The sequence below is a fragment of the Carya illinoinensis genome, chromosome 9, assembly GCF_018687715.1.
Source record: "Carya illinoinensis cultivar Pawnee chromosome 9, C.illinoinensisPawnee_v1, whole genome shotgun sequence".
NCBI classification, from domain to species: domain Eukaryota; kingdom Viridiplantae; phylum Streptophyta; class Magnoliopsida; order Fagales; family Juglandaceae; genus Carya; species Carya illinoinensis.
The window spans coordinates 11,882,966-11,955,054 of NC_056760.1; the positions used below are offsets into that span (position 1 = coordinate 11,882,966).

Genomic DNA, 72,089 nt, shown 5'->3' on the forward strand with positions numbered 1-72,089 from the left:
AGGGTGTCAATACATATGATGTGGCCGCTTCGCGTGAATTCAAAATGCATGCTGCAATACTTTGGACAATTAATGATTTTCCGGCATACGGGAACTTGTCTGGGTGGAGCACAAAGGGAAAAATGGCTTGTCCTGTTTGTAACAAAGATACACAGTCTCAGTGGTTAGCGAATGGCCGGAAATTATGTTTCATGGGACACCGTCGATATCTACCTCATGATCATAGATGGCGAAACAATAGGGTAATGTTTGATGGAACGGTTGATCGTAGGTCATCACCACCAGAGTATTCTGGCAGTGATATTCTCACTCAATTGGCAGATGTCCCAGACAACAGATTTGGAAAGAATGCAAGATGCCGAAAGAGGAAAAGACAAGCAGTGGAATTGAATTGGACCAAAAAAAGTATTTTTTTTGAGTTGCCATACTGGTCTACCTTAACACTGCGTCACAATCTAGACGTAATGCACATTGAAAAAAATATATGTGAGAATATTTTGGGTACCCTGATGTCAATACAAGGAAAAACAAAAGATACAGTCAACTCTCGTAAAGATTTGAAAGAGTTGGGAATCAGATCAGAGTTGCATTTGCAAGATACTGGGTCATCAGCTTATATGCCCATTGGATGGTATACACTTTCAAGTGATGAGAGAAAGAAATTCTGTGATTGGTTTATGACAATCAAATTACCCGATGGTTATGCTTCGAACATGTCAAGATGTGTCCGACCTTATGATTGGAAGATAACTGGTCTAAAAAGTCACGACTGCCATATATTTTTACAGCGATTGTTGCCAGTTGGTGTGCGGGGAAAGCTTACTCCAGATGTTCGTACAGCTATCACAGAATTAGGGCGATTTTTCAGAAATATTTGCAGTAGAACGTTGAAAGTTGATGCCTTATTAAAAATGGAAGCTGACATTGCATTGATATTGTGTAAATTGGAGAGTTTGTACCCGCCTTCATTCTTTGATGTAATGGTTCATTTGGCTGTGCATCTCCCTCGTGAGGCTTTAGTTGCTGGCCCCGTTCAGTATAGATGGATGTATCCTATTGAACGGTTTTTGGGAAAACTTAAGCGATCTGTGGGGAATAAGGCTCGTCCGGAAGGATCGATCGCAGAGTCATATATTCATAATGAGTGGCATACATTTTGTTCAATGTATTTTCGTGGGGTTGATACTAGATTTACGAGACCGGATCGAAATTATGAAGGTGGACAAATGGGAGTTTCGTCAGCATTTACCGTGTTTTCCCAGAAAGTACGTCCTATAGGTGCACAAGGGGGCTATGACCTATGTGGGCGAGAGTTTGAAAGAGCTCGATGGTATGTCTTAAATAATTGTGAAGAGATTGAACAGTATTTGAGGTTCGTGATGATCATCTAATTTGGTAGTAGTATTAAGTGCATTTCTAATAATATAGTATATATTGATACAAATTAATAATTCACATTAACATATGCAGCGAACATATACAACTACTTCGCACGAATGGTGTGACTGACGTAGAAAAGACGCATGAAGAAGAATTTGCCTCATGGTTTGAACATACGGTATTGATAGTATAAAAAATTATGCTTGAAAGTATTTTAAACTTTATTTAATTTGTAGGTGTCATCATATTTATATATGATATTGATATAAGTAGAATAAAATTTATTTATGTAGGTTGCATCGAAATATAATGAACATTCAGGTGAAATCTCACCAGAAGTATATGCTTTGGCATGTGGTCCGTCTAAGCGGGCTATCCAATATTCAGGATGTTTGGTGCGTGGATATAGATTTCACACAGCAGACAGAGAACGATATAGGAAAACTCAAAATTGTGGGGTTGTTGTCGAAGGAAGCCATGGGGATGAAAATATTGATTTTTACGGAATTGTGGAGAATATCATAGCATTAAAGTATGTGGGGGGATATATGGTCTGGTTATTTAAATGTAACTGGTGGGATGTCTCGAATCCTAGATTGGGAGTGCGTAAGGATGAATATTTTGTAAGTGTCAATACATCTCGCAAATGGTATGAGGACGACCCATTTGTTCTCGCATGCCAAGCAAATCAAGTTTTTTATTTAGATGATCCGGAGTTCGGAAATCCATGGAGAATAGTCGAGAAATTTGCGCCGAGAAATGTGTATGATTATATTCCAGAGGTAGACAAACCACATGAAGAAGTTGATAGTCCAGACCATGAAGAAGCATATCAAGAAAATGAATCAGGCATCAATCTATTTGTTGATCTCAGCCATTATGACATGGTCCCATTGCGCAGAGAAGATGTTCAACCCGAAGTAATTGAAGGTGACATGTCGGAAGAACATGAATCAACTGAAATGTCTACTGAGGATGAGAGCGATTGGTCCAGCAATACTGATACCGAATGATTTTCAAACAGATATTTGTGTAGGTAAAATTCTTATAAAAATATTTCATGTATTTTGTTCGAATAATAATATATTGTGTAATTTCAAACAGATATGCCTCCTAAACGCAAAAGAACACGTGAGCCATCCCCACCACTTAGCGAATCCCCCTGTGCTTCACCTGCCAACAATAGTGGGCCACCGTCAACAGAACCAGAACAAGGTATTTTTTCAATGTATATCTTTCAAATAAGATTAATTTAATTAAAATATATTCTAAGCCATTTGTATATATAGCTGTTGTAAACCAGCGCCGAGTTAGAGGCATTACGAGGGGTGTCTGCATAGAAAAAGTAAGGAAAGTGGGTAAAATTAAAGTTGATATATCTGATGATCACACCGGTGGCTCTGGGGATTCGGCAGCTTGGCTTGCTTCTTATGTTGGTACACTTACTCGCACGTATGCACCGATGGCTACATCATCCTGGGCTAAAGTTCCCCAAGATGTGAAAGACCACATCAAAAATCGTTGTCTGGTAATAAGTTACTTTGTATAACATTTTTACTTAAATGCGAATGTTTGAAATTATACTAATTGTTTATAATTCTTTGAAGGACGAGTTTGAACTAAATTTTGGTCGGCGGGAGGATCGACTAACGATTGAAGAACTCATGTCGAATGCATTTCGGAGGTACAAAGGTCGATGCCATGCACACTACCAGAAGTTCAGTACTACGATAGAGGCGCGTCAAAATCCATTCCAAGCAATGCCACCAAACGAATGGGAGAAAGTTTGTGATCTGTTTGAAGATCCTGCTTATCAGGTAATTTCGCTACCATCTTTTTTTTAATAATATATAATAGATGTATTAAATAAAAATTATAATTCTTTTTTTTAGAAACGGAGTACAGTGAACAAAACAAATAGATCAAATTTAACGATACACCATCACGCGGGTTCTCGATCTTTTCATCGCTTGGCAAAAAAAATGGTTAGTTCTTATTGTCTCCAATAAATCTTAATATATACACTTTTTTCGTATAAATTATGATATTAATTTTCATTTTGCAGCAAGAAGAAAATCCTACTGATTATGATCTGACCCAATTGTATGCTAAAGCACATAAAAATCGTGATGGTGTTTGGAGCAATCCTGAAGCAGAGACAAATTATGTAAGTTTAAGTTTATTTAATTTCATTGTCTAAATATATTTTTGTTACATATACTAATTTTAATGTTTTTCTTTTTCCAGGACAAGATGATATCTCTTAAAGACACTGTTGCGGATCCATCTGATGAATCATCTGTCAACGATGCTCAAATCTTTTCTCAAGTTCTTGGATCACGTTCTGGATATTTGAGGGGCTTAGGACGTTGCGTGAAGCCATCCTCAACATCTTCATCATCTTCTAAAGCCAGATCGAATGACGACAACACTAAAAAATTAGAGGAAGCTGCACTTGAGATAGAACGATTGAGATCGAAGGAAAAAGAGTTGTTGACCCGATTAGATCAAGCAGCAGATTTAGAAGCAAGATTAGAAGAGAGGCTACAATTAAATAACCAAAAAATGTTTGAACAATTTCAATTAATGATGTCCCAAAACCCTATACCACCACCACCACCACAATCATAATTCATTTGTTTTTTTTTTAATAGCCTTTTATATTTACGATGTTTGTAAACATTTGAACAATTGATGTATATAGATTACAATTTGTATTAGTATCAATTTCATTTTGTTTGATCAATGCCGTTTGAATGGTAAATTACCATTTATGCATACATTCGAACAAAAACATATCCATTCGAACCAATAAATTCCCATTCGAACAAAAATATACCCATTCGAACTTACCGGGAAATACAATCCATGCGTTCGTTCGAACAACTAAATACTCGTTCGAATAAATTCATTTCTAAAAGTCCGTTCGAACAGAAGATTTCTGTAAATAGATTATTTGTTCGAACAGTTAATATTTTTCTTCGAACAAACTTGGTCAGATATGGTTATTGGTTCGAATTAACATTTCATGTTGTTCGAACAAAAATATTTCCGTTCGAACTAGATTCTGAGACGACATTCTTTTGTCTCAGAAAAAATTTCCCGTTCGAACGGTTTCGACCGGTTCCGCCCAATTTCGTCCCTAAAAATACTTTTCGGAGACGAAAATCAATTTTCGTCTCCGAAAACTTTCTGAGACAGCCTTTTTGAGACAAAATAGAGACGAAATTTTTTCGTCTCCCAAAACTTTTAGGGACGAAATTTCCATTTTTTGAGACAAAATTTTTTGTCTCAAAAAATCATATCTCTTGTAGTGACGTCCTCGCCTCAAGTTACCCCTTGAGAATTCCCAAATTTACTATTCAACCTCCTTCAGGTGGAGATAGAAACCTATTACACCTTTGAACAACACTGCTACAAATGATCCGTGTAGAACACCCTCTACACTTGCAATCACCTTACACGTGGTGATTCAACTATTCCCCGTGTAGAATACTTTCTACACGCACAAGGGTTATACACACCCTTTTTCTGATACAAAAGCTGATAGTGGGTAGGTTATCAGAAAATACTCCTCAATGAGTGAAATAAGAACAATACAGCGCAAATTATATCTCTCAAAATGAACAAGGATTAAGACTCAATGCTTAGAGAAGAGAAAATGAAAGTTTTGAATGAATGTTGTATGCTCTTGGTGTTGTAAATGTGAAGCTCTCAAATGATCTATTTATAGACATATGAGACTTCATATTCAAATTTAAAAAGATTCACATGTCAAAGACAACATCATTCACTTTTTCAAAAAATTCAAATAAAAGGTTCTTCTTTTTCAATTGTCAAAGACAACATCATTCACTTTTTAAAAAAATCAAACATAATCTTTTACTTTTGGCATATGACAAAATGAGCACACTTTCCTTTTCAAAAAATTCAAACCTAATCTTTTACTTTTTGCATATGACAAAATGAGCACACTTTACTTTTCAAAATTTTCAAACAAAATCATCTACCTTTTGTATAAGTCCAAAAAAGTATCAATCACTTTTGAAAATATTCAAATAAAACATGCACACGTGAAAGATGACAATCAATCATCTTTAATATTTTCAAAGTTCAACCCTTTAATCAAGGCATGCACATGTAAAAGATGACAATCAATCATCTTTCAAAATTTTCAAATTTAATTTTTAAAAATATTCATGCACATGTGAAAAATGTATTTTAATGCTTTATGATAAAATATTAATTTTGAGCATTAATCCTAATTTCAGATTTTGAAGAGATTTACAACATTACTCTATAATTTTAATGTGAACTTGTTCCCTTCTTGCTCGTGCTTGTTTCCTTGATGTACTTGACTCCATTGTGTAGACAACTTGAGTTTGAAACTTCTTTATTCTTTGAATTCATTTGTTATCATCAAAATTCATGTGTAAATATATAATTACACAAAACTTGAAATCTTGGGTTCAACACAAATAACATGCAAATCACAATAATGCTAAATAAGAGCATTCCTATTCGGTGCCCTATATCGAATGTACAAATAAATAGGGCTCATAATGGTTTGTCTATTGACAACATGCGTAAGCGATGAGCCCAACATCGAATGGTTACAAAACCTCACCCAAACCTAAATTGCCTTTTGTGGAAAGTACCAAAACTACAATATGGTCATCCGAGTGAGGATTATCCCGCCATATCGATGGAGCTCCATTAACATTTGTGAATTAACCCCTACTATAATACCACTATCACAGCCTAACAGTAGACATGCAATATCCCCCCTCCCCCGAGAGATACCAAACATTGTAAAGGACCCAACAACACATAACAAATGAGAATGGAAAAAGCAATGAAAGTGTATATGGCAATCAAATTGCATGCACATAAGCAATGACACAACACATAACATTGAAACATATAGGTTAGTGAAACTGCACATTGCAATAGGTTTGCACAGACCAACCCAAGGCATTGAAACATATCAAAGTATCACAACACATAACACTAAAACAACACATAAGCAATGACACAGCACATAGTATTGAAACTAAACATAGCACTAAAACGGCCCATAGCAATGGGTCTGTATAGAGCAACCCAAAGCATTGACACACGAAGCATGCAAATCTTGGATAACAGCAAAAAGCACAAGTCAAAAATTTGTCATCAGAACAGGGTGTAATCCTCTAAAAAAAACACAAGTTGCAAGCCTCATCATTTCCATACTTTGCCATTTCAATGCAAAAACAGATCTAAAAAACAGAGGGAAATGGTAATGAATATATGTTTGGATGTCATTTCCATACTTTCCCACTATTTTTTAAGCTCGAGGTTAAAGATGCATTTACCAGTTGAGCAAACCAACAGATCTAATTTCTCTCATTAGTGCACAATTTTAGAAATAATGTAGAAATTGAATAGTGCAACCCAAACAAATGCCACAAATAACTCTGGTCTAAACCACAAATTACAAAGATCTCAGTGCAAATAACAAAGAAACCCACAAATATCAAAGTTAATTCACAAATGGGAGATCCAAAAAAAAGCTAGGGTTTTGAGTTAGCAAGAATAGATCAGTGTAATGCATTATATAAAAAATCCAAATACATACAACTAGCTATAGCAATCTTGAAATACAAGCTTGTATAAAAATAAAATAAAAATAAAAATCTAAAAACAGCACAGCCAAGAACAAATCTCAGATGAAAGCATACGATTGGGTTTGAGTCTGTGTTGGATTTGTGCAAAAGAGAAGGACGAAGTCTAGCCATGGAAGATCCCAAGAATAAAATGCGATAGAGAAGCTCAATGGCCAGCCATAGAGGATCTCGATTCTCACAAAGTCCAACGATGGACGAAGCCGAAATATAATGGAATGTGTGAGAGAGAAGGGGGGAATCCTGCCGTGGAGGAAATTGAGAGTGGGGAAAATGAGGACTTACAAAAATTGCTGATAGAGAGGTTGCAGTCGATGGTGGCTGCATTGTGAGGGAGGGGCATTTCGCAAAGAGCACCCAACCATCGAGAGAGAAGAAGACACAGGACCAACGATGGACAGGAACCAAAATAGATTTGGGGAACCACTCATGTAGCATCCAAAAACTTCATCCGGTTTTGATTGAAAACTTTATAATTTTTTCCAAAATATAGAGATAAAGAAGATATGCATCACCGAATGTGAATGCTCTAATTAGGTTAGAGTACTATGTGTCGAGTAAATTTAGATCTCGTTTGGTTATACAGATTAGATGAGATAAGAAATCTATAAATAGTAATGAAATAATTTGTGTTAAGATTTTTTATGGGATTTTAGGAAATGATACGAAAAAAAAAAATGAATAAAAATATTATAAAATTAAAAGAATATTAGAATATAATTTTTTAATATTATTTTGTTTTGATATTTGAAAATTTTGAATTGTTTTTTATGTTTTATTTGGAAGTTTGAGAAAGTTCTAATAATTAGACAATGATTGGATGAAAAAGTTATAAATTTAAAAATTTTAAATTAAAAAATATTTATGTTTAAATATTGAGATGGGATGGTTTAAAATATTTATAAAACCAAACCAGACCTTAATAAATGGAAGAGCAAAGGAAAGATCGGCCATTCTTACTTCATAACTTGGGCTATTTATATTTTATAGCCAGGTAAGCACTTTTTTTTTTCTTCAACAAACAAATATTTCATAAATAAACTAAGAGATTACAATGATATAAGATTTTGTAGAGTTTGAGTATCTAACAATCTTTCCAAAACAAACAAAAGCAGCACTAAAATGAAAATAAAAACGGATTATCTCGCCAAAAGATTGACTTCAACCCAATCTCACACGGAGATGCCGCTTTAAAACGATTTTAACATAGTCTGATAAACAGACTATAAACCTATAACTAAAAGCCAAGCAAGCACTTGAGCCATCGTTCGGTGGACATTCTCTAGGGGCGCCTTTACCTTGATAGCTACATTATTTTAATGAAACTTAAGTCGTACTCGTCACATCTCTTTGGTCGAGTATCTTTCTAGTTCGATCTTGTTACATTATACGAATTTGTGTCCCCTTCCCTTTTAGTTCAATTTAATGTGTTTGTCCGCCATTTTTTCTTACCATAAATGTCTTGGATTCGTAAGAAAGGACATAGCAGTTTGCTGTGTCCAATCACGCTTGCCAAGATGATGCCTTTGAGAAAGAGGGCTGGGCCAGGCATTGAGTCTTGCTAGGCCCATTTGGTCATACATACCGACCCTGCAATATGCTCTAGTCACTAGTCATGTTAGAGACAACAATTACAATCGTAGTCCCCTGCTTTTTGCCCTTTTGAGTTTCCTTAGCAAATGGGTCATCAGGCCGCCCGGATGCCTTTTGAAAATAATAGATTTGTGTAGCAAGCATCTTATGAACTTTCTGTACGAAAGTCCAAATCAACTGCAAGATCAAGACTCAGTACTACTGAGAAAGTTATAAACAGTGATAAATTAAATGCCACAGGAACACCGAACATGCCAGTACATATGTTTCAGTCATTATAGTTTCCATGTGAGGTAAGCACGAGCTGAAGAGATTCTGTGATCAGTTGATGATAAACCATTTCTTTTTGTCTGTTCACAATCTAGAGACAAAAATATATGAGGGTAAGTGGGGACGTTTCAAAGCAAGAAAAGTCCAAAATGTTTTACGTAAAACCGAAGGAACGCACATAGAATGGCATCTCTACTTTTTTAAAAGCTGAGAACCTCTCACATAATGTTGAAGTGAGCTCGATCGTATAATATAGGACTAACTCATGTTGGTTGTAATATTTTTATGTGTAGCGATCTTCAGGGTATTGATTGAATTAAGCTCCTGCATCAACTTCTAAATCAAGATCATCAATGTCATCCGCTTTGCAGAAAAGTCTTCTTGCTCTTCTCCTTTTGATCCTTGCTCTTCAAACATCTGGTAAATTAATCATCCTTGCCTTTCCCCCATTAATTGATACATATGCAATATTTGGTGCATGCTGGCCTGCTTTGGTACTATGGATAGACACTTTCGATTGATCTATGCCATGAAATATGAATACAATGAATTACCACATTGGAAGGGTCATTGTTTTGTGGCGCTGAGCTTTTAATCGCAGATCATTAGTTTGTCTTAAAGCTCACATAGATAACATGATAAAATTGCAAATCATCATGATCTAACGATGTGTTTAATCCTGAACTTTTGTTTTTTGATCCCCCTAAAACTGTTAGATGGGCAATTTGTGGAATGGTGCATTGCTGACGAGCAGACCCCAGATGACGAGCTGCAGACGGCTCTGGACTGGGCTTGTGGAAAAGGAGGTGCAGACTGCAGCAAAATACAAGCAGCACACCAGCCTTGTTTCTTACCAAATACAATAAGGGACCATGCCTCTTTTGCGTTCAACAACTATTACCAGAAGTTCAAGCACAAAGGAGCTACTTGCTATTTCAACGCTGCTGCAATGATCACGGATCTTGACCCAAGTAAGTAAGATGTCTACTAAATATACATCGATCTGATCATCAACAGTTTTTCCTGATCTGAATGTCTAAAAGTTTCCCAAAAATTAATGAAATCTTGCATGCTTTTAGTTCAATCCAGTTAACATTGATCATGAATAGTATAGATCAACAGAAGTTGAGAATACATACATAAATACATACACGAGTGGGAAAGTTAATCATGTGACTAAAGGTGCGTAAACCACGTGAAACTTTTGAACATATGGCCCATACGTAATCTATATCTTAGAACTGATTTTGAAGAAGAAGCTTGAGCTACAATATTTTTCTTTTCTTGAGCAAAAGGGCTATAGGTGATCGTGAGAAAGAATATATAATAATTAAAGAGGTACATGAATTCTATATATATATCATGTCTCCTTTTGGTGCATGGATCCTATTCCTATATATGCATATATATATCTGCCTGCAGATCGAAGTTAATTTGATCTCATGCGTATGGACATTATAATATATGTTATAATTAATTGGTCAAATGGAAAATCATGTAATGATGATATTTTCCTTATCTTTGGTGACAGGTCATAATTCGTGCAAGTTTGAGTATCTTCCATGAATGATCATGATTAAATTAAAGCATCGGAAATTCGCGGTGATTCATAATATATAATTATTAATTTAGGTTGCTTTGATGCTGTGATATATTGATAATTATAACGATTAATTATATGTTGCAAAATGTTATTCCCGAATTAATTAATTAAGTAATTAATAGCATTTGTTTCGTTTGTGCTAATTGTGATCCTATATTTATATATTTTTATAATTTCACGTTTCTTATACAATATGTGTTGATATGATATTTATAAATAATAAAAGAAGCTAGGAAGACGTACGTACTACGTATATATCATTCATTCCCCATTTAGAAACAGCTTGGTACACATGTTAATAAAAATATAAGATTAAGGGCTTTTTTGGATATTGAGATTATAAGATATAATAGTTTTAGATGAAAATTAAAAATTGAATAAAATATTATTTTTTAATATTATTATTATTTTAAAATTTATAAAAATTTAATTATTTATTATATTTTTTATAAAAATTTAAAAAATTTATAATGATAAGATGAGATAATTTTTAAATTTAAACAATCTAAATCTACGCCAAATACATGACCTACCACATCAACTTAGATAATAAATTAGCACTCTAAACATATTTTTTTAAACTTACGTAATGCTGACATACAAATTAGGATCATCCAAAAATTATGGCCAAAGTGATAGCGACGCATCCAATCCCCCAAAGGCTGGTGCAATTTTCCATTGCGGCTATCAGTCCCTTGCCATCCCTGTCAACCCAACACACGCCCCCATCTTCCGCACTCGTTGAATTCAGTGGAAAGATGGGATATATAATGCAACCAAAAAAAAAAAAAAACAGGTAAAAATATGGGAGATGAGAGGACATTTTGTTTTATTAAAAAAGGTAAATCGTATTACACAATATATTTCATAATATATGTTATAAAATAATGATATTTTTGTAAGATAATGTTATATTTGTAAGATATCTTTGTTTGGATAAGTTATGTTAGTTGTGACGCTCCGACCTCTCACGTATGAATAAGTAGAAATTGAGTTGTCAGGATTAAAAAAATAGGGTCATATCGTCACGCATCTCATAACTAAGTGTCAAGTGTATGTATATGTAATACGTGTACAACAAAATAACGCAACGGATAATAAAAGTTAGTCGATTAAATATCAGAATTTATTTAAAATACAAACTTGCCTAAACACAAGCGTATCAAAATATTATAAATTTTCAATAACATCATAAAATCAAAATACATAATTTAAAGGCAATGAAATAATTTCCAAATAATACAAGTAAAACTCCAATCAGTTATCCGGCGGAACCACCTCCTCGTCATCTGCATCAAAATTTATAGTTCAAAAGACGGTATTACAGATAAGTAATAATCCAAACAACCCATAAGATGAAAATACATTAAAGCCACAACAATATGCATGAACGTGATGTCATATGCATCAGATCCGAAAATAAACATTTTTAAAAAATAATCATTTTCCAACACATGCCAAAAATTCCATTTTTGACCCACAATATTTTCTTTAAAACATTTCATCGCCATTATCTCAAATAATAGCCCAAAAATCTAATCTCGTCATTTTCTCAAAAAATGAATCAATAACCAACTATCAGAACACTGTAGGCGGGAATTACAAACGGGAATCTACCATCGTCCCTGCTTACCACCATCCCTACAACTCCGTCTGTAGGCGGGAATCGCAGGCAGGACTCTACCACCATTCATGCTTACTACCATCCCTGCGCGTGCACTGTAAGTAGAAATCACAGGCGGGATTTTATCACCGTCTCTGCTTGCCACCATCCCTACAGTGAATCTTTATCAAACCGTTCAATCAGTTCATTTCAAACACATATAAAATCATTTCTTATATAAAAATTCAATTTCCAAATATGCATATGAACATGCATGCAATTACATGAAAACCTAGTTTTCATTTTATAAACATCAACATGTGTGTACTATGCAGTGTATGACACAAATCAATATCCAATAACCAACAAATTCTAACATCAACCCATCACACAAATATCTTCATCCTCAAATCCATTCAACCCCCGACTCCTCAGACTCAGTCCGACATAATCAAGCAATCATAGTATATTGTTAAAACAAAAATATATTTAAATCTTAAAGGAAGTTTGAAAAATACTTAGAGCGTTATAAAATATTTTCCGTATGATCACAGAGTTGCAAAAGGTGGCGAAAAGGCAACGTCACAATGCAAAATACACTGTGGCCATGGGTCACAACATACCCAAATTTCAACAGAGAAAAACGAAGAATATGGAAAGCTAGGATATGATTTAGAGATGTTGGTGAAGCTAATGGAAGTGACGGTTGGCCGTTGGTAGCTGCCCAAACGACGGTGGAAGGCCAAATCGGAGAAACGTTTGGTTGAGTTTCATCGGTGACAGATCGGACCTGGGGTTGGATAGGTTAGGTAGTTGGGCTGCCGGTGATGATGTGGTGAAGAAGTTGTGGCCAACGGTGGAGGCTCGATGGCGCGGGGAGCACAAAACTATGGCCAACGGTAGAACTCGTGATAGCTAACAACAACGTTTGGGGGGCTGAAAATGGAAGGGTGAGGTCAACCCCGGTCAAGTCTCTAGACAATAAGTCATCTGCGCCAATGGTGGTCTTGTGATGACCGGATTCTTGTTCCTCTCTTACTTGGTTTTCGAGCAATGGTGGTCAAGATGACCACTTGAGTATGGTGTGGTTAGGTGTTTGGGCAAAGATGGTTGTATGGAGTGATGGAAATGGACAAGGAATTGTGGTGAGTTCAATGGTGATGGGCGCACGGCACTAGAGTAGGCTAGGGTTGGCGCCACTTGGAAGATGGGATATAGGGTTTGAGAGATGTATGATGGACGGTTAGGATGGAGGTTTAGGGTTTTGCTTGACTTGAGGAATTTTAAGAATTGAGTGATTTTAGGGATCGGGTGGTTTGAGTGATTGAGTGATTTGAGTGGATGGAGTATAGGGTTTTGGGAGGATTCCTAAGTGATAGGAATCTTTGAAGATTTGGTGGGGCTAGTTTGGTAAGTCAAAGTGGACTTGAGAGATTTAAGGGAGGAGAGATTTAAGGAATTGAAGATGATTAGCAATTCCTTAAATCAATGGATGAGGGATTTAAGGGATTGGAGATGATTGACAATTCCTTAAATTAAAGGATGAGGTGTATGGCCGGCTATGGAAGGAGAGTTTGGTCAATTAGGATTCCTAAATTATAGGAACCTTAATTGACAAGATGAGTGGGTGGATTAGGCAATTCAAATTAGCCAAGGATTGCCAAAATTTGAATTCAATTCTCAAAAGAAGTGAATTTCGGTCAAGGCTAAAAAGATGGAGTAAACACTTTATGGAAAGTTGACAAACACAAGTGTTGAGAGATTTTATGGATTGGATGGATTGGAAGAGCAAAAAATATGAAGAACACTCAAGAACAATGAAAAACACTCAAGAACAAAAGAACAAACTTATGAACTTGAATGAACAAAAGCATAAACAATACTAATTCAATACTTGATTCACCAATTGCACAAGAATTGAATAAATCTCATATATTGAAGAACTCAACTTGGATTCACGAATTGCACTAAGTTGCAAGAACAAGATAAATGAATCACACCTATTCACGAATTGCAATGTGTGATCCTCTCTTTGGGATTCACGAATTGCACCCAAAAAGCCCAAGTGCAAGGCACCGGTTTGTGATCTCTCAAACAATAGTCTTCCCTCTAGGAATTTGCTAAAAGATTCTAAAGCAAATGAAAGATATCCTATTTATAAGCAAAAAAAATTAGAAACCCTCAATAGGTCCCTTGAAAATAAATAACTAAATAAAATTAAATAAATAAAATAAATAACATGATAGTGGTCATGGACCAAGGCTAGCCGTGGCATGCATGGCCCATGGTGGGCTAAGCGGGTGCACGGCGGTCTTTGGGTTGGTCCATGGTCAGGTGGTGCGGCATGGCTCACTGATGGTGAGCCATGGAGGTGCACGGCATGGCCTAGGTGCTGAGTCTTCAAGGTATGGGCTGGAGCCATGCACTGGGTGGCATGCCTGGTGGGCATGCCACTAACCTGCTCTGCAAAGCACGGGTTAGAGCCGTGCGCTGGATGGCATACCTGGTGGGCATGCCACTCGCCTTGCTGAAGTGTGGCTGGGTGGGCTGGAAGTGCCGCACAAGGCCTTGCTGTGCATGGGTATGCGCATGGGCCACACGGCCCACCATGGTGCGCATGGGCGTGCGGCGCCAGGCTGCGCGTGCAAGCAAGCTCTCACTAGCCACGTTAGCCCGCATGCTGGGCGCCCCGTGTGTGCCACCGCGCGGGCCAAGGCATGCATGCATGCTGGGCGCCCTGTGCGTGTTACCCCACGAGCCAAGGCATGCTTGTGGGCTAGCCAAGGTGTTGTCCTTGTCTCCTAAGGGCAGTGTCAAGGCTTGTCCCAAGGTGACTTTTGTAGGGGTTCTAACAGGGTGGTGCATAGCGGAGCTAGAAGAAAAGAAGTCCGCGACTTCTAGCCGTGGGTGACGGCTAAAGGCTGCACGGGGGTGGTCTGAAAATGGAGGGGGATGTTCACTGCCTAGAGGGAAAGAGAATGAGCCCGACAGTGAGAGCCACGGCGACGCGACGGTGGTGCTAAATGCTAACGAAGGAAATGAGTGGAGAGAGGAAGGAACAAGTCACATGCACGGGGAGAGAGAAGTACAGGAGGAAAGAAGAAAAAGAAAATGAGAAAAGAAAAAGAAGAGAAAAAAAAAAGAATGGAAATAAATGAGGTTCAATCCTCATAACTTGGATCAAGAAACTGATCCAACGAAAATTATTTTCAAAACAATAAATTAAATAAAATAATTTAAACGCATTAATTAAATAAAATAAAATAATAAAATCTCAAAAACACAATAATTTTAAAGCCCAAAAAATACTAATTTAAATTAAAAAGTAATTAAAATATAATATAAAAATAAATAGCAAGAAGGCATGTTAAAATAATTTCACAATTTAAAAATCATAAAATAATATTACAAAAATCACCTTTAATTTAAAATAAGAAAATAACTGTGACGCCCCCAAATTCCGTTTGGGATCGGACGGACATTTGAAGCGTCGCGACATGCAACACAAGGTTACCTGCCCCGTTCATGACATATAAGATGCAATATTCCTAACATGCATCTAACAATTTGCAATATTCGCAGCGGATAAATTTTTTTCTTTAGCAATACTATGCACCAAATTGAAAATATCCCAAATGCTTAAAACATACTTCATACATAAAAATCTATTGAACAACTAAGATCACAACACTAGTCCAAAATGGTTATGATCCAAAAAGTAGTAGAGATGCAACTCAATCGTACAAGTAGTAATTTACGTTAATTACCATATCAACATTTATGTCACACCGTCACTTAGTCAACTGTGTCCAGTTGATCAGCTCCTGATTCTCCTTCAGGTCCTGTAACAAGATCTACCATTCGGGGGGAATGGTAGTTGGGACTACCAAAGTGAGATTTGATTACAAATCTCAGTAAGTTAACAAAAAACTTCCACACAAGCTAATGATGCATGGATGACAGTAAAAGCATAAATGCATAATCAAATTCATAAGTAATTAAAGCATAACTTGGAGTACAACATAGCATAATTGACATAACTTAAATTGAAACATGAACTGAACTTGACTTGACATGAATTTGATCTGAAACTTGACTTAATATGAAAAATACATACTTCACAGTTGTTGTGGCCCCATGTATTCTACGTGTAAATACATACTCCACAATTGTTGTGGCCCCATGTATTCTACACAAACTTGACTTAACATGAAAACTACATACTCCACAGTTGTTGTGGCCCCATGTATTCTACGTATAAATACATACTCCACAGTTGTTGTGGCCCCATGTATTCTACATAAACTTATTCTTTAACTGCTTAAATACATACTCCACAGTTGTTGTGACCCAATGTATTCTACGTGTCACAATTGCTGTGTCTCACGTAGTGTATGCGTCACAATTGTTGTGACCCCATACATAAGTAATCAAGATGAAACGTGACTGGAATACGAAATGACTGAAGCCCTGACGTAACATAACGTGACTTGAATATAACTTGAAATATATGACCAACTTGAGATAGAAATATTTCGTAACATTGCATAACATATAATAGACAACATATTTAACATGACATACTTACAACAGTGAAAATTACATGACTTGACATACATGTAATAGATGGCATACTTAGCATGACGTACTTGTAAGGTACAGTAATACATGACAGAATATATTATATAACAGATAAAAATTGACGACAGAATAAATTCTGTATAATAGACAATTACGTGATAACTTGGCATCGCATGACATATATGATAACACACATACATACACTGTAGTTCCTTTACTTAGCACACATACATAGTAGACTGTTAGTAAGTTAAAAACTAACTTACCTCGATTTCCGCGTTTCTTATAAAACTTCAAGTGCGATCACGAGGAACTGTAATTAGTGATTCTAAAAGTTAGAACTAAATCACTAATAATTTGAAATATGGAAAATACTAACTTAAAGAGTAAAATTTTCATTTTACTCTCTACATGTGGGAAAATGACCGTTTGACCCATAACTTAAGGATTTTGCATACTAATTCCAAAAGTTTCCAAAATTTAGATTTCTCATGTAAATTTTGTCCTAAACTTAAATATCAACTCAGAAAAATTTAAAACAAAACAGAACTATGAAGAACACACTATGGCCGAAACATCCATATGTCATTTCCCTTGATTTTTGTTACAATTCCTTCAAATTTCAAAACTCATGCTTAAACCAAAATTTTGCAACAAACATCTTCCAATCCTAAGTTCAAAACCATACTTAAAACATCCATTTAGAAAAAACTAATAATTAACACCAAACTGTTTTGTAAAAAGATCCAAGCATTTGAATCACAAGTTTTAACCTTAAATCAAAACATCTCCAAGAATTTTAAAAATCAAATCTTACTTCTAACATATTCATAATATCATCCTAACATCAACCATGCTTTAAATCATCAAACTAAAGTCACCAAAATCACAAAATAACATTTGAAGTTTTTGGTTTTACACTTAGTCCAAAAACAGAAACTTTTTCCTCAACTAGTTTTGATAAATCTCTTGATCTATGACTTATAAATATATGATCTTCAAACCAAACTATCACATGGTTTAAAAAGAGGTCCTAAAACATATATAAGCTTCTAATTCAAGATCACATGGTTAGAAATTAACCAAAACATAAATTTAGCCAAGAATATCCACACTTTGGCTTATTTGAATATCTCTTTGCATAAAATTTCATATCTTTGAAACTAACATCAAATATCTTCAAAATAATAATATAACATGTATATAAGATACTTAGGATCCTCTAATAAAATTATTAAAGTCATTAGAATAGGTTTAGACCACCAAAGAGTTAAACTTTTTCAAAACAGAAACTGTTTTTCTTCTTCCAGTTTCTAAGTTTCTAAATCTAAGAAAATCTTTCATCAAAAGCTTTAATCATGCAAAAATCCTCAACCAATAGTCACATATACATGTTAACAATACTCCATAAAAATTTCGGACCAATATCTATCCATTAGCTTGGTCAAAAACTCTAAATTATAACATATTCTCGAATTTATCTCCCAGAATGACCTTTTTATAGTTTACACAATATTTGACTGACCAAATGATTTTCAAATGAGGCAAATAAGATATCCATGTAAACTAGACTCAAAAAGGAACAATTTATATGAATGAGACTTTATGATAAAACACTTAAAAAAGCTTCGAAATGGGTGTGCAAAAGACCTCATAAAAGCTGTCTGAGAGAGAGTGTTTGATATTCTTTCAATGGAAAGTGTAAATGAAGATAATTTCGTGGGGAGAGGTGGCTGGAGATACTTATAGATGAGATATGGAAGAGATGTGGCTGGAGTTGAGAGTTGAGTGTAATTTTCTCCTATCCAAAATATCTATAAAAGATTATCTCATAATATTCTATCCAATAGTATCTACAAAAAAACAAATTAAGATATTTTTATCTAATAATATCTATAAAATCAACTCAAAATATTTTTACCCAATAATATTCATGAAAATTACCTCAAGATATTTCTTTTTATCCAATAATATCTACAGTTTTGAACAGACGTTTTGTCCGAAAATATGAAAAAAAGTTATTGCGCCATAAAACTTTAAATAACCCTCCGAGTCTAATGACACAAACCATAAAATGGAGATATTACACTAGGCACCATACGCAAGTTGCAATTCCCACTCTCAATAGACTCGGTAATTTATTCATGAAAAAATCTATTCATCATCTCAATTCTTATCATCTTATCATCATTTCATGACGTGGTATTAGATGATAAGTTTACAAATAAAATATAATAAATAATCTTCAATCATCTAATACCACATCATAAGATGATGATTACTACTATAGTTTGGGTAAGCTATGCTAGGCACCATATGGTTTCTTTTTTCATACCCTTCATACCTCAAATTATGAAGGTTATTCGAGTATATTTCACTAATTAAAACTAGAGAAAAATACATTTTATACCCTCTATCTAATTATTGGAATTTTCTACTTTTCACTTAAATCTATTAAAATTGAACCATCAAAATGTGGGATAAGCGATTCGGCCGTCAAAATTATATCATGATATTGTTTTATATTTTCATTTTCCTAATAAACAAAAATGAGAGTTATCAGTTTTTAATATTTGAGAGTATAACATATCAGTTTTAAAAATCTGAAATATAGATTATAAAATTTAAACCATCAAATTAGATGAGATAGCAAGCTGCAACTGCCGTGTTGACTATAGAGAGGAAAAAAAGGAAATCAATATTTATTATGATTTGTCATTAATCACATAAAGCAAGCGTGGATTGCGCCAACATCATATTATATTTCGGCTATAAAATTTTTTTTTATATGCAAATCATTTTTACATATTTTTTATATATTTTATTAATATAATTGATTACATTATTTTTTTAATATAAAATAATTATTTTGATTAATTATATTAATAAAATATCTAAAAAATATATAAAAATAATTATATGTAATAGAACTCGTTAATACGGAATTCATAAAAAAAAATTAACTTTTTAATCGTAAATTTTATTATTTTTTAAAATAATTATATAGTATTTATATATTTCATAACTGTACGTAATATTATTTAAAAAAATATATATATAAAAAGGAAGGGCTATGCAATAATCACGTAAGCAAACAGATCACCTTTTGGATTTGAGTTGGGGGATCTCACCCAACCAGATTACTCTTCAACCCTGTTTAAGAAAGCGCATGACTTGATGAGTGACTTTAAAAAGGGTCTAATGGGGGCAATAATCGCATCTCATCATGGCAATACCTGACCCCAAATGGAACCCCACCACCAACAGCAAATCAACGCCAAAATGACCCACCTTAGTCATTCTCTGTTAATCAGCTTTGGCCTCCCATTGTTTTTGTTTCATCTTGCAAGCAACAAAACTTCTAGCATGTTTTCACACAAAGATGAGATAAACTCTCTCTATTTTTGTCCTTTCTGGTAGTGCCTTGTGCAGCGTGTAAAACAAGAGTTTTACTAAATATAAATATATTTTATATGCTAATTCACATATTGATAATTTTTTTATTTAAAAAATTTTAAAAGAAGAAGAAAATATCATATTTCATAAAAATTATTTTTATTTTTAATTTATATTATTTTATTAAATATATACTTTATATATTAAAATCGGTGTATGAATGGGTGAAACAATATACTTGCCCAGAAAATTTTTCCGCAAAAGAAATGGGGCATCATAAATTGCCCCACCTCCTTCAATCAATGAGAGCAGTAGCTTTAACCCCTCCTACCCGCTCACCTCGTCTGACTCTTTTTCTTTGGGACAAGAAACTGTTGCCTCTCCCTAGAAAAAAGAAGAAGAGCCCTCGGGCTATCGCTTTCCAAATCGACCTAGTAATCCCTAAATTTAGAGAAATAAATAAATAAAAGTTGCACAAGTGCAGAAGAATAAATGCCACTAAATTGTAGGATGAGGTGCCCGTCTATGCAGATCATGCATTTCTACGCTTTTCAACTTTGACCACTTGGCAGGCACTAAGATCCACCACCAAATATAAATTAAAGAACCCAAAAAAAATCAAGAAAAGGCAAAAGAAGTTGTGTTCGAGTAATTAAGTAGTGGAGTTTCTCTTGTGGGTGTTTGTGAACAATCTACAGAGGCTTTTCCTGTTCTCATCACTGTGAGTGAATCTTGGAAGGATGAGTTATTTGGGTGTTGGAGTTAGTCCCGGGAATGTCCCAGTGTTTCATGGCACAAAAGTGAAGCTTATTGATAAGAGGGTGCGGGTGGCAGAGTTGGTGCTGAGGTGTTTGATTTGTGGTCTGGGAGTTCTTGCTGCCGTTCTTGTGGTGACTGATTCTCAGGTCAAAGAAATCTTCTCAATTCAGAAGAAAGCTAGATTTATAGACATGAAAGCTCTTGTGTAAGATCTCTCAAATACCTCTCTCTCTCTCTCTCTCTCTGTGTTGATCTTTTAGGGTTACCATATTATAGTCCTAATCATCCCTTGATTTCCTGAGCATTTTTGCATTATGCATATGACCATGTAGGTTTTTAGTGGTAGCCAATGGTATAGCTGCTGCCTATTCGTTCGTTCAAGTGCTGAGATGTGTTGTGAGCATGGTTAGAGGCAATGTGCTGTTCAGTAAGCCCTTGGCTTGGGCCATCTTCTCTGGTGATCAGGTACATTACTTCACATTCCAGACTTCTTATGACCCTTTTACTCTTCACATGGCCATAGCATGTAAGAAAAGCTCAAGGCCACTGCCCCTGCTGTTGTTTGTACCTTAGATATGAACACAAGTATTATAAATAGGCTCTCAATGATCGGTGGACTAATCCGTCCTATTAACATGTTGATATCTCAACATGCTTGGTATTGAAAATATGCCAATGGTCTTTGGTTGGTTTGATAAGGGTATTTGAGATTAGCTATTTCCTTTTCCCCTGTTGAGAGTATGAGTAAACCCAGCTATGATCATATTGTACTTAACGATTTGCCAAATGTCATGTTCTGTTTAGTGTTGGATCTCAATAAAATGAAGACAACATTACATTTAGCGATGTTATGTTTGTCTACATTTGCTGCATGCGTGCCATTTTGCAGTAGCATAAGCATAGTTTGCATTATCTCTCAGACCGTGTCCCTGCAAGTGTCCTTTTTTTGTCAACAATACAACCGTCCATTAATTCTTAGGATCGGGGAGATGTTTCTTTTGTCGGATTTGGAATAATAAATGGAAACTTTCATGTTATTCATGACATCAATTAATTTTTTATATTAAAACCAACCTTCTCTATGTTACTAGAGAATATAATCTAAATGAATAAATCTACCCTTAGTTCAAATTCTGAAATACTCTACATCCCAATTAAAATGTCAAATTCTTTTCATAACAGGAGGATTCTTGTACTATGTAATGTGGTCTTGAATGGTGTTAGAGAATACAACCTAAACCTTAAAATTTACCCTTTCCTACTGAACGGCCTTCTCCTGAAATCGTCCAATTTTCACACAAATAATTCATTACTCTTCATGATCTAAATCAGGAATGTGATGCTATAAATGGTTGTAGAACTGTATTTTTGGTTGGGGCTCATAACTTCAAAGGTATAGATGTTGTTCAAGTGGCGTCCTGGACTCTTGGTCAAGATGTGATGGGCTTATGCATTTTTCACTACCCGACCGGTGCTACTAGGTGGGGAATGATGGTTCGCATGTTCATTAAATGATTTGCATAGCATTCCATGTGTCAAGAACATATAAGTAGAGATATGATAAATGTCTCGTTGTTTATCAAATTCAAATTGATGTGGTACGTATAGTTAAATTGTTCATTCCAGATTGGAGTGATCATTTTTGGATCCATGCCACTGGAAGAAGTGCAAAATATATGTATTCTTATTATTGCATTTCATCGGTGATTACTTGTTTGGGCAGGTGATGGCATACATGACCGTGGCTGCAGTGGCAGCTTCAGCACAATCGTCAGTGTTTGCAAAGTTGGGACAGCCAGAACTGCAGTGGATGAAGATATGCAATATGTATGGGAAGTTTTGTAACCAAGTTGGAGAAGGGGTAGCGAGTGCAGTAATAGTTAGCCTTAGCACGGTGGCCTTGTCTTGCGTCTCTGCTTTCAGTCTCTTCCGCTTGTATGGAGGTGGGAACAAGGGCAAGAGCAGCGCTAGGTGGTAGGTTTTGAAAACCCAATGATGTAAGTAAATTGACCTGCCTGTCACTCTTTTGGATCTTGTCCAATATGGTTTTGTAACTTGGAGGCCTATGGGCTCTCCTCCAATACATGCAGCAATAAGTTTAGGCTGTGGATTTCCATAAAACTTGCTTGTGTTTCGGCTCATTCAAACCCCAAATATGTAAGTGAATATATATGTGTTAGTGTACTGAATTGATCAATGGCCAATCAAAGAATAAATTCAAGTTTAGAATTTACTAGGAAATAACATTGCTGATGTGTGAACCAGCTGCAGAGAAGGAAAGCTAACTAATTTGAATTGTGGATGTGGAATTGGTCGCATATTCAACGAGCTTTACAGACATATTGAGCGTTGCCTTTTTATTATGCTGTTGCCTTTATCTTATATCTTTCAATGCGTCAATTTTGATAATTTTGAGTGTAAAATGTACAACTTCTAATGAAAAGACAGCATTAAATGCTTAATATAATATTGTCACTTGTCATATGAGCAGCATTGTACAACTAACATTTTATGTTACGTCTCTAGCCGAAGTGGACCGACCATGTAGAATAAACAAAGAATTAAAGAAGTTTGTATCCCGAATTAGAGACAATGATTCATCTTATCTTACATGCGAAACTCAATCACTAAGTATCAGAAGTTTGTAATTTTTCTGCATTCATTGGAGAGTTATTTAACCAAAATGGAGATTTAACCAAGAAGCCTTTCTACTTACCATTCATACACCGTACATCATATTTATTTACTTATTTTCAACGAAAGTAAAGGAATTCTTCTACTCATCATTTATACATCAGACATTTGGTAAGGAAAAAAAAATAAAAATATGGTATATGGTGTAGAGATAATGAATAAAATTTTTCTAATTCATGACACTCGTTTATGGGGTTGCAAAATATGCGTATTGATGCCTTAGCACCCTGTTTTGATAGGCAATTATCAGCTATCTTTATTTCTCTGTAAACAAGCTTCAATTAGATACCTACACGGCTTGACAGCTATTTGATTCAATCCCAATCTTCCCTTAGCTTGCTTCCAGTCTGCAAGGGCCTTTTACCATGTTTTTGCTTCAATCTACAAGAGTTTTTACTTCCGCCATCATGTTGATGCCTATGCCATAATACTCTGAGCAACCAGCAATCAAGCCCCATGTTGATTGCCCAGACTACAATCATGATCTTTACTCAATTTAATATATCCATCCCACTCTCAACCTCTACCATTCTAACACCAAGGTTTTTGGGGAGCTTGGTTGGAATAGGAGCTCCAAGCATCGATGCAAGACGAGAAAATTAGGCCGGCTTACTCTTTATGCCAAATGCCGAAGTGGTTTGTCAGAAATCATTTTACATTACTATTGCGACTAGATTTGATTTATAAAATTCAAATCTTTTAATTATTTACTATAAATGAAAGTGTAAGATTTTTCTTTAGGATCGAGAAAACTGACCAGTTCAATCAATCTAGACCGGATTGATTAAGGAACCGGTCGGTCTCTATGCAAAAAAGTAATGAACTTAAATTTTTAGTCTAGTCTTGAGGTAGGATTTTTTCACCATGAACTGACCAAACATAATATATATTATATATAAGTTTTTAAATAATTTTTCAAGTAGTTCTATAAATTAAAAGAAAATAATTATGTAATTTTATTTTAACTAGTTATAAGGAATTATTTAATTCTCTTCTAAATTAATTATTTATGCTTAGATTATATAAAAATTAAAGTTTAAGAATTTTACGACAAGGTATTAACTATTAATTATTTGTAGTACAAATATTATTAATATTTTCAATTTATTATACTGAATTAAAGTATTTAATTAGCTAAGTATATACTTACTTATTTAGACAATTTAGATTATATCATTCACTTAATTTTTTTTTTAGTAAATACTAAATGTACTCACTAAAAACTTACATATCTACAAGGCTTTTCATGATTTTTTTTTTCTTTTATTATGTTTTATTTATTTTTAAATGAAAGTGGTGTACATATGATAAAGCCACGTGGATATGTAAGTCTTTCATGACAATTAGCATTGTGTTTTTTTTATTATTATTATTATCATTTTATATAATTTTTCATCAAAAACTTAAAAAAAATGACTCGGACCAAAAATTCCCCATAAGATCGATTCAGTCCAGACTTTTGGTGGAAATCGATCCAGTCCAAAACCCTCCACTAAGACCAACCAGACCGGATCGATTATTCTTAATTAAAAATAAAATCCTACTTAATATAAATCACATTAGTTATCAGTTATTTTTTATTTGATTACACTAATAAAATAAGATAAAATGAGATATTTTAAATAGTAATTAATAAAATATTATTATAAAATCTTTTTTAATATTAATTTTATATTAAAATTTAAAAAAATTAAATTATTTATTATATTTTATACAAAAATTTAAAAAAATTATAATAATAAATTAAGATGAAATTTTTTATTTTGATTAATCAAACGGGGTTAAAGGGTGAACAGCTGGGCCATGGTCGACAGGTGTCATAATAGTTTGCAAATGCAACAAAACAACGTTACATTATATAGTGTGTGGTATAAAGAATTTCATTCTCCACAGAAGTATAAATAGAAGTGTGTAGTATAAATAGAATTTTCCACGAGAGCAACAAACCAAAATCAAATTGAATTTCATTCTCCACAGAAGTTTTGAATCTCATTGGTTGAGCAAACCATTCAGTTTACTTTCGGTTCACATGTGAACATTCCCCCTCCTCTCACAAGAATAGTAAGCGCTTCCTCTTATGTTTCAGTTTCTGGTACCTAAATTCACCGCCTCTGCCTGAACCCATCCTTCCCTCTTTCTTTCTCTCTCTGTCTCTCCAACTCCTTGAGCTTTCGGCCTTCTTCTAAAGTAGTCAACGGAGATGTCGGAGAAATTCTCGGCCACGCTTCGGATCGGAGATCTTAGCGATTTCATCGCACCGTCCCAGGCATGCATAGTGTCTCTTAAGGGCCTTAAGTCCAACGCATCCAAACCTGATAAAGCTGAGGTATTTTCCTCCAATTTTCACAATTTTTAGTCTTCTCTTCGAACTTTTCTTTTTTTACTAATCTAATTTACTTTCGAATGAGTAATTTCTGTTTTTCTTTTTCTTTTTTGGCCTTTTTTGGTTGAATGGATATTGGACTTTAGAGAAGCACGGTATTAATGATTGAGGATTTTCTAAAGTAAACAAGGACTTTTGAAGCTTCTTTTTTAGGTTTGATAATGTATTATTTTTCAGTCTTTGGTGAAGGTTTCAACTTCTAACAAGCAATTACAAGCAGACCCAGTCAAAATTTCACTTAAGGACTGCTTAGCATGCAGGTAATTCATCTTTCTATCTCTCTCATTGGTTTAATATATTTTATTATAGCATTTTTTTGAAGCCTTGAATAAGCTGCCTTACCCAGAGGGCTTACCCTGATTTTGTTGCTTGTAGGCTTGTTTGTTATGTTTCATTTCAATTTATTCAACTATCACAATGATTTTTGTATGTTCACCAATTTTGGGTGGTCATGACTCATCCAAGTGGAATGGTAGAGCTGTTGTTTCTCCTGGAGGGTTTGTGATCTTACCTTGCAGTATTTTTAGAAGGGGTTTTTATAACATTTGCTATTGAATTTAACTGTTGCCACGATTGTACATACTGTAAGAATGAATAAACTTGGCTTAATTTTCTCAACTTCTTTGCCAGACATGTTGGTGATAGTCTTTTAAAAAAAAGTCTTATAAATGTCCAGAAAACCTAATAGTTGGAAAATAGTAAGTAAATTGTGGGCTTGATGAGTATATTTAGGTTCCATGGTGCTAATTCAAAAAATGTAAGGGCCCAATTGCCAACCTGTTCTTACGAGTAATTTTATAACAGGCTCTTGCTTAGAGATTAAGATGCTTTGGATGCCAATATTAGGTCCTTGTATGTGCCACAATATGGGCTGTGGTTACATGAAATAGAATTTGATATCTCTAAGGTAGTAGATTAGTGTGTTTTTGACAGGTTCTCCTCATTCCTCCTAACCCACAGAAAAGTAGAATAAAAATAAAAAGAATTGAAGGCTTAATGTTTATGATTTCATTTCACCATGCAGTGGGTGTGTAACATCAGCCGAGACAGTTATGCTGGAGAAACAAAGTTTGGATGAGTTTCTTTCTAATGTTAAAAAAGGGAAGGCTATCATTATTTCAGTTTCTCCTCAGTCAAGAGCATCCCTTGCAGTTCATTTTGGCATCACTCCTCTACAGGTGAGACTGAAACGCCGTAAAATATTTTTTGTGTGTTTTTCCTGCTTTCCTTGTACCCTTCTCATGGACGAGGGTAAATTTACAAAGTGGGCGATTTCCTTTTTGCTTTGTTGTGTTGAAAGTCTAGTCCTGTTTTCACGTGCATACCAACAGTCACTTCTAACAGCCAAAGTTCTCTTTTCAATTTTCAGGTTTTCAAGAAACTCACAACATTTTTTAAGTCCTTGGGAGTAAAGGCAGTCTTTGATACAAGTTGCAGTCGAGACTTAACTCTTATTGAATCTTGTAACGAATTCATCATGAGGTACAGACAGAGCCAATTGATGGATGATGAAAGACATCAATCATCACTACCCATGATTTCATCAGCTTGTCCAGGTATACATGTCAGCCCTATAACTGTGTCAAAATGATATAGTAAACCACCCCCCCTCGAGACTTGACAAAGTCTAGGACAAAGGCTTCCCAATTCGTCAGAGGGTGATACAACTCATCTGATTGTTCTTATGATGTGTTATGTGAAGTGTTAAGGTCTTCCTATTTGCAGGTTGGATATGCTATGCTGAAAAGCAACTTGGATCCTATATTCTACCTTATATTTCTTCAGTGAAGAGCCCCCAGCAGACAATTGGATCTATTGTTAAGCATCATGTATGCCAAGAATTGGGTCTTAGGTAATATATTGTGTAAAAAGTTATATCATTCCTATATTTAGATAATAATTTTCATTTGAAGCGTATCTGCTTTTGGATTTGTAGTTTTATAAGATTTTGTTCTTTTTTATAAGTTTAAATGTAAGCCTTACTTTAACTATTTTGAGGCTCTCATATCTCTAGGAATAATATAGGCTCGTTATGAAATTTTTTCGTTTAAATTAGGGGGTTATAAGATCAGCGGTAAATGTATTCTTACAGTTTTTTTCGAGTTTCTGATGGAGTAGCATCCAGGCTTGAGCAGATCTAATATCGTAATATTAAGGGGACCATGGAAACTCCCTTTACCGAAGACGATATCTATTTCTCAATATCTCCAACACTTCTGCCCCCATCCTCACCTTAATCAATCTTGGAAAGAGAATAAAGTTGCAAACGCATGTCATTTGCCTAGTTCAATCAATAAAAGTTTTACTTATTAGAAAAAGAAAAAAGAAAAAGAAAATTGCAAACTTATTCTCATATTCATATCCCTCATTGTGTGTTAAGGTTCATAATTTTTCTGCAAGTGTCAAGGAGAGAAATATATGGTCTCTTTTTCTTTTTTTGGAACTAATGTGCTAATGTTTTTTATTCAAACTACATGTGGTTGGATAGTTGTTCTGGATTATGACTCGATTGCTTAATAATTTATTCATCAGGCCAGACAATGTTTACCATGTAACTGTAATGCCCTGTTATGATAAGAAGCTTGAGGCTGCCAGGGAGGACTTTGTATTTCAAGCAGAATCTCAAGGTGAAAGCCATGAAAATGGTCCTAGGTCTACGGAGGTAGACTCTGTATTAACCTCAGGAGAAGTTTTAGAATTGATACAGGTGAGACTATGCACTTTCATTGTCATATATATTCCTAAACAACAGCTATCTATTAAGTCTCTGGGGTGAGTGTTTGCAGTTACAGGCAGTGGATTTTAAAGCTTTAGAAGAATCTCCACTAGATAGAATGTAAGAACAGCATTATCCCTCTAAAGATTCCCTTGTGTCATAGAGTCATTTGCATCTAATTTCTTGTGATTTCCTGCAGGCTGACTAATGTTAATGAAGAAGGGCATCTTTATGGGGTTCAAGGAAGCTCTGGAGGTTATGCAGAAACAATCTTTCGATATGCTGCTAAAACACTCTTTGGTAGAGAAATCGAGGGTCCTCTGGACTTCAGAATTATTAGAAATTCAGATTTCCAAGAAGTGACACTGGAAGTAAGCCCAATCCTGTCGCATTTATTCATATAGCTTCAGGAGTATGGATAGGTCAATGTCAGAAATTAAGCTGTTCAATCACTATTATAAATAACGAAAACATTTTAACAGGACATGGTCTTTAGAATTTGAACAGCTGACTAGTTGGTGCTTTTCAATTGTATGAATCTAGTTTCACTTTGAATTCTCAATGGTCTTGACACTCTCTCTTTTGGAGGCCATATATTTTTGACATTGCTCCAATTGCTTTAGACTTTCTATTTTCTTTAACCGTTCCTGCTTGTTGTGCATCTTTTTATGCCCCACTGGACTACTTCTGCGTAGATGTAAAATTCTTACATGGATCATGTATCTGCATTTTTGTGCTCGTTTTATGTGAGATATGATGCCATTAATGTAGGTCAAGGGGAAAACTGTTCTGAAATTTGCATTGTGCTATGGCTTCCGGAACCTGCAAAACGTTGTCAGGAGAATTAAAAGTGGAAAATGTGATTACCATTTCCTGGAGATAATGGCATGTCCTGCAGGTGTGTTCCTTTTCTCCACTGCCAATTTATTTTCAACACAGTCTGGTTTTAGGCTTAATACTTTTTATCTGATTTTCATATGAAATTTGTTCTTTGATAGGCTGCCTGAATGGTGGAGGTCAAATCAAGCCAAAGCCTGGCCAATCTCCAAAGGAATTAATTCAGTTATTAGAAGCTGCTTATATGGAGAATGTGAGTATTTATTTGGAGTTTTGGAAGTAGTTTAGATTATTTTCTGGTGCTGCTAGACTCTACTTATTGTAAGCCAAGAGTCAAATGTTTTAGTATGTCATAGTTTATTATTTCGTGTCAAATGTTTTAGTATGTCATAGTTTATTATTTAGTGAAACCATCTGCTGTTGTCTCTGATCCTTAACTGTTTGGATTTCATATCCAAGCCTTGTGTGGAAAAAAAAAAAAAAAAAAAAAAAAATCATTGCCTTTGCATACCCAAGATTAGCCAGGTGTTGATTGTTATGTTATCATCACCCCTGAACAACCTTACTGATGTGTGATCACTGCCTAATAACCTTTGGAAGTTGAAAATCTGTAAGCAAGGGGGTGTTTTAGATAATGGTGTCCTAACTGGGATCATTCCCCCTCAAAAATATCTATTGCATTTTGAGCACATAGACATGAGCAATGATGCTTCAGATGCTATGGTGATTAAAGCGCACTTATTAACATTGCTACGTTCCTTAACCACGTGCCATTGTTAATATTATTTTACTTTCATCTTGAAACTTTTCATTTCTTGGTTATGCTTCTATGTTTTTATCTGTTTATACTTCAAAACCATTCAGGTTCGAGTAGCTGATCCTTTCAAGAACCCCCTTGTGAAAAGCTTATATGATGAGTGGCTCGAGAAACCTGGCTCAGAAAAAGCTAAGAGATTTGTGCACACAGAATATCATCCGGTGGTAAAAAGCATTACTTCTCAGTTGCACAATTGGTGAAAACTTTTGTTGCCCCGACTTCTGATTCCTGTATATTGTCGAAACTTCCCAACTTTGTCTCTCCATATGTCGGGTGCCTCAGATTGTGTGCCCATCACTTGTTCTGGGGAGTGCATTCGTGGAGGGATCCAGTTTTGATAGAGAACTGATTTCTTTTTTGCGACAAATTTTTTACTCAGGTATATACTTTGTATTTGAACGTTGTTAGCTAGATAAAAATTATCATGTGCCGATGTAATACACCATCTTTTTTTGTTTTTGTGGCTGTATTTTCCTCATCTTTCCACTTTTCTGTATAGAGGTCCAAATAAAATCGCCTCCATTGATGTATGTTTACGAAGTTATTTGTTCATTTACTCTGGTATCTGAATAAGATTACTTTAACAGGCCAGATAATTATGGTGGCCTGCTTCTGAAATAAAATTGTCGTCCCTCAATGTATCTATATTATTCTAGCAAAGTAAACTGGTAGCAATTGAAATGAGCGCATGCATGTCTTTTGCTATGATGTTATTTAAGGGAATTTTCAATTATCGTTACTTAAATATGCTCTCGAAATCTTGTCCTGCCTTTGTGAATTATCTATCTAAACCACAACAAATTGCCGGCCTGGTATCACATCAAGTTGAATGCTTGCTTATCTGCTGTCCATTTCTTGAGGCCGAAAGAAAGATAGATAAAAGTGCCCTTTAAGGCAGTCATAACTTATGTTTATCGCGAGAATGATGTTTATTCGATGTTGAGAACCGGTATTAGAGTTTAAAGAGACTCTGAGAGTGTTTTTTTTAGATGGAAAAAACGGGAACCAGGGTCCAAAATCAAGCTTTCAGGCTAAACCTTGTAACTGCAAAGTAGTTGCAAAGATATGGTCTTCATTTATTACCGCAAACTATGCGTCCTAACAAAGTCATAATAACGAGGCCGCTTAATCCACCTATGGAAAGCATTTTCAATTGAAGAGCTCACAGTTTTGCTATTTATAAATTTGATATGTCAATGCATTTCTTATTAAAATAATAATAATCAGCTCTCGAGTTTCGACGCAAATAGAAAGAAATAAAGGACAAAACGGTAAAGATGGGATCATCATGCAATAGCTCTCTTAAATGGAAAGAAATAACGGGCTCTAAGATTAGGGGGGTAAATGGAATTTTTAGGCTTCCAACCAAAAACTAGACTTTTTTTTTTTTTTTTAATATCGTAAATAAATTATATTTATCTATACATATTTAGATACCATTTAGATTGAAAAATATTTTCAATCGTGTTATTATTATAATTTTTTTTAAAATTTTTACATAAAATAAAATAAATAATTTAATTTTTTTAAATCTCAAATCAAATTTTTTAAATATTAAAAAAATATATATATTAAAAAATAATATTTTAATAAAATATTTTATTTAACTTACAATTTTTTTTAATGCAAATCCATCTTTTCCCGCTGTCGAAATACCTCAAAATCTCAGTAGCATCTGGATTGTAAAATCACACCGTTGACATTCACATCCATTATTAAAAAGAAAAATATAGTTACAAGTACAATTGTATATTAATCTGTATATTAATATGATATGATTGGTCAAAAAGTAGATTTTTTTTAAAAATAATGTTAATTTAAATTTTAAGTATGAATAAATCAGTATTGGTACATAAATTAATACGCGACTGTGTTTGTATGTAGCAAAACTTTTATTAAAATAAATAAATAATAAAAGTGAGTTATCTGTCGACTGCACGGTGTTATACGGAATAGCAGTATAATTTTTCTTCTCAAAAAAACAAAACGACACACCCGAAGAAGAGGACGAAAAACTTGTCCCGTTGCTGGTGCGACACACACGTAGAGACAATAAATAAGTGGACTATAAAGTCCTAGGTTTCGTCAAACAAAGCCCACTTTGCAGATCTCTCCGTTTCCTTCCTCGCAAAAAAATGGTAAGAATTCTAAATTCATTTACTTTTACATTTCCCGGTTCTCCTTTGTTTCTGGCCTTCGAATCTGTGATTCATTTTGCTTTTATAATCCATTTAATCTGTAATTTACGTTCTGATTTTCGCTTTTCTCGGCATATTGATGTTGTGTTTTCCTTGTTTCTGAATTTGCTGCTGCATATGTTTTTTTATGTCAAGATAACAGAATTGAAAACTTTCCTCCGTGCTTTTCATTATGCCAACAGTGGTCTATATATAGACTTTTTTTACAAGAAAAAATAAAGAATTAAGTTCGTTACATAACAGTAGAGAATAACAGAATACATACAATCTGTAAAAGGTTATTTTAAGTGCTGTGGTTGCTCTGGTGTTGGTGCAGTGCCTCTTTGATGCGCATCTTGATGATCAGTAGAGGCAAATATTTTAAAGCATCCAACTTTGCATGTTAATTCTGTCAAATTTTCTTGTGTTTTTGTTCAGTAGATTTCCTATCACCTATGCTTGAAGAAATGTTTCCTTTTGACTTGTGGAGAAATGTACTTAATCTGTTTCTTCAGAATTTTTTCCCCCTCAAAGTTCCAGTTCTTAGATCTTATCGATAAATAATTATTTTTTGGACGAAATGAAACATTGGGGTTGAGAATCTCTTCAATTTTGGCGCATTACTTTTTAAGTAGAAATCCCTGTCAAAAGATCCCTAATTCAATTAAACTGCATTTAAGTCACTTTTTCAGTGTAAATGCCCATGAAAGTTGAATTGATGCTTGAATCTTGATTTTATCTATTAAGATGTTGTGTTATGTGGTCTCTGATGCTCAATCTAACTGTATAATTCTTGACACAGTTGGTAGTCTCAATGGTTTTTTGTACATGGGTTTTATTCTTGAATGCCCACAGACTAGTTTCTTTGGTTATGTTTTATTTTTAGGGTAATCTGCGTTTGTTTTGGGAAGTTTACAAAGATGTTGTAGTCTATCACTTTCAGTGTGCGGTTCATAATTTGCTACTAAAACATGTATGTCATCGTTTTATGGATTTGACAGACTACTTCAAAGCGCCTTGCAGAGAGGAAAGTGGCAAAGTTTCAGAAGAATGTCACAAAGAGGGGATCAGTTCCAGAAACGTCGACTAAGAAAGGATATGACTACCCAGTCGGTCCCATTGTTCTTGGTTTCTTTGTCTTCGTTGTCATTGGATCATGTATAACTCTAAATTGTTGACACTCTTTTATTACTTATCACATATTTTAGTTACTCTACCTTGACAGAGGTTTCACTCTTTAATATGGTGACAAAAATTTCTTGAATTGCTTTAAACATGAAAATTTGTATCACAACAGCAGTCTGTGTAATATGGTGAGGTTCATCTTCTCTTCCATTGTCATTCTGACAGGATGTGAGCTATAAAACTAATTCACGAGTCCTAGTGTTTATTATTTATGGTGATATTATTTGCACTACGTGGTAGTCTACACAGGTGCAGGAATTCGTTCAATAATTTCTGTAGCTACTGCTAAAAATGCAACATTTTTTTTCATTCACTTCATTCTAAATTCTGGCATACATTGAGGCTACCAGCATATCTCAAGTGATTCGTGCATGCTGGTGCCAAAACTTGCATCAATGAGTGGGGAACAGTTAATTTTGGACCAGGATATACCGAAGCCGTAGTATCAATGTTTAGTACACATGGACATCATAAATCTTCAGTAGAGGTGATTTAAGTTGATGCTTTCTTTAAATAAAAAATTGAACATGCAATTGATACTTGGTTTTCCCCTATCCTTTTGTTGGCAGCTCTCTTTCAGATAATTAGGACAGCTACAAGCGGTGGAATGGCCTGAGAAACTGCAGAAGGTTTGTATAACATGGAGCCATGGACATCTTGGGATGAATGTTGAAACTGCAGAAGGCTTGTATATGTATAACATGGACACCTTGAGATGAATGCCTTGGATGTACTAAGTAGAATACTATGCTAGCAAATGAAGTTAGATTACGTCCTTTTCTAGTAATAAATCAGTAGCTTTCTGCAGTTCATTTATAGTTGTCATTCTGTTCTCTATAGTTTGAATGCATGCTTTAGATAATACTTAATTCTTTCAGTTTTCTTGACGTTCAAAATGTTAGTTACAGAACCCTCTAAATACATACATACATACATATATATATATAGAAGTGTACTCCTTTGCTATAGAGAGAAGAGATAGGGTTTGGATGAAAACTTAAAGATGATGAGAGAACAGAGGCTGGCAGAGAAGAATGATCCGAAATTGAAGGCAATTCCAAACGAATTATCTGTCAATGCTTCAGGTTTTGACATGAAAAATACAGTTACTTTTAGGTTTGAGAACATGCGTTCTCTTCTGCTGCTTGATTGGGAAGTTATGTAATGGGGAGTGATGGGCAATGTCCTGCTTAAATAGATCAACATCATTTATGCCAGTAATATCCCGACATGTTATGGTATATTGAGTAGTGAACAAAAACTTTATGTTCCATACACTGATACAGCAGGAGCTAAAGACAAGATCAATGCTTGAGACAAAACAAATGACTGACATTATCTAGAAAAGTTTATGGTGCATTTGCTTTCCATTTGTGCATTTGCTTTCATCTGATCTACGAGCTGCACGGGCCATGGCACTCCCTGTGTCGACATTCTGGCAACAATCAGAACTTTTGGACATCTTCCTCATACGAGGGTCAAAACCAATCTCCACGCGGGTTTCGGATAGAAAATCATCATCCGGAGAATCATAGCCCATTGCCTCACATTCCTGCAAAATATGAAATCCTCAATTTAGCATGTTTTGCAATCGCCCTAGGGGCCAAGAAATTACAAGTCTCATAAGAGTTGCTCTTAGAGAACAAAGACAAGAACTATAAAGTATGCCATACAAATTTGTGAGATTGGATATTGCCGAAATTTTGCTTCACACCGACACCATAATTAAGATTGGGAAAAGGAATACAGGATCGCCACATGCATACCTTGGATTTTGACAAGGCATAATAGGGTGTTAAGCAAGGATTTAAATCCTTGAGAAACATGTCATCGGGACTTTGAGGGGTTGTTGGATCACCAGAGCTGAACTCCTGCAAAATTTTCCAACAGATTATCATTGAAATTATTGCTACAGGGAAAAACCATTCTAGGGTCAATGCCTATTTCTCTTTGCTACAACTAGGCTTATTGCTATTTTAAAATTAGAACTTATCCTGAACAACTAGCCAGTTGTAGCAAAATATATCAACCAAAGCTATCGCTAGTAGTTTCAGTGATACATTCTATTAAAGTAAGCATACCAAAGAATTTGAGGCATGTTCATCATTATATCTTGGTGTCCTTGGCGAACTTCCCTGACAATGGAAACGTGCCCGCTCTGAATGTTTATCTGCCTTCACCTGCTCAAAAGGAAAATACTATCTATTAAGATTGAAAAGTTTCTGAAACTTTTAAACGGAAGTAAATATTCAGGGTAACACCAGTAAGCATAATTTCTTGTTACTTGAGTCCATACTCAACTTACCCAACAGATATGGCTAGCCCTTCATGTTAGATGGAAATCGCCCGCGTACTAATTATCGGTCAATCAATTGAAGTACTAGAATTAATTAACATCATTTTCTATATACCAAACTAGGCAAGTTAAAAAGTTTCCACCACAATCCGGAATTCATTCTATTATTACTTTCACAATTGTCTTAGAAGTTCACGTTGCACACGGTTTAGTTTAGCACTAGGACAAAAAACAAAAGAATTAGATCATTAGAACTTCAACTGTGAACCCGCCTTTTTTAAACTAGGAAAAGTGAACCTTAAGAAAAACTTTCCTTGACCCAATCTATCACAACTTATAATTTTAGATGGAATTTTGTTCCTATTTAACTATCATTTAATCTTTTATTCTGTTACTATATGAAAATTAAACAACATATTCAATTAAGTTAAAAGTATTAAATGAAAAAATAACATATCTTGATGTTAGTAATTTTCGTTTGAATTTAGTAACCATCTTTTTTAGTTTTCTTAACGCATGCCGTTTTAGTTATATATAATATAATTATTTTAGCGCATTGCGCGGATTTGTCACTAGTCTAAATAACTCAAATGTACATCTATAAGGAATAGAAAACAACTGCTGAACCTTTTGGTTAAAGAAGTTTTAAGATCGGAGACATCTTAGTAGGCAGAGTGTGGGGGATAAGCTGCTGTATTGTTATAGCAAGAATTAAAGGTTGAATCATGTTAAGTATTTTCACTAATTACTCTTCAGCTTATGCAACGCAATTGTTTGAAAGATCTCATCATGCATGGAACTAAACATGTTCAAAAACCAATCACATTAATTTGACATTGAATGATTAGAAGATAGGATGTCAATTTCATACCTCAGCGAGATCCTCTGCGAGGCATTGTAGCTGGCCTGTGAGAGAAGTGACCTGCCTTTGGAGAGTCGGGATGAGTTGTTTCGCTTGTTTCAACTCTGACCCTTGTTTCTCCAAAAGCTCTTGAAGCTGAGAATTCATAACATCTGGGAATAGTATTGCACTCTTCAATGACTTAATTTCTTCCCTTTGATTCAAGCATAAATCCTTCAATTTCTCAATCTGCAAATCCCATATAAACAGACTTAAAATGCATGAGTTGTTTGCTTTCTAAGTAACTAATGAGTTCGTAAATCATTATTTTTCAAAGGAATGTACACTACCAAATAAGCACCGCATTGTAAGAATTAGGGGTGAGTTCGGTCCGGTCCGGTCCGGTCTGGGGAAGTTTTGTGGACCGGACCGGACCTATTCGGTCCAGGGTTTTCCCACCCTGGACCGGACCGAACTCCATCAAGACCGGTCCGGTCCGGTCCTATTCGGTCCGGTCCGGTCGGTCCATTCGGTCCAAGGTTGACTTTTTTTTTTTCTTTTTTTTTTTTTTTTTTTTTTTTATCTAATGACATTTTTTTAAATATTTATATAATTATATTGTAATATATTTAATATATATACATATAGTATTATATATATATTAGTAATATGCTAATACTATTAGTCTATTAGTAATAATACTATAACTAATAAATATATGTAATAATAACTATACTATAACTAATAACTATATGTAATAATAGTAATAGTGATAACTATATATTTATATAATATGCTAATATTTAATGACATTTTTTTTAATATTTATGTAATTATATTGTAATATATTTAATATATATACATATAGTATACTATTATATATATTAGTAATATGCTAATACTATTATATAAATAATATTTATTTTTTTTTTATTTCTATTCGGTCCGGTCCGGGGTGAAAAACTCCCGGACCGGGACCGGACCGAATCTTTTCGATCCCTTAAAAATGGGACCGGACCGGACCGGACCGAATTGGGTCCGGTCCGGTCCGGTCCAAACAGTGCCGGTCCGGTCGGTTTTGCCGGTCCGGACCGGCCGATGCTCACCCCTAGTAAGAATGTTGGATATAATGAAGGTATTATTTCATGGGTAGGGAAATTATGGGGAAAATACGTGGTTTTGGAAACAATCCCCTTAATTTGCGGGGCTAACTAATGTTTGTCCTAGTCAAATGTCATATCTCAGGCTCTAGAAACAAAATTTTGAAAATTTAAGACTAAAAAAAAAAACTATGGTTCGATTCCTTGAAAATTTGACAGGGTAACGGTTATAAATTTATATATCCTTTATACTTTAATGGTCATTTAGTTAGCAAAAACACAAACTTTAGCTTTCATTTTCCTGTTAAACGAGTAATAAAAATGAATTGTACAAAATATCAATGTTCAAAATCGCAATCAGACAAATTTCGAAATCAAAGTCACCATTAAAGTGGAAAATGGGAAAAGACCCACTGACCTCTCTGTTCTTGTTCTGAAGCATGAGTTTGAGCTCAGCGATCTCAATCTCCTGCTCCTTGTTCAAACACAGAAGCTCTCTCTCGCTCCTCAGCACCATCGCCAAAGTCCTCGTGTTTCCCTTTACCTCCGTCAACGCCTTCACCTCCTTCTTTTTCTCAAATGACGTCGCTCCCTTCCCACTCCCATTCTCATTCCCGAACAGTTTCTTATGCAGCCCCGAGAAGCTGGCCCCCTTCCTAGCGGTCTTCTTCAGGTCCTCGGCGATTGCGTCCGATGGAATAACCAACACCGTCCTGTTCACCGCCCTAGATTTCGACGAAGTGGAAGACTTCTTTTCCATAAATTTCTTCACCATGGTGGCCAAGCCCGGGTTGGATGGCTTGGATTTGGTGCGAGAAAGATCGGAAGGCTTGGACTTGACGAGTGCACGGGAGGAAGAGGAGTGAGGACGCAAAGGAGATTTGAGCTTGTTGAGCTCAATGGAGGAGGAGGGGTCTGAGAAGTGAGAGGAAGAAGTGGAGGATCGAGAGTCATAAGTGCTGTAGCGAGAGTGGGGTCTGAGGGAGGCCATTTTTGAGGTCGGAGAGATCTGAAAATAATGATTTAGCAGAGAGAGAGAGAGAGAGAGAGAGAGAGACGAGAGACGTGAGTGTGGTTAAGGGGTTTCCGAGGAAGATGAACAGAGAATAGAAAGTCGGATTTTTGAAAGGATTTAGTACACGTGTCAGGCACTGAGTTCGTACCATTTTGGCGCTCGACCTAATTCAAATTTTCGCATGATGCGCGCTGTTTGCCTTCACGCTCACTAATAACTGATCCCTCGCGATACTACATGTCTACAACCATGCTTGTATCATTTAATTTAATTATTATAATTTTTTAAAATATTTACATAAAATAAAATAAATAATTTAAGTTTTTTAAATTTGAAAACAAAAATAATATTAAAATATATATTATAATAATATTTTATTCAAATTTTAATTTTAATTTCAATACTTCTCATCTCATTTTATCTGTAAAAACAAATGAGACATTAAATTACAAAAAAATCTATTTATCATTATTTTTTTATCATCCCATAATGTGACATAAAATAATAAGTTTACAAGTGTATTTTTTTCTATCTTTATTGGTTCTTATATAATTTTGGTATTTCTCTGTCGGAATTAGGGTTTTTTCTTAATAAATTTGAAAAATGATCACTCTTGGACATGTGGCCCAAACTTTTCTTTAAAAAAAAAAAGTCTCCAATTATCTAATGTTATATTATGAAATAATGAGAAAATGAATGATGAGTAGCATTAATTAATTCACTACAAGAATTTTGCCTTTATGCGTCACTTGAAATAGACGCAAAAAGTCCAAAACTATAATGCAAATAATTGTTTCCATCCGTGTGTCATCGACGCAAGGGAGACGATAATACTCACTCTCAAAAGTACTTTAGCATCCAAGGTAAATAACGTTGCAAAAACAAGACTATTTGCGTTATAGTACAGTGACGCAAAAAATAGAGTTTTGGATCGCAAATAACGTTGAATACAGTGACAAAAGTATTTATTTGCGACAATATGATGATGTCATAAAAATATATACTGTAAAAAAAATTCTCATTCCCGACACATGTATGTGGTCGCAAAAGTAATTTAGAGCAGCAATACATAGTCATTTGCAACTATGTAGGTTGTCGCAAATATGAGAGAGAGCAACAAAAAGCATAACATTATTTGCGTCAAGAGATTTGGCGTCACATGATTTGGACAGTAAAGAGGTAAATGGTTGACGTTATGCTTTTCAACGATCACAAAAGGGCAACTTGGATACCCATTTCAGTTGGGCAGGGGTGCCCACTCTTTGCTCCAAAAGGTATTTCAAGGCCTGTTGATCAGTTCGGGCCTTGAAATGTTGCCCAACCAAATAATGTCTCAACTTCCTTATGGTTATCACTAAGGCCACAACTCCTTCTCGTAAGTAAGTAGATAGCATAAGACTTCTCCCCTGTAAACCTTGACTTGACTTAGATAAGCAATCGGCCGGCCTTCTTGCATTAACACAGCTCCCAACCCTTCACTTGATGCATCACATTCTACCACAAAATTCTTAGTAAAATCAGGTAATTTTAAAACTGGAGGACTAACCATAGTTTATTTCAATTTGTCAAAGGCTGCTTGAGCCTTGCTAGACCACACAAAAGAATTCTTCTTGAGTAAAGCTGTTAGGGGTACTGCTATAGCACCATAACTTTGCACAAACTTTCTGTAATACGTAGTGAGATCCAAAAATCCCCTTAAAGCTTTCAAATTTCTGGGCAGTGGCCAAGTCTGCATTGTTGTAATCTTGTGGGGGTCAACTTTAACACCATCTTTAGAGATCAAATGACCAAGATATTCCACCTTACTACAACCAAAAACACACTTTGACTATTTTGCAAACAACTGATGAGACCTTAATGTATCCAATACAATCTGCAAATGTTGTAAATGGTCTTCCAATGACTTGCTACAAACTAATATGTCATAAAAAAAAAAAAAAAAAAACCAAGACAAACTTTCTTAAATAGGGTCGAAATATCTCATTAATCAATCCTTGGAACGTGGAGGGGGCATTGGTAAGCCCAAAGGGCATTAGCAAAAACTCATAGTGACCCTCATGGGTTCTAAAAGTTGTCTTGTGTATGTCCCTGACTCACTAAAAAATGAGTAGCACTAAAGCTATCCCAAGTGCAGGAGGATGTTGTGTAATAATTAGGAATAAATTCCTAAATCGTCTCCTCAGGAAAAGTTACTTAAAAATCAAACTCGTTGAAAAAGGTGAAAAACTTCACAAAGAGAAAATAAAATAATAGTATGTGCAATGGATGGAAAATGGTACTAGTTATGGACTAGATTCATGTTTTTAGATTTTGATTGTCGGATTGGAATGTAAAGGACTAATAGATTAAACTCAGAAATTAATAAAACTAAATTAAGAATTAAACTAAATTAAAAAGTAATTGACAAAACATGCACTGAAAATTGAAAAGCCCCAAAATCATTGTTCTAGGGTTCATCATTGTATTCAAATCACAAATTCTCAAATTAAACCACCGTAATTGTAATCACTATTAAAATGAAAACTTAACAAAACAATAAAAATAAATAACATGAATTAAATGAATAACAAATAAATTACTCAAACGTCTAAATCAAAATTCTCCAAAATAATTCAGAAACTTAAAACTGAAATAAAATGTAAGTAGGGAATTGAAAAGATCAAACCAATTGAATGGAGATGAAAATTCGAAGCGGTGAAGGAGGCTGAGTTGCAGTGGCAATTGGACCCCTCAAGGAGTTCTTCAATCTGCTGCAGTGTGTGTGAATGATCCAGTGGAAATTGTGTAGCTGCGTGAATGATAGATTGTATGAATCCTCCTCTCCGAATCTGAATAAAAATCAAAGGAAAAATAAATTCTAAGTGTTTCTATAATCAAAACAGAGTTTTCCAAGCCAAAGGTCCGCCCTAAGATGTAAAAAAAAAAACATATATATATATATATACTCTGACGGCGGAATAAACCCTGATCTGTAAAAATACGATATTCGCTCAAGCGGAGTGTCGAGCGAATATCGAGCGTTCGACTTTGCCCGAATTCGCTCGACGGCCAGAAGCTGCTGCTCGAGCGATATGTACCATAATCCATATTAATCAACAGTTGATAAAATTAGAGTAGAAATTCATGCTTTTAATAAATTAAAATCACAATTTTGATTTATTCATTTTTTCATATAAAACTAATGATAAAGTAATGAAAGAATTAATATATATTAGTTCCAAAAGTATTTAAAATGCAATAATTCAGCTCAATCACACCCCCCAACTAGCATTTTGCTAATCCTTGAGCAAAATAGTGAAAATTAATTGAGATGAATATTACATAAAGATCGAAATTCAAACAAAAACAATCAAACACAATTCTAAATTCTCACAAAAGTGACACGTTACTACTCAACTCCCAAGGGTTATACCCACCAAGACTATCTCAATAATCTTTCACATAGAATTACGGCAAATGTCTCAGAACTCAAATGTGTGTGTGGAGCTAGACCGGTTGTGTGTTCCTCATTACTAGTCATGATTTGCTATAGGATTTTTCAACTTTAAGATTAATCATTGCTGATTCTAACTACCTCAAAGCCCAAGGGACTAGCAGTTTTCACACCAGCTCTGTTTTTAAAAGTTGGACACTCAACTCCCAAAGTTTTGGGTAACTGTTTCTAGCCCTTTTTACTTAGGAAAGTTCACTAAGTCGCCTTTATTCCTTTTCTCTCTCTTTTTTTTCTTCTTTTCTTTTCAAATTCTTTTTTCTTTTCTTTTCTTTTTTTTTTTTGCATGGCTCGGTAGTCCTGCAGTTTACTTCTCCAGTGTTAAATCAATGAATGGTAAATAAGGAACACTACAAGCGTAAGCATGTGCAAAATGTCCTTCAAAATTTACCTTTCGTTCTACAAAAATTTTATCAAGTTTCATCTCAATAAGCATAACATCCCGGTGTTTCAAGCCACATATCAACAAAATATAATGCATGAAAAATCATGCTCTATGTTTTAAGCTTGAAAATAAATCTTCACAAATGACCTGCTCAACTACTCCACCAAGATGCTCAAATTTCGCAAATCTTATTTTTTTATTTTTTATATATACTTTTTTTTAAACTGTGCACACATGCTACACTAGTGAGAGACATAGTCCTCAATGAGTCGAACGAAAGAAAAGAAAGTGCACAGAACTAAGCAAGCAAAACAAACAATCAACATGAAATATAAAATCAAAGCAAAAGAACAAATAAAAATAAAGCAAGTAAAGAAAAATGTAAAGAAGGAGAAGCAAATCAAAACACTTCCCTGGGGTCTTATACAAGCAAGATCTCTTCATTTGGATCAAAGACCTTCAGAAATGACTTTAGACGTTGTCCGTTGACAGTGAAGTTATTACCATTCTTCGGATTGACAATGTCTACCGTACCATGAGGATGAACGGTCTTTACAATGTACGGCCCATTCCATTGGGATTTCAACTTTCTAGGAAAAATGTGCAAGCAAGAGTTGTAAAAAAGAACTTCCTGGCCAAGTGTGAAATGCTTTGGATGAATTTTCTGATTATGCAGAATTTTCATGCGTTCCTTTGCAAGCTGAGCGTTGTCATAAGCATTTCGACGAGTTTCATCCAATTCATTGATCTGCAATTTTCTCAACCCTGAAGCTTCATCAAGTGACATGTTAACATGTTTTATGGCCCAAAGAGCTCGATGCTGAATATCAACAAGTAAATGACAAGTTTTACCATAAACTAATCGATAAGGAGACATCCCTAGATTTGTTTTAAAAGCTGTCCTATAAGCCCACAAAGCATCAAGAAGTTTAACCGACCAATCTTTCCTATTAGGCTTGATGGTTTTCTCTAAAATAATTTTTATCTCTCTGTTTGCCAATTCAGCGTGCCCATTTGTTTGAGGGTGATAAGGGGTAGAAACTCTGTGTGTGATACCATATTTCTTCACAAGTGTAGAAAATAGTTTATTGCAAAAATGAGAACCCCCATCACTTATAATAACTTTTGGCATGCCAAAACGAGCAAACAAAGATTGCAAAAATTTCAGGACAACATGATGGTCATTTGTTTTGCAAGCAATGGCCTCCACCTATTTTGAAACATAATCCACAGCCAAAAGAAAATATGTGTTTCCAAAAGAAACTGGAAAATGTCCTATGAAGTCTATTCCCCAACAATCAAAAATTTCTAAAGTCAGAATAGGGGAAAGAGGCATAATGTCTATTTTGCTAATGGATCCCAATTTTTGACAAGGCTCACAAGCCTTGCAAAAATTATAAGCATATTTAAACATGGAAGGCCAGTACAAACCGCTTTGCAAAATTTTTGAAACTGTTTTCTTTGCTGAAAAATGATCACCACATGCACCCATATGACAAAATCTCAAAACTGAAGAAAACTCATCATCAAGAATGTATTTTCGAATCAATTGGTCCGAACAATATTTAAAAAGATATGGATCATCAAAATAAAAGTGTCGTACCTCAGAGAGAAACCGACGCTTATCTTGGGTGGACCATTCAGAAGGCATTCGCTCAGTCACCAGATAATTGACTATGTCAGCATACCAGGGAGCTCTATCAACCATAAATAGCTGCTCATCCGGGAAACTACCATCAAGAGGAAGGTTGGCATTTGAAAAAGGAGATGATGACAATCTAGAGAGGTGGTCAGCCACCACGTTTTCAACTCATTTCTTGTCCTTAATGTTGATGTTGAACTCTTGAAATAATAGAATCCAGCGAATCAAGCGTGGCTTTGCATCTTTCTTAGCCAACAAATACTTAAGAGCAGAGTGGTCAGTGAAAATAGTAACAAGAGAACTAAGAATATAAGTCCGAAATTTATCAAGTGTAAAAACCACTGCAAGCAATTCTTTTTCAGTAGTGGTATAATTTTTCTAGGCATCATTCAAGATTCTACTAGCATAATAAATCACAAATGGCCTCTTATCCACCCGCTGCCCCAAAACAGCTCCTAAGGCATAGTCACTAGCATATGTCATAATCTCAAAGGGAAGGTCCCACTGTGGAGGTTGCACAATAGGTGCAGTGGTAAGCAACTTTTTCAGGGTATCAAAAGCTTTTTGGCACTCATCAGTCCAAACAAATTCAATATCATTTTGTAAAAGAGTGCACAAAGGTTTTGCAATAGAACTAAACCCTTGAATAAACCGCCTATAAAAGCCAGCATGACCAAGAAAAGAACGAATATCCCTAACCGTCCTAGGAATAGGAAGTTTAGATATTAATTCAATCTTTGCCTTGTCAACTTTTATACCCTCAGAAGAAACAATATGCCCCAATACAATGTCCTGAGTGACCATAAATTGGCATTTCTCCCAATTAAGTAAAAGATTTTTTTCCTCACATCTCTGAAGAATACGTGCCAAATTATGCAAACAACTCTCAAAGGATTTTCCAAAAACAGAGAAATCATTCATGAATATTTCACAAATATCATCAATCATGTCAGAAAAAATACTCATCATGCATCTCTGAAAAGTAGCTGGAGCATTACAAAAAGGCATTCTAGTAAAAGCAAAAGTGCCAAAAGGACAGGTGAAAGTGGTTTTCTCCTGATCCTCAGGCGCTACAACAATTTGATAATAACCAGAATAGCCATCCAAGAAATAATAATATGCATTACCAGCTACCCTTTCCAAAATTTGATCCAAAAATGGTAAAGGAAAATGATCCTTCCTACTGGCTGAATTAAGTTTTCTATAATCAATGCACATTCTCCAACCAGTAACCATTCTAGTTGGAATCAACTCATTTTTATCATTTTTTATGACAGTTAAACAAGATTTTTTTGGTACCACTTGAGTTGGACTTACCTACTTACTATCTGAAATAGGGTAAATGATACCTACTGCGAGTAGCTTAAGCACTTTCTCTTTCACAACTTCCTTCATGGTAGGATTGAGCCTACATTGAGCATCACGAACTGATCTAGCATCATCTTCAAGATGGATTCTGTGGGTTCATACAGCGGCATCAATGCCTTTGATGTCAGCTATTGTCCAACCAATTGCACCTCGATGCTTCCTTAATACTTAATCAACTGTGCTTCATCTTTCTGATTTAGCTTTGAGGAAATCACCACTGGAAAAGTGCCTTCTTCAGGACCAAGAAACACATACTTTAAATCTTGAGGAAGTGGTTTCAGCTCCAACTGGGGAACTTCTTCCTTTAAAGATTTAAGCATGTCTGGTGGTGGTAGAGCTTCAAACTGGGGTTTCCATCTTACTCCCGCAAATTGTACTTCAAGTGGTAAAGAAGAATCTGCAAAACAATAAAAAAAAATCAAAGTCATCTTCATTGATATGATCAATTTTCTCATTAAGTAAAAATTCAGGTGTCTGAAAAATATAATCATCATCAGATAAGGGAGAAGTTGAGCAAATAAAATCTGTTGGTGTCAAACTCTCCATAGCATTCAAATCACTTGTGCCATCAAAATGTGCTGGCATCTTGCAAGCGTTGAAAACGTTCAACTCAAGTGCCATGTTCCCAAAGGTAAGCTTCAAAACTCCACTTCTGCAATTGATCAAAGCATTTGATGTAGCTAGAAATGGTCTTCCTAGGATGACAGGAGCTTGGTAAATAGTGGAGACCGGCTGCTGCATGTCAAGAACTACAAAATCTACTGGATAGTAGAATTTGTCCACCTGGACCAACACGTCCTCTACAATACCCCTCGGTACCTTAACTGATCTGTTAGCCAACTGTAGCATGATGGAAGTCTTTTTCAGCTCACCCAATCCCAACTGCTCATATACTGAGAATGGTAGCAAGTTCACACTACTCTCCAAATCAAGTAAAGCTCTCCCAATGCGTGATTCACCAATCATAATGGAAATGTTGGGAGAGCCGGGATCTCCAAACTTATGAGGAGTCTCGCTCAATATCAATGCACTAACTTGCTCCGTTAGGAAAACTTTCTTCTTCACATTCAGCTTCCTCTTCACTGTGCACAAGTCCTTCAAAAATTTTGCATATGAAGGCACTTGTTTTATGGCATCCAAGAGTGGAATATTGATTTTCACTTGCTCGAAAATCTCTTGAATCTCCGTGTGATACTTGTTCTTTTGGCCAGCTGTCAATCTCTGAGGATAGGGAACCACAGGTTGGTATCCCTTACTAGTCTCAACATCTGCACTCACAGGCTTCTTCAGCTCTGGTCTCACTACCTCTGGTTCTTTCTCAACTTCATCAGTCTCTATTACATCTTCAAGTGTAGGACCAACTACCTGTGTGTCTATAGGCATTTTTGGTTGGGGAACTTCCTTCCCACTTCTCAAAGTAAGAATTGCCTTCGTTGTTTCAATAACATCCCCTGAGACATTATGCACTTGCTGTTATTGCTACTTGTATACTTGAGGATTAGTCTGAGGCTGTGCTGAAAATTTCCCTTTCTCTAGGGTGCTTAAGGTTGTACTCATTTTATTAATAGTGCCTCGCAACTCATTTATAGCCTGAGTGTTCTGATTATTTGTGGTGGCCTGAATCTGCATGAATTGCTGAAGTGTATTGGTCATCTGAGTCATACTATCATCTAGAGTCTTCTTTGCAGATGATGAAGGCTGAGAACTCTGTGTAGCTGCATGAGGCTGAAATCCAGGAGGAGCTACATAAGGATAGCTTTGAGGATTCTGATATGGTGGATACTAGTGCTGAGGAGCACCCTGATTAAATGGCTGCTGCTGAGGTGGTGGGGACTGACCAGGCTGATCATTTCTCCATGAGAAATTTGGGTGATTCCTCCACCCCGGATTATATGTGTTGGAGAAAGGCTGATTTTGTACTCTATTAACCCAGTTAGCTGATTACATCTGCTCAGACCCACCTTATTGAAATACTGGCATAATCGAGCAGTCTTGGGTCTTATGGTTTGAATCAGCACATATAGAACATGCCTCTACTACTTTCACGGCCTTCACTTTTTCCATTTCCATGACCTCCAGTCTTCTAGTCAATGCAGCTATTCGGGCTTGAACATCAGTGTCTTCCTTAAGCTCATATCTGCCCCCTCCAGAAATAGCCCTTAGTGGCTGTGCTGCTAATGGAACTCGATCAGTACGAGTGTTCCACTGTTGTGCGCTCTCAGCAAGGTAGTCAAAAAATGATAGTGCTTCATTAGGTTCCTTGCTGAAGAACTCCCCATTGCACATTGTCTGAACAAACTGCTTACATTCTGGAGTGAGACCAGTGTAAAAATAGCTCACCAACTTCCAAGATTCAAAACCATGATGTGGACAAATGTTGACCAAATCTTTAAATTTTTCCCAACTGGCCTGAGAGGTCTTGTCAGGTCTCTGATTGAACTGGCTGATTTGCTCTTGCAAAAACTGAGTTCTCTGAAAAGGAAAATTTTTTTGTAAGAATTCACGCTGCATATCAGACCAACTAGAAATAGAATTAGGCCTCAAAGAATTAAACCAAATCTTCGATTTATCCTTTAAAGAGAAAGGAAACAAACGAAGTCTAATAAATTCATCAGTAACAGCCCTAGTGATAAAAGTAGTGCAAGCCAACTCAAAATCTGTCAAGTGCTGGTAAGGACTCTCAGAATCCATCCCGTGGAACTGAGGTTTCACTGACATCATGCCATACTTAATAGAGAAATTAGATACATTTTCAGGTAAAACAATGCATGAAGGTGTAGTGGTGCGAGTGGGTTGTAAATAATCCTTAAGAGTGCGTGGTGCAGGTGCAGCTATGTTTTCTGGTTCAATTTCAATTTCCTCACCTAACTCACTAATAGAAAAGATAGAAGAGCTAACTATCTCCAAACTGTATATACTACTCTCAACACTCGATGTGACTCTAAGCAACCTATTTGAGCTGTCCCTCACCCATGACATGAAACATCAGTTTAAAGAGCATAACAAAAATAACGAGTTTAAATTTAAGCTAAAATACTTTCCCCGGCAACGGCGCCAAAAACTTGACTCACTAAAAAATGAGTAGCACTAAAGCTATCCCAAGTGCAGGAGGATGTCGTGTAATAATTAGGAATAAATTCCTAGATCGTCTCCTCAGGGAAAGTTACTTAAAAATCAAACTCGTTGACAAAGGTAAAAAACTTCACAAAGAGAAAATAAAATGATAGTATGTGCAATGAATGGAAAAGGATACTAGTCATGGACTAGATTCATGTTTTTAGATTTTGATTGTCGGATTGGAATGTAAAGGACTAATAGATTAAACTCAGAAATTAATAAAACTAAATTAAGAATTAAACTAAATTAAAAAGTAATTGACAAAACATGCACTGAAAATTGAAAAGCCCCAAAATCATTATTCTAGGGTTCATCATTGTATTTAAATCACAAATTCTCAAATTAAACCACCATAATTGTAATCACTATTAAAATGAAAGCTTAACGAAACGATAAAAATAAATAACATGAATTAAATGAATAACAAATAAATTACTCAAACATCTAAATCAAAATTCTCCAAAATAATTCAGAAACTTAAAACTGAAATGAAATAGTAAGTAAGGAATTGAAAAGATCAAGCCAATTGAATGGAGATGAAAATTCGAAGCGGTGGAGGAGGCTGAGCTGCAGTGGCAATTAGATCCCTCAAGGAGTTCTTTAATCTGCTGCAGTGTGAGTGAATGATCCAGTGGAAATTGTGTAGCTGCGTGAATGATCGATTGTATGAATCATCCTCTCCGAATCTAAACAAAAATCAAAGGAAAAATAAATTCTAAGTGTTTCTATAATCAAAACAGAGTTTTCCAGGCCAAAGGTCCGCCCTAAGATGTAAAAAAAAAAAAATATATATATATATATACTCTGACGGCGGAATAAACCCTGATCTGTAAAAATATGATATTCTCTCAAGCGGAGTGTCGAGCGAATATCGAGCGTTCAACTCTGCCTGAATTCGCTCGAGCGGCCTGTCGAGAGAACATCGAGCGTTCGACTCTACCTGAATTCACTCGAGCGGCCTGTCGAGCGAACATCGAGCGTTTGAATCTGCCTGACTTCGCTCGAGCAGCCAGAAGCCGCCGCTCGAGCGATATGTACCATAATCCATATTAATCAACAGTTGATAAAATTAGAGCAGAAATTCATGCTTTTAATCAATTAAAATCACAATTTTAATTTATTCATTTTTCCATATATAACCAATGATAAAGTAATGAAAGAATTAATATATATTGGTTCCAAAAATATTAAAAATGCAATAATTCAGCTCAATCAGTCCCCTTCTTGCATTCTGATTTGATGGTAACCAGAACGCAAATCCAATTTAGAAAAACTTTCAGCCCCATAAAGTTCATCCAATAGCTCATCAATGTTAGGGATAGGGTACTTATCTTTTACCGTATCTTTGTTGAGGGCACGGTAGTCCACACACATTCGCCAACTCCTATCCGCCTTCCTAACCAGCAACACCGGGGATGAATAGGGATTTTGACTCCATTGTATAATTCCACTTCTTAACATCTCCGTCACCAGCCTTTCAATTTCTGCTTTTTGGTAATATGATTACCTGTAAGGCCAAACACATGTTGGTTTTGAGTCCTTCTGCAAAACAATTTTATGGTCTTGACTCCTAGGTGGAGGTAAACCATGGGGTTCTGAAAATACTGCTTCAAAATTCTTCACTATTTTTGACACAGCTGATACAATGGATTCTTCTATTGTCCTCACTTCCCCTCCAATTAAATGCAGCCAAACTCCTTTAACAACCCCTTTTTTCAATTTAGGAATATGTTCCTCTTCCTCCAAATATTCTTGGGGTGGATGCAACCCCTACAATTTACATTCACTTCCCTTGAAATTAAATTGCATGGTTAAATCAATATAATTCCATAAGATGGACCCAAGACCTCTTAGCCAATCAACCCCTAACACTACATCACAACCTCCCAAAGTCAATAAATAAAGATTAGTTTTAACCCTTAAATTCTATAGTTGGATAGGAACTGCCCTACAATAACCTTGGCAAGGAAGTCTATCTCCATTAGCCACTTTGACTGTCAACTGGCTCTCTCCCACTGGCAGCTTTGATCTCCTTGCTACATATGGATCCATAAAACTATGTGTGCTTCCTATGTCAATAAGAATTAAAACCTTTTGATGATTAATAAAACCCTCAACCCTCATGGTTTTAGGTGATAGTGTACCTGCCATGGCATGCAGTGAAATGCCTAGCAATTCACCCAACTCCTTTTCACCATTAGTAGATTCATCTAATTGAATAAGGGCCAATTTCCCTTCACTGGTTTCAGTTTCCTCCTCTAATCCCTCCAACAGAAAAATCCTAGGCCTACTACACTTGTGATTAAAATTAATTTTTTCATCACAATAGTAACAAAGCTCATTCTCTCTTCTTTCTTGCATTTGGGTAGGAGAGATTCTTTTTATAGGAAATGTGGGTTTTCGGTTTGGCTTGTAGGTAGTGGGGTTATTTCTATTTTCAGGTCTAGGTGTTGGTGGTGGTAATCTCATTAATGGTGCTGGTGCGGGTAATTTTGGCATGTAGGGAAAAGTGGTTTGGGTTGGATTTTGGTATCTGGTGGTTCCTCCTTTTCTTCTAGCCACCTCTTCCTCTTGCAATTTAGCTAATCCAAAAGCAGTTGAAATTGTGTTAGGCTTAAGCATGGTCACCATTATCCTCAATTCATCCCTTAACCCACTTATAAAAGTGCTGATACGGAAATCCTCCGATAATCCACTGATTTTATTAGATAAGTATTCAAATTCTGTTTGATATTCTTCAACATTAGCAGTTTGTTTCAACTTAGTGAACAACCCTATTGGATCCTCATAGGTTGAGGGTCCAAAACATACTTTAAGTGCAGAAACAAATTCTTCCCACCCACCAATAGGTCCTGAATCCATTAACCAGTAATACCAAGAAAGAGCTTTCCTTCCATATGGAAAAAGGCTATCTATAGTTTTTGATCCTCAGGAGTATTAAAATAAGCAAAGAATTGTTGTGCTTTTAAGATCCATTTCATGGGCTCAGCCCCATTGAATTTAGGAAAATCCAACCTTAAGGTTCTAGCCTGAATACCCTCATTCCCTTCAAATAAAGGATTATTACTGACCTGATTTCCTTTTGGTGGGTTACCTGCTAACTGTTCATATGAAGCTGCCAAATTATTCAATTGTTGTAACATTGCTTCCAGCATATGTTTTTGTTGGTCTTGTTCTTCACATAGGTGCACGGTTTCTCCCTTCAGCATGGACATTGCTTCCGCCAACTGAGCATGGCGTGTGCCCTCAGCCATGTCGTAGGATGCGGCTGTGATACCATTGTTAGAATATCTGGGATTTACTTTGTAATTTCTATATGCACTTCGAGGGCACTGGACCTCCAATTTGTGACACAAATAATTGTGAAACTGGATGATAAATTATTACTGAAGAACTGAAAAGTACTTAAAGCAATTACAGGTAGACTTGGTCAAGTGATGACCCACGGACGCAACGGACTCAACTACGTACTAACCCATGACTAAATAACTGACCATAAAAAGGAATGGACATCAACTGATGCACTGAGCCAGAGTGACCCAGTAAACATAACAGACTCAAATGAAATAATTGCACAAATAAAATAGATAACTTAACGGGCCTTCTCCTTTAACCTAGCCCATGTGCTTAAGGCAAGACCCTAAAGACTAGGGTTCCTTCCCAGCCGTAACACTCACACTTTGAATTCTAAAGATTTTCGTGAGATTTGAGTGTTGTGTCTTCATGGCCTTCTCAAAACTAGATCGCCATCAAGCCTCCTCACTGGCATAGTTTGTGGAGGACAGTAACTCTTTCTCTCTCTCTCTCTCTCTCTCTCTCTCTCTCTCTCTCTCTCTCACACACACACACACACAAAATTTCATGTTTTTAGAGTGTTACGGTTGTGGGTCCTTGAGGATCAGTATTGCCTTAAACTGTCCTCATGGTAGACATAAGCAATTGCCGGCCACCTCACATCGATGTTGGTAAGCCTGTTTCCATTTCTCTCACCCACTATTTGTTTTCACTCACACACACCCTTCTCTCATTCACTCTCTATTTTTACTCACGCATACACACTCATGGCGATTTGTTCACTAAGAAACTCCCTCTTAGATCACTCTTCTAAAATTGTGTTGTGCCATCATAGTGGGTCGTGTCGTCACAGGTGGGCTTCCTCTCGTCGGTAAGCCCACGCTTTTCTCTCACTCTGTGTTTATATATCCACCAGAAATATTGGTGTTCAATTCTAATTTACTTAATTTTTCCCCTTTCCAATTGAATAGCCATACTATATCCTCATTTGTACAAGTGTTCTTGTTGCCGTCAAACCCTTTCTTCATATTTTCTAGTGGACCAAGGTAAGCGCCCTCTCTCTCTCTCTCTCTCTCTCTCTCTCTCTCTCTCTCTCTCTCTCTCAAAGCTATGCAAATTTTCGAGATTTCTAACTCTATCCGAATTCCACTCCGAGTCCGTCAGAGCTTTTAAAATTTGGAGTCAGAATCGGAGCCACTCCGAAAATGGTGTCGGAGTTGGAGTCGGAGGCCGGAGTCTGGAGCAACTCCGAACTTCGACTCCGATATTTTTTAATAATAACACAGAAGCAAAACGATGTCGTTTTGCTTCTGTGTTATTTAGATTCTTAAGTTAAAAGACAGCGTTCCTTTAAGGTAAGACCGACGTCATATGGCTGGGTATAGAATACAGCTGAGGTTGCTTCTTCTTTGTCTCTTCTTCCATTCGCATTTCGCACTCGTATTCATCCCCATTTCTTCTCTCAGTCTCTCAATCTCACTATCTCATTTTTAATCTTCAACACCATTTATCATCGCCATTTCATTTCTTGAAAGTGCTGCCGTCGTAACTCTACCGCTTGGGATCAACATTTGCAATTTTGAAAGCCCAGCTGTCAACACAGTGCCACCTCGCTGAGTCACCTGCATCACCATTTTAATTGGTAAGCCATAAGCTTATTGTTTTCATTTTAAATTTGGAAATGAAAACAGTTGTTGTTAGATTTTTGGAAATTGCTGGATGTATTTAGGAATTATTTACAGTATGTGTTTTTATGTTGTTGAGGTGTAAATGGAAGATGAGTGCAAAGTGTTTGAATAAGTGCCTCAAAGCCTGAAAAAATTCACAAGAACCTCGAAAGAGTGCAATTATCTCAAATTACAAACTAAAACATCAAAAATTCTGATAGATCTCCACTATTACGTTACTGGCAAGGTAATAGTTTAAGTTTTGGAAAATAGAAATGGTTCTCATGATCAAGTGTTGAACGCCAGTACTAAATAAACATATGCCTTTCTATTTTTGGCTGAGCCCACGGAAAATTAAATAGATAACTAATAACATACACCGGATTAGATAGAAACTAGAAAGTGATGATTTAATATCATCTGATCCATGATTAATAGTTATAATAATATATGTGTAATTGCACCATCATCAAATAACATTAAAAAGTAAAATAAGTCCAACAATCAAACTTTCCTTTCGTGCAGTTTGGTTAGAGCTTGTGTATGTGTATATATAAACTTCCTCAAAAGAAAAAAAAAATATCAAACCAACAAATCAATATTCAATAGGTTAGGAGATGGGATATAATTTATAACATTGCAAACTAATATACACTAAGCTATTAATTAATACTTGAACTAATTGCCTGCAAATCTATTAATTAATTTTATAAATACCAATCTGGATTGTAGGATAAACATTAATACGAATCGATCTCAAATGAGAGTTACGTTGATTGCAAGATTGCAAAATCTGTACATTGGGCCGGGCTAGTGGATTAACCCCATAGTTTAGAGCCATATGGTTGCCATTAACTACACATATGTGTACGTGCATATATATACTTTTTTTTTTTTTTTATTTTTTTAAAGTAGCTGAGTTCCAAACTCCGAACTCCGATCGGAGTCGGATTCCAATTCTGACTTGGAGTCACAGTCGGAGTGAAATTTCGATTCCGACTCCGGTTGGAGTCGGAGGTCAGAATTTCCAATTCCAACTCCGTCAGAGTCAGAGCCTAGGCCTACTCTCTCTCTCTCTCTCTCTCTCTCTCTAAATCTCTAAACACATCCAACACATTGTGTTCACTCCCTACTTGAGATGTAACATAATTTTATGGCTGGACACAGAGTGCAAATACTACAATTAGTGAGTTTGTTGTCAAATTCCCTATATGCGATTGGCAACTTCAATGTCGGTGAGCCCTTAAAATTTTGGTTTGCGTTCATTGTCCTTTTGTTGTTTATTCTATCATTATTTTCACTGATTCTAAAAAATTCAGATTTGTTGTCTTGGGTGGTATTGCATAATCTTGGTTCTAAGTGTGGCAAGGACACAACCCACTAAGAAAGCATAACTTAATTTATAGTGTTCAGAAAGGCCTCTTAGTCTGTTGTATAATACTTCAAACTTGTCTTTGTATTCATCAAATGTTCCTTCCTGCCTTAATCGAGTGATAGACTCCGTAAGTTCATCATAGGCACTCGGTCCAAATCTGACTAAAAGGGCCTAAATGAAAGTATCCTAGTCTGTTATTTGCCCCGAACCTTCAAGGTCTTGGAACCATGTTGATGCTTTTCCTTCTATATGAAATGATGCTAACTTTTATCTAAGTTGTTGGCAGGGTAATGTGAAATGTAAAAAATTGTTGTACCTTGTAGATCGGTATTGTGAAATGTAAAAAATTGTTGTACCTTGTAGATCCAGCCCGTTGGGTCATCTCCATGGAAAGATGGAAAATTTAGCATGACAGTCCTGGTTTGCACGTCTCCACCAAGTTATAGCTAGCCTCATCTTTTGCAAACTGCCCACCTGACATTGACGCCCCACCTCCAGCATTCTGATTTCTCTTTTGCTGTTCCATCGTGATGAGAGAAAGCTGTTGTACCATGGTGTAATCACTTTGCCTTTTTAAAGCAAACATTTAAGTCTCTAGGTTGGTGTATTGAACTTGCAAATCATGATGTTGCGTGTCTGTAGATTTTTTCAGGGTATTGACTATTGAGCCAATCTTGTAGCTAAGTCTAGTACCTTCTCCATTGTTATAAATCTGGAAATCATAAAGATCGGTGTCTCTGATACCGCTTGTAACAGATCCCTTGTGAACAGTAAACAAAAATAACTTGCTCTCCTCGAGGGGAGCTCCTCCAGAAAATGTGAGAGAGAAAATGAGAGAAAATAATAACTTCCTGAACATTCCATAATGAAAAATACAAGATGATTCCTCAGGTACATATATATCCAGGTACCCTTCGGTTATTGAAAGGAAATAACATAAAGGCCATGACCGAACCAAGATAAGGGCCAAGAGGCCATTCCGAAATAAGTACATATCTGATTAGACTAAGGCCCACGGAATACACTCTAGGCCATGAACTATATCTACTTAATTAAACTATAACATAACAGGCCCAACACAAGAGCCCAGCCCAGCTCCTCAACCCACGTGTTGTACTTGCACCGTAAGCTTCAGAAGCCTTTGACTTAGCACTTCGACGTACTTTCCCTACTACACGAGTTTCCCCTTCTACTCCCACAGCCGTTCCTCCATCGTACATCTAGGGCTAGTTACAATGCAGTTGCAATCAAATACAAGGGCTAGTTACAATGCAGTTGCAATCAAATACAAGGGCTTTTTCCTCGCGGCAACAATACCAACGGTTTCACTTATGTCCAGATCCTCTGGTTTCGTCCTGCCTGGGAGTTCCCAATCGAAATGATACAGTAATTGAGCTAGAGGAAGTTCAACATTGGCAAGACCAAATGATATCCCCGGGCACATCCTCCTCCCTGCGCCAAAAGGGATAAATTCAAAGCTAGTCCCTCTGAAGTCAGTTGAACCACCAGCAAACCTCTCTGGCATGAAACTCTCAGCAAGATTCCAATATGCAGGATCTCTTGCAATTGCCCATGCATTTATGATGACTTTAGTCTTGACGGGAATCTCATATCCATCAATTTCGTATGGCTCTGTGCATTCTCTTGAGATTAACAGGGAAGAGTTGGTGTAACCTAATTTTGAATTTTAAAATTAAATATTAAAATATTATATTTTAATATTATTATTGTATTGAGATTTGAAAAAATTAAAAAAAATTTAAATTATTTATTATATTTTATATAGGAATTTGAGAAAGTTATAATGATAAGATGAAAATTTTATGTTTGAGATGAAAAATCTAAACAGCCAAACCGAACCACTTTAAGTAACTTAGATTCCCAACGTCTTTCTCATGGATCTTTTTCTTTCCTCTGAAGGCTCGCCTTATCTCAGCTTGTGCCTTCTCCAGAACTGTAGGGTTCCTCATCATTTCTAAGATAGCCCAAACAACCGTGGTTGATGAAGTATCAGTTCCGGCAGCAAACATGTCCTGGAATATTCGTTAGCGACGCAGACGATTGGAGAAGAATATATATATAAAATATAATACACTGGATTAACATGCATGTTGCATTCCAGTTATTGGTTAGTGTACATATTATCTTAACATCCCACTTGGGACGAGATTGGGCCAAGAACCATGGTTAATCTATTTAATACCTATATAATTTCCATAGCGAATAATGTTGTTTTTGTTGGGCCACGTCATCTTACTGTGTATTAATATTATCGTAAATTTCATAAAACATGATTTGAATTCTGGATTTTAATCTTCTCAGCATTTGTTGAAAGGTTTTCTTGTAATTTTTTTTTAATATTTATAATTAGCAAAGCTGGTGCATATACCTAGCTAATTAAGTATTTACATGATATAATTTGATTTGGAAGATAAATTTTAAATTTTAAATTTTACAAATTAAATTTTACTATTTAAATGATATGAATGGTATGTTCTACGCCCCGGCCAACTTAAGAATAAAATATCTTAATCGATTAGAAAAAATTTCCAACCTGTATAGTTTGTTCTTCAATCTCCACTATTTCTAGACTGTCTGATTATCATTGACTTTTAAATCCAAAGATATTGTTAAGTTGGCTAAGAGATGAAAAACTTAATCTATTATGAGAAATGATATTTGCAATAGTAGAATGTACAAATATTGTACATTCTTTTTTGAAAAAAGTGAGGAAATATAAGATTCATATGGAAAAAATTAATTTTTTAATAGCGGATCCCACTCTTTTTTAAAAGTAGTGTATAACGCTTACACAAATTACAATCCATGATTATATTTAGCGTTACTCATAAATTAGTCTTTAGTTGATAGAATGTTTGTGTCAAAATTAGTATACCTGCTATATCATATTAAGGTAATTTAAAGTTGTCTTATTCATGATGGTCATTACTAACTAACGAGGCATAAACTCATAGCTAATTTGGAGAAAAATATAAATTATTCCAGAACCATTTGGTGAAGATCAATTATTCACTAGTCCAGCTCTAGTTTTGATAGCTCCCAATGAGAGACTAGGATTTGTGTTTTATAGTGATGTTTCAAGATTGGGTTTGGGGTGTGTATTGATGTAACACGCGAAGGTTATAGTGTACGCTTTATGGCAATTGAAGGCATATGAGCAAAATTACCCCACACATGATCTGGAATTAGCGGCTGTTATCTTTGCACTTAAGATTTGGAGGCACTATTTGTATAGGGAAAAGTGCGAAATCTACACGGATCACAAGAGTTTAAAGTATTTCTTCACTCAAAAAGAATTAAATATGAGACAGAGGAGATGATTTGAACTAATTAAGAATTTTGATTGCACTATTAACTACCATCCAGCCAAAACTAATGTCGTAGCAGATGCACTGAGCAGCAAGTTAATGGGACCAATAATTGCAGCTCTCACCACTCAACACCAGTTAATAATGAATTTAGAAAGAACAAGTATTGAGGTTGTCACTAGTGATCATCATAATTTCGTGGCTAGTTTAATGATTCAACCAGCCTTGATAGACATAATTAAGGCCGCCCAGAAAGAGGATTCAGAGTTAATGAGATTGGTGGAAGAAGTGGAGAACATGAATAAATATGAGTTCAGTGTTTCTAAGGATGGAGTATTGAGATTTGAAAGTAGATTGTGTGTGCCAGATAATGATGAAATAAAAAAGGATGATCTTTGAGGAAGCACACCATTCTCTTTTCACAATTCACCCAGGGAGTACCAAAATGTATAGGGACTTGAGAGAGTCTTTTTGGTGGAATGGTATAAAAAGGAAAATTGCCAAGTTTGTAGAATAGTGCCTAACTTGCCAACAGGTGAAAGTGGAACATTAGAGACCAAAAGGGTTGTTGCAACCACTCCAGATTCCAGAATGGAAGTGGGAGTGTATTTCTATGGATTTTGTTACAGGCCTACCACGGACACTAACTAGGCATTATGCAATATGAGTGATAGTAGACTGCTTGATGAAGACCGCCCACTTTATGCCTATTAAAATTTCTTATAAGCTGGAGAAACTAGCTGAGTTGTATGTACAGGAGATAGTGAGATTGCATGGGGGTGTCCATTGTGTCGGATAGGAATCCCCATTTCACTTCAAAATTTTGGTGAAGCCTACAAGAGGCCATCGACACTAGGTTAAATTTCAGCACTGTTTTTCAGCCGCAGACGGATGGATAGTCAAAAAGGACCATTCAAATTTTAGAAGACATGTTGAGGGCGTGTGTAGTGGATTTTAGGGGGACGTGGATGTGACACTTGCCTTTGATTGAGTTTGCTTATAATAACATCTAACAGGCTAGTATTGGGATGACACCATATGAAGCACTATATGTTAGGAGGTGTAGATCTCCCTTGTATTGGGACGAAGTGGGTAAAAGAAAAATTTTGGATCCATAAATTATTCAGAAAATACTAGAGAAGATGGAGACCATTTAAGCCAGAATGAGAGCAGCGTAGAGTTGACAGAATAACTATGCAGATAATCATTGTTGCAAATTAGAGTTTGAGGTTGGGGACAAGGTATTCTTGCGGATTGCATCAATGAAATGGGTCATGAGATTTGGAATGAATGGCAAGTTGAGTCGTAGATATGTTGGGCCCTTTGAGATTCTTGATCGGGTTAGCCCAGTGCTTACAGGGTAGCCTTACCACCAATACTCTCAAGGGCACACAATGTATTTCACATATCTATGTTGAGGAAGTATATAATCGACCCCACCCATGTTATTGACTACAAGCCACTTCAACTTCAAGAAAATTTGACTTATATGGAAAAGCCGGTGCAGATTATAGAGATGAAAGAACAAGCACTACGAACTCAAACGATCCCTTTGGTTAAAATGGTGTGGAATAATCATGCTACAAATGAAGCTTCTTAGTAATTTGAGGAGGAGATGCGAGTTAAGTACCCACGCCTGTTTGATGAGAGTTTTGATAGCTTGTAACAAATTTCAAGCACAGGAATTTTATAAGGGGGAAGAATGTAAAGCCTAGGCCTAGATGAAAACTCAGCCCCTGAAGGACTAAACGACATCATTTAGGTGAGTTTTCCCTCTTTCCTTTTCAGTTTTCTCCTCCCCCGATCTTCTATCCCCTGATTCTTTCACCTTCCCCCATCAGTTTTCTTTCTTTGCCTCGCATCTCAAAGGTTTCCTCTTCTCCTCACATCCAAATCTCCTTCAACATACCACTTTCACACCTTGCATTCTTAAGATTTTCATGAGATTTAAGTGTTGTGTCTTCGTGGCCTTCCCAGAACTAGATCACTGTCAAGCCTCCTCACCGGCATGGTTCGTGGACGATGATAACTCTCTCTCATTTCAGAGTGTAACGGTTATGAGTCCTTGAGGATCAGTGTCAACGTCAAGTGTCCTCATGGTAGACGTAAGCAATCATTGGCCATCTCACATCGATGCCGGTAAGCCTGTCTCCATTTCTCTCACCCACTATTTGTTTTCACTTAGGGCTGTTCATCTGGGTTCCGACCCGGAAACTCGGGTATACCCAAACCGGAACCCGGATTTGAAATCAGGGCCGGAACCCGGACCGGGTTATCCCGAGTCAGATCTGGGCCGGAACCCGGATGAATCTGGGTTTTGTAAAACCTGGATTCCGGGTTCTAGATTGAACCCGGTTTTTTTTTTCTTGTATTTCTGCTTTAAAAGCATAATTTTTTTAAATAAAAACCTAAATTATATTAAAGATTTTTTAAGAAAAATCAATGTTGAAAAACATAATTCTCTTTATGTAAAAGCTTATATTTATTATAGAAATTTTTAAAAATATGTTGAAAATCATACTTTTTTTATAGCCTATATTTTGTGAAAATTTTTCTAAGAGGTAATGTTAAAAAGCATAACATTATCCAGAATAATAAAATATATAAAAATAAAAAACTAAAATTCATGTAATCCACTATATATTACTTTACATTACAAAATATAAAATTACAATATATGAGTTACATATCAATAACATAGTCTTTCATGTGATTTAATCACACCAAATAAAACTTCAAGTATATTTGCTGTAACCACCCAAACGGAAGATAACCGCCAAATTAAATTCTTAGTATATTCTCTGCAGCCACCCAAACTGAAGAGTAAGAATATATTTCAACAGAGAAAAACACAAACCATGGAAAGGAACACTAAGAGCATTATCTCTGAAAGTCCTATCCCTTTTTTTGCCCCTTTCATTATGATGATGATCTTGAGTTTTGAAAATCATACTTTTTTTATAGCCTATATTTTGTGAAAATTTTTCTAAGAGGTAATGTTAAAAAGCATAACATTATCCAGAATAATAAAATATATAAAAATAAAAAACTAAAATTCATGTAATCCACTATATATTACTTTACATTACAAAATATAAAATTACAATATATGAGTTACATATCAATAACATAGTCTTTCATGTGATTTAATCACACCAAATAAAACTTCAAGTATATTTGCTGTAACCACCCAAACGGAAGATAATCACCACATTGAATTCTTAGTATATTCTCTGCAGCCACCCAAACTGAAGAGTAAGAATATATTTCAACAGAGAAAAACACAAACCATGGAAAGGAGCACTAAGAGCATTATCTCTGAAAGTCCTATCCATTTTTTTGCCCCTTTCATTATGATGATGATCTTGAGTTTTGAAAATCATACTTTTTTTATAGCCTATATTTTGTGAAAATTTTTCTAAGAGGTAATGTTAAAAAGCATAACATTATCCAGAATAATAAAATATATAAAAATAAAAAACTAAAATTCATGTAATCCACTATATATTACTTTACATTACAAAATACAAAATTACAATATATGAGTTACATATCAATAACATAGTCTTCTATGTGATTTAATCACACCAAATAAAACTTCAAGTATATTTGCTGTAACCACCCAAACGGAAGATAACCGCCACATTGAATTCTTAGTATATTCTCTGCAGCCACCCAAACTGAAGAGTAAGAATATATTTCAACAGAGAAAAACACAAACCATGGAAAGGAACACTAAGAGCATTATCTCTGAAAGTCCTATCCCTTTTTTTGCCCCTTTCATTATGATGATGATCTTGAGTTTTGAATGTAAAAATCTAAAATTTCTCTATCCAAAATCTCAACCCATTTATCTGTTGGTGATAAGGAAATCATTTCTCAATCAATGCTAATAAATGTAGAAAAACCAATAACATGGATGTTCACAACACTAATTGTTTAACATTAAGGAAAAACCACAATCCACATGATAGGTAAATAGCAGCCAACATTGTCGGGCAACTATAACTTAGATAAAGCAAATTTACAGGGCTCATCAGACTATCAAATCTTGTTCAGGTGACGAGACCAATCCTAAAAAGGTCTCCCCTCCGATTCATGACAATAACCAAAACAAACATGCCACATATATAGTATTTTGGCTAAAAGTAATTGATAAAACCACATAAATTAAGTATATAGTATTTCCTTGCACAGAATGAACAACCATATGTCATCCATGTACCTGCAATATCCCAGAAAACTTGGATTATTGCAATCCAACTAAAAACTAAGCCCCATACCCCCTCAAAAAAAAATAAAAAATGATGCCATTGAGATATATGGTGCAACAACAGGATGTAAAAACGAACAAAAATGAATGAACTATTTATGTATAAACTAAATGCCCATAAACAATCAGCAGGATGTAATCAAGAACACTAAATAAATGAACCCTCTATATACAAGTTTTTGTATATAGAGGGTAAAAGATATACCTGCTACAATATCACATTCGTAATTATATGAAACGCTCAAACATGAAAGTCAGAAGCAGCTTTCGTAGTTCATCATACGAGATTGAGAGACACAGAGAGAGATGAGGAGAAAAGGTAGAATTCGATCTCTTCTAAGAACCAAAAGACGATGAAGCACAAAGTTGTATTTAAAGAGAGATATGGCATCCAATGCTTTGAAAGGTTTTTCCCAGAGGAACTTAATAAGATGTTAGAAAGAGTTCTAGATCCGATCCTAGAAAGTTCAACTTAAAAAATAACTGAGACAAAATGGATAGAAAAGAATATGCAACTTCTCTGAAGAGCCCTCATTTCAATATAGCCAAAATTTACTCCTTTCAGTCTCTCTTGCAAAAAATAAAACACAAATAAATGTAGAGAGTCCAAATTACAAGACACCTCGACAAAAATGAAAATTCAAGTTTTTGGCAAACAGAGTCCTAAAATACTAAAATGAAGTTTCACAAAGTACTAAAATAGTGAATGCAGTTGTGAAAAAGTTTTAAAGGCTACCCAGATTGCAAACATTGAGTGGACAACCAGAGCCATTTCTTACCAAGTAAGGAAAAAAAAAGACATTTCTTATATAATAGTGCAGTTCTTTATATGCGACCAATCTTGCAAAACTCTCAATGATTTGCAAAATGCTATCAATGCCTGTGCCCGTGCCCTAACAAATTGAACAAACTTCTAAACATAAATCAGATGAATAATAGAACTTCTAAATAGAACAAGGCACTCTTGTACATGGGCATAAAACACAGAAATGAAAACAAAATAGACCCAAATCAACAAAGTAAAAAAAGGAAAAAAAAAAAACCCTAAAAAAACTGCTGCAGATCTGAACTTGATAGATGCTAGCACCGTAGCACAGATCTGACCCTAAAAAACCCATAAAAAAAAGGATACACGCAGATCTGAACTAACTTTCACGAAATGAACATCTCGAGCAAGAGAAATCACTAACGGTAACAGGTATCAAACAACAAACAAAATCACTAACGATAACAGGTATCAAACAACAAACAAAATCACTAGCGGCATGATCTACACGAACCTCATTTTTAAAGGGAAGAGACTGAGAAACTGACAATACCATGCTCACCCAAACCCACAAGCATAAAATCCATAGACCCAAGAAACCGAGAAGGAGATGGAGCGATGGAGAGTGATGATGAAGACGATGACATGAGCGACGAAGATTCGGATAGCTAAGGAAGCTAGGGTTTCGGTGTGTGAGAGAGAGAGAGAGAGAGAGAGAGAGAGAGAGAGAGAGAGAGAGAGAGAGAGAGAGAGAGAGAGAGAGAGAGAGAGAGAGAGAGAGAGAGAGAGAGAGAGAGAGAGAGAACGGTGTGAGAAATGAGAGTGAGAGTATTAGGGTTTTGATGGTTTTTTTCAAAAAGCCGGGTACCGAGTTTAAAACCCAGAACTGGGGTTTAAATCCGGGTACCCGGCCCGGGTTTATACGGATTTAAAAATGCAGATTTCGGCCCGGACCAAATCCAGGCCGAAACCCATAACTGGAAATCCGGTTGTCCAGTTTCCGGTTTATCCGGCCAGGATGAACAGTCCTATTTTCACTCTCACACACCCTTCTCTCATTCTCTCTCTATTTTTACTCATGAACACACACTTATAGCAATTTGTTCACTAAGAAACTCCTTCATAGATCACTCTTCCAAAGCTGTTTTGTGCCATTGTAGTGGGACATGTCGTCACATGTGGGCTCTCCTCTCGCCAGTAAGCCCATGTTTTTCTCTCCCTCTATGTTCATCTATCTGCCAAAAATATTGGTATTCGATTCTAATTTTATTCATTTTTATTTTATTTATTTACTTAAATTTTCCCCTTGCCAATTGAATAGCCATACTATATCCTTATTTGTGCAAGTGTTCTCGTTGCTGTCAAACCCTTTCTCTAGATTTTCTAGTCAACCAAGGTAAGCACCCTCTCTCTCTCTAAATCTCTAAACACATCCGACATGTTGTGTTCACTCCTTGCCTGCGATGTAACACACTTTTATGGTTGGACATAGAGTGCAAATACCACAATTAATGAGTTTGTTGCCAAATTCCTTATATGCAATTGACAACTTCAGTGCTTGTAAGCCCTTAAAATTTTGGTTTGAGTTCTTTGTCCCTCCGTTGTTTTGTCTATCATTGTTCTCACTTACTCTAAAAAATTCAGATTTGTTGTCTTGGGTGGTATTGCATAATCTCGGCTCTAGGTGTGGCAAGGACACCTCTGATGTCCCTAAATAGCATTGCTATGCTCGTTCACTTCATCGAACATTTCACGACATTAGGTATGATAAATCAATGTAGTAGGTCGATTGTACGATTACGTGTACGATATGAATAAATTATAGTTGATAGAAAATTTTAGGAAAACATATTTAAGTGATGGATTATGTAGATTGTGGGATTTTATTATTGGATGGTTGATTTGGGAACTACATTGGCCAATTGTGGAGCGATGGGTGTTGGCGTTGGTTGCTTTAGGTTATATGTTTGTTGTTGGTGAGATGTTGATTGCTTGGATTGTGTTGATGGCTGTAGGGGTTTAAATGGTGGACTGTTTGGGGTCATATGATGATTCGATTGGTGTGCGGGTGTAAATTTTAAAAATGAATTTGAGGAGGATGGGATAAAACCACTGATGTAGTGTTATTTGAAAGTGGTGTTGTGTAGTTTTAAATAACCGAGACATGTTAATAAATTTGTGCTTGCTAAAATATAGCTTAGAAATATGGAGTTTAGTCTAATGGTAAATGGAAGTTAACTAGTGTGGATTATTGACACGTTAGCAAATGTCTTTCTGCTTAGGTGATTGTGATACTATTAGAGGCCAAACCCAAGGCATAATTAATATACAAAAAAATTTAGATAAACGAGGTTTCTATACTAGATTTTGCATAAAAAGAAAATGAAACGAAGTTGATTTTGAAAATATGCATGCTTGCTATGAAAAGAAACTTGAAAACAATCTCAAATATATGTTTTGCATATTCATAAAATCTGTATGAAGATAAAGTTTTTTTGTCATGACTGGTGCATATATGAGCTTATTTTAGTATTCTGTTTTTTAACTATGTAAAAAGAGCGAATATAAGACCTATAAAGTTTGTTGCGGTTAAATGAAGATATTTTGATTTTGTTTTGTTGAATGTGTGAAATGATCTCAAGTTACTTAGTATTCTGTTTTGATATGATATGTCATCTAAAAACCTTGACATAAATTTCTGATTCTGTATCTGAGTATGATCTGTTTTCAATGATTTTTGTTTTGTCTCTATCAAGGCCCCGCTATGAGTATAATAGTGGCATACAGCCTCTCCATGGAGATAATGGTGGTTTATAACCCTACAATGTGGGTTAAACATGATATACGACCCAACTACGGGTATAATGGTGGTTTATATTCCTACCATGGGGGTTAAATATGGTCACTATCCCGATATGATGCTCCAATATAATATGAAGATGATGTTTCAATTTATGATATGCTTAAGGATTTTTGGAATAATAATGTTTTTTTGAAAATTTCGCTCTGATATTTTGTAACATGTTTTGATTTTACATTCTGAAAGCAAATGTTCAGATTCTATATTTTGAACGTAAATATTTTGTTCTGCATTCTAAACTCTATAAATACCCATGTTTACATACTAGTATATATTTTCTGCTTACTAAATTGTTGATAACTCATTCGTTTATCTTCACAATATTTCCTATGACTTTGATGGTTCAGTTGAGGATCAATAGTAGAGTATGTGGGCAAGATTAGTTGAGGATAGTAGTTGAGTACCTTAGCGTATACGTACTAGCGCAGTTGGTGGATTGTCCATCCTAGGAGAATTGTAATTATTAAGTTGTCAGACAAAGCAGCACATACAATGCAGCACAATAAACAAGGCAGTACAATTCAAGCTTTTAACATCAGCATATATAGCAGTATATGACCGCAATTGAAAAAAAAAATCTGCTACTAAGACACAAAAACAATACCACCTCATAGTTTTTTTCCTCTATTGTTACAGTCATAAAGATTTTTGACTAATAAAAAAATATTAATTGATAAGCATAAAATGCGCAACCAAAGTATACATTATGCAATCATAAATTGCAATCTTGTGAAGTACATTTCATCTTCTGAAGTTATTGTAAAATTTTCTAAACCAACTATAACATTTTTTTTTTAAAGTCTAATCCAACTTTACTATTTATTTGCATGAATAGCAATCTCCTACTAAAAAGAATCAATACTAAATGTTATAAGCAAACATGAGTTGGTTTTTAGATATTATGGATCCAGAAAATACAATACCAGAATCTGTGTGGTTGCTAGAGCCTAAGACAAGACTAAGTGCACCTTAGAAAATCAGCAAAAAAATCACAAAATAAATAAAACCAAAGTTAGTCCTATGCAAAATAATAACACACAAAGTAACTCAGTAAGATCATCAATATGCATTGGAAGCCACCAAAGTTAAGTGCAGTAAGATAAATATGATAAGCCTTCGATGAAAGGTACCATTTGAGATTGCTACTTTAAGTATATTTTTATGTACTTGGTATATTGGAACTCTGAAAATGCTTAGCCAAATGGTTTTATGTGGAGTGTACCCCACAATCTAACTAGCCTTGCCCGTGATATTATCCTAGCTGCCAATCTAATCAGGCCCACCCTGACATTCATCAAATATTTTTATGGTCAAAGATTAATTGAAGTTAGGTTGAGGAAGATTTTAATAATTTGTTTCTGGCAACTGATGACTTTCTGAAAACAGGAAAAATAGAGAGGAAATAAATACTTCTTGTGTTGGTATAATGAAATTAGTACTAGGCTGTGACCTGGTTAAAATGCTTTATATATGTAGCAAAGTATAAATCAACAAGAGCAGCCCTTCTACTTGGAAAAAGAAAGAAAGAAAGAAAAGAAAAGACCAACCCTTTTGCTTTCTGGCCATTTTCAAGTTCCTCATTTGCTTTTCTATTTTTCCTAAGTTGGCATGGTAAACCTTTTGTGAAGAGACACAACGTTCTTATTTTATTGACAGAGTGATTGATGATTACCTAGTATAAGGAGTTCTGGAGAATAAATCTTTTGAAAGAGTTGACTTATTGGTGACTAGATGGTTAGATATAAGCTTTTTTGCACTTTTTATTTTGAACCATATCTTGTGCTTTGTTCTGGATCCAGCATGTTTGGTGTAAATAGATTCAGATTTTATCTTGTAGCTTAGGAAATATTTAACTATATATAAAAAAAAGGCCTATAACCATACATTAAATAGGACAGGATGACTATTTATCACTGTTCATCTAAAGTTTAATATTGTAACCTTAACTTTTGCAATTGTGAATTGAAATAGAAGCAGTTCATTTTGGAGGCAGCTGCAATCTTCATCATACAATTCAGTTACCTTTGACATGCTCCACATGTTCCTTTCTTTAACAAAAATTTTGTTTTCCCTTTGTTTTAAATGATGTTTTACTCTTGAAGGTTGTTTTTCCTTTCCATTAGGGTGGTGGTAACTAGAACAGTTGATTATAGGAAGCATTAATATATAATACTACCGAAAGATGTCAAGAATGGGAGGTAATGAAGGGGTTTTGGAACATCAGTTGGAAGGCATGAAAATCGTATAAAAGCTTCAGAAGGATCTCATAAAATACAATGATTGGCATGGCAAAATTCATTCAGGAACATAGACAAGAAAAAGGTTCAGCCTTCAGTCTTACATAATGAAAAGAGATTCAAGAGAAAGAACAAAAATCCAGAGGAAAAAAGTGCAGAATATCTTTTAAAGATTCATCACCGAAGCATTTTCTATTGGGTTTTTTTTTTTTTGGTAAGTTCCACCAACCCATTTGCAGAAATAATCAAACATTTATGAGAGAATGACTTCGACTTCCTGTTTCCATTACAAATACTTTTGTCCTGGTACCGATTGCCCCACTCACAAACAAAATGCAAACAACTCCCACTTTAAATTTTCTTTATGTGATTCCACTTAATCGTCTAGATAATAATAGCCAAGTAGCAAAAATACAGACAGCTGGATTGGAAAAAAAGACCATAATACATTCACCCATGGCATCAAAACAAAACAAAACAAACAAACAAAAAAAAGAAAAAAAAAAGATAGAACTAGGGTTGCAGGAATTTGGAGAGGAGACAAACCTGAATGGAGAAGAAGGTTGCGCCAAGTGCTGAAGGAAACAACCCAGAAAATCACTCTGCTTCTACATGAAGAAAAGAGAAGAGGAAGAATCGGTAAGGAAATACCGTTACAGAGAGAAATGGAGAAAGGGAGAGAGCAAAAAACATGGGAGGAAAATGGAGAAGAAGATCGCACCTGATTTGAGGAGAGAAACTATGGATTTGCTTTGATTTGTGTGGAGGAGAAGAGTCCCTTTAGATTTTGAGCTCGGACGAAAACGAGAGAAAGAGAGAAAGGGGGGAAGAAAGACGCGGAGAGGGAAATGAGAGAGAGATGAAATGAAATAAACCGGTTGTGTATTAAAATTATAATAAAATATAAGAATGAATGTGTAACAGTAATCTTTTAAATTTGAAAAAAGTGAAAGAATTACTATAACTTAAAACTTGAGATAAAAGTCTTTACCAAATTTAATATAAATTAATTTTATCTATATTTATCAAATCTTAAAGATGCATGTGCCAATGCTCTAAGTTGATCAAGATCTGACACCAATGTTCGATAATCTATTAATGTTATTGCAACGAACAGGAGATTAATTAAGGAAAACAATCATTTGCAGCCCTTTCGATCTGTCACGTCTTTGTCATGAGTCATTAATCATTGCTATAGTAAGTGACTCTGTCAAAATTAGTTTACGTGCTATATAAAACGAAGGTAATTTAATGATGTCTCATTCATGATGGTGATGACTGACTAATTTTGTGTCTCATTCTATGCCAGTTCGATCTGGTGTTGCCAATTAGTAAAGACCAAGCCAATGGTAATATCTTCTGAATTGAAAGAAATAATACCACTTTGTTCTTTTCAAATAGCTAGCTTTATATATGTACCCTGCATGTGAAGGAAGATATTGTACTGCCAGAATAGACTTTTTAGAATATATATATATATATATATATATATATATATATATATATATATTCACATAGAGGTGAAAATATATGGGCCTCGGTCAAGATTGAGACTGGGAGTTGCACGAAAGGTGTGGGTAGCTATGCACCCCTAGTTCGGAAAACGACATCGGTAGCCTTGTTTTTTTATTATTTTATTGGGAAAACATGTATTCGAGTAAAATTCAGAAGTACCAAATGGAATTAATATTGCTTATTTGATGAAAATTTGGAGCCGCTCTAATATGGTGTAACCAAATGAAATGGCTGCAAGCCATCTTTGAAGGATCGACCTTATTTAAAATGGGATGATTCGTCACTCATAAGAGCAGGTTTGGGTGATTGGGCCACCCCTAACAACTCCTCTCCTCTTAGGGTGGTAACACAATCCCTCCAAGGTGTTGGGGGTTTTTTTTTTTTTTTTTTGGGAACTAAGATTATAAGAAAGAAATTATTATAGTTATTTAGTGTATAACCTTTGGATAAAATAAAGCAAGGTCGATATGCAAGTTTCACGTCATGTGCCAACTATATATGCCAACTATATATGTTCTTGTATTCACACTACAAGAAAAGTGAGTTTTTGTGACCAAGATTTAGTGACCAAAAGAACTATTTCCTACAAAAACCGTAGGAAATAGTTATTTTGGTCACTAAATCTTGGTCACAAAAGTCCACTTTTTTTGTAGTGTCATTACTACAAGCCATGTCCTGTTTTCGTTAACCATCCTTTTTTATTCTCTCTTTATATGAGGAGAATAAGTTGTCTTTTTAACTACCTACGGATATGTATAATCAAGAACTTTCGGTTCAATATTAATAAGTTTATTATTTTTATAAATTTAATTTTAATTTTAATCTTTTTTACGATTTACCCATCAAATTAAAAGAATGTTTAGAAGCAAAGAAATTAATTTTGGAGTGACCACATCCTATATAGTAAATGCATAATATATAAAAATTAAAAAAAATGGGCCATATATTATATATAAGAAAGTTTCGGAGAGAGACATTTATATGCATATGCACATTTTTAAAAAAATTTGAGACTACATAAGAGTTATAATTTTTTGGGGCCAATTAATTCTATGTACATAGAATTTTGATAATAATAATAACAATAAAAACATTGAACTGCACGCAGTCCTATATATTATATTACTCTCAATAAATTGAGAAATTCAATATAATTATTATTTTAGAGAGTATGGGAGAGCTAGCTAGTCTATTAGTGAATGCTCTTTTTATGAGTGGGCATGACGTAACATAATAATGGTCTTTTTTTTTTTCTTCTTCACAAATAAGGTGGAGGTGACTAACCTTTCCTTATTGTGACTATAAGAGCCTATCTTTATCGTGAAATATCTAATTTGAATCATAGTTATTACTGTTTTAATATCAAGTCTGTCACTACAGTACTTTCAAAATATCTAACTAGTCTAAAACTAATGATATAGTTTAAAAGCCAGATTTTACCATTACAAAAGGTTTTGCCTTGTATCTTGACTTCAAAATTACGAAATATCCTCTCGTACCCACTAAACACCTTGACGGTTTATCATAGTAACAGTCTATAATCAATTGAGAGTCACTCAAATGGGCTTAATTAGAGTAGTGGCGCGGGAACCGCATGAGAACAATACTTCCTCAAGTTGAAGATGAATCATAACTTAACCACCAACCCTACTAAAGGTATATCAGTGGTACTATCAGACCTAACGCTGAGTATGGTGTTAGGTCATTTCAAATTTGCAGGTGGTGCTAAATAATTAAACATTGTCAGCCTATAAGATAAGATGATCTTTACACGATTATAGATAACGATCACATGTTAAAGTGGTACTAAATATAACATCATTACAGCTAAGCTACATGTGCTAAATCTTATTATATTCCAA

General features: G+C 35.4%; 5 protein-coding genes and 1 pseudogene across 6 annotated transcripts; 4 read left to right on the plus strand and 2 right to left on the minus strand.

The window, feature by feature from the left end:
- The first annotated feature begins 9,090 nt into the window (after positions 1-9,090).
- On the plus strand, positions 9,091-10,652 carry LOC122277291 (PLASMODESMATA CALLOSE-BINDING PROTEIN 5-like). Its single transcript, XM_043087242.1, has 3 exons — positions 9,091-9,326; positions 9,623-9,877; positions 10,438-10,652. Exons 1-3 carry the CDS (start codon positions 9,260-9,262, stop codon positions 10,470-10,472), a joined length of 357 nt encoding a protein of 118 aa, XP_042943176.1. The 5' UTR covers positions 9,091-9,259; the 3' UTR covers positions 10,473-10,652.
- Positions 10,653-20,418: 9,766 nt separating this feature from the next.
- LOC122274995 (CASP-like protein 2B1) lies at positions 20,419-23,089 on the plus strand. Its single transcript, XM_043083887.1, has 3 exons — positions 20,419-21,053; positions 21,181-21,313; positions 22,572-23,089. Exons 1-3 carry the CDS (start codon positions 20,830-20,832, stop codon positions 22,824-22,826), a joined length of 612 nt encoding a protein of 203 aa, XP_042939821.1. The 5' UTR covers positions 20,419-20,829; the 3' UTR covers positions 22,827-23,089.
- Positions 23,090-25,499: 2,410 nt separating this feature from the next.
- On the plus strand, positions 25,500-30,913 carry LOC122277304 (protein NAR1-like). 2 transcript variants are annotated; one of them, XM_043087256.1, is made up of 11 exons: positions 25,500-25,868; positions 26,103-26,185; positions 26,950-27,103; positions 27,295-27,481; positions 27,651-27,777; positions 28,458-28,632; positions 28,712-28,761; positions 28,841-29,012; positions 29,413-29,539; positions 29,640-29,731; positions 30,343-30,913. In XM_043087256.1, the coding sequence occupies exons 1-11, from the start codon at positions 25,743-25,745 to the stop codon at positions 30,493-30,495; spliced, it is 1,446 nt and encodes a 481-aa protein (XP_042943190.1). In that variant the 5' UTR covers positions 25,500-25,742; the 3' UTR covers positions 30,496-30,913. The 2 variants fall into 2 exon arrangements, with proteins under 2 accessions (XP_042943190.1, XP_042943191.1); XM_043087257.1 differs by having other exon boundaries at positions 26,115-26,185.
- Positions 30,914-32,272: 1,359 nt separating this feature from the next.
- LOC122277693 (stress-associated endoplasmic reticulum protein 2-like) lies at positions 32,273-34,469 on the plus strand. Its single transcript, XM_043087784.1, has 3 exons — positions 32,273-32,433; positions 33,474-33,630; positions 34,227-34,469. The coding sequence occupies exons 1-3, from the start codon at positions 32,431-32,433 to the stop codon at positions 34,271-34,273; spliced, it is 207 nt and encodes a 68-aa protein (XP_042943718.1). The 5' UTR covers positions 32,273-32,430; the 3' UTR covers positions 34,274-34,469.
- Positions 34,470-34,829: 360 nt separating this feature from the next.
- On the minus strand, positions 34,830-39,004 carry LOC122277692. Its single transcript, XM_043087783.1, has 5 exons — positions 38,313-39,004; positions 36,825-37,043; positions 35,739-35,837; positions 35,424-35,528; positions 34,830-35,209 (listed from the first exon to the last, which is right to left on the minus strand). The coding sequence occupies exons 1-5, from the start codon at positions 38,883-38,885 to the stop codon at positions 34,997-34,999; spliced, it is 1,209 nt and encodes a 402-aa protein (XP_042943717.1). The 5' UTR covers positions 38,886-39,004; the 3' UTR covers positions 34,830-34,996.
- A 17,237-nt stretch (positions 39,005-56,241) lies between these two features.
- Positions 56,242-57,277, minus strand: LOC122275078 (annotated as a pseudogene).
- Positions 57,278-72,089: the final 14,812 nt, after the last annotated feature.

Bases quoted from the DNA above. Each gene is read 5' to 3' on its own strand.
- LOC122277291 (XM_043087242.1), top strand. From the start codon at position 9,260: ATGTCATCCGCTTTGCAGAAAAGTCTTCTTGCTCTTCTCCTTTTGATC. The intron at 9,327-9,622 runs GTAAATTAATCA...TAAAACTGTTAG, and splicing joins CCTTGCTCTTCAAACATCTG to ATGGGCAATTTGTGGAATGG. The intron at 9,878-10,437 runs GTAAGTAAGATG...CTTTGGTGACAG, and splicing joins GATCACGGATCTTGACCCAA to GTCATAATTCGTGCAAGTTT.
- LOC122277693 (XM_043087784.1), top strand. The intron at 33,631-34,226 runs GTATAACTCTAA...TTTTGTTGGCAG, and splicing joins CTTCGTTGTCATTGGATCAT to CTCTCTTTCAGATAATTAGG.
- LOC122277304 (XM_043087256.1), top strand. From the start codon at position 25,743: ATGTCGGAGAAATTCTCGGCCACGCTTCGGATCGGAGATCTTAGCGAT. The intron at 28,762-28,840 runs GTAAGAACAGCA...GATTTCCTGCAG, and splicing joins GAATCTCCACTAGATAGAAT to GCTGACTAATGTTAATGAAG. The intron at 29,013-29,412 runs GTAAGCCCAATC...CCATTAATGTAG, and splicing joins TCCAAGAAGTGACACTGGAA to GTCAAGGGGAAAACTGTTCT.
- LOC122274995 (XM_043083887.1), top strand. From the start codon at position 20,830: ATGAGTTATTTGGGTGTTGGAGTTAGTCCCGGGAATGTCCCAGTGTTT. The intron at 21,054-21,180 runs GTAAGATCTCTC...ATGACCATGTAG, and splicing joins ATAGACATGAAAGCTCTTGT to GTTTTTAGTGGTAGCCAATG. The intron at 21,314-22,571 runs GTACATTACTTC...TTGTTTGGGCAG, and splicing joins CCATCTTCTCTGGTGATCAG to GTGATGGCATACATGACCGT.
- LOC122277692 (XM_043087783.1), bottom strand. From the start codon at position 38,885: ATGGCCTCCCTCAGACCCCACTCTCGCTACAGCACTTATGACTCTCGA. The intron at 35,529-35,738 runs GTATGCTTACTT...AAAATTTTGCAG, and splicing joins AACATGCCTCAAATTCTTTG to GAGTTCAGCTCTGGTGATCC. The intron at 35,210-35,423 runs GTATGCATGTGG...CATATTTTGCAG, and splicing joins ATGCCTTGTCAAAATCCAAG to GAATGTGAGGCAATGGGCTA.